The following is a 72,089-nucleotide window of genomic DNA, read 5'->3' as shown; positions in this document are numbered from 1 at the left end:
TAAACGTCCACCCACTTCATGCCAATCATGATTCCAAGATTGCCCCTCATTAATAAACAATTATACCAAGTTACTTTTTTAATCCTTCATAGTGAGCATATGTTTCGCAAGCTGCATGTAGAAACCCATGCTGTAAAGTTCTAAACTAGTTCTATTAGAAGCGTTTACAATGATATCCACCAAAGAATCAGTTTAGTCGCTCAACAAAGTCGGTCACATTAGAACTGGCATTCTAGGAAGCTATGAGCAGCCATAACTGAATCAACAAAAAATGTTCCGCACCAGAATTAACCATATCATTGTTGCCACAAATATTCCTCAAGTTCTCTGCAATTTTTTTTTTTTTTTTTTTTTCAATTACAAACCTCAACATGAAAGGCAAGATTGCAAGAATCATAAGAAAAACATGGAACTTTGTAAGCTTTCCTTGGTATCTAAGACAAGGAAGTTATACTCGAAGAGATCATAATATTTGGCTGTGAATTTGCACCCACTTCTACGATTCTACATACAAGAAATGTTGGCAAATGGATGAATTTTCTCTCTTTTGTGAACTTCCATCAACTTACTGAGCTTTTATCTCTAATTTAAGTCTCACAATACAGAACTCAAGTCTGGTACATAACCCATGGACTGGATCTCCACCCTCAACACTTCTAACTTTGCATATATGTCCAATTTTTGTGGATGTTGTTGATCTCCTGCATAAAATTTATGGACTCTACCTTCAACAGAAATCCAACTATATCCCCCTTCCTTCTTCACACCCTGCTCTTTCATCATATCTCTCAAAATAAGTCCATCTTCATAATTCCCAGTCTCAATGTATGCGTTGGATAAAAGAACATAGGTGGCTGAGTATTTCGGCATAATTGGGAGGATTTTCTGAGCAGCAATTTCTCCTAACTCAAGGTTTCTGTGGACCCTACATGCTCCCAACAAGGTTTGCCAGACCATTATGCTGGGCTCAATTGGCATTCTTTCGATAAACTCCATTGCATCATCCAAACGGCCCACTCGACCCAAGAGATCAACAATACATGAGTAATGTTCCATCTCTGGTACGAGACCATAACTGTCCTCCATTTGCTGAAAATAATTTAGGCCCTCCTCCACCATACCTCCATGGCTGCAAGCAAACAGAACGCTCAATAAGGTAACAGCATTGGCCCTCATACCTGACGCCTCCATCCTCCTAAAGAGTTGAAGGGCATCCTCCACTAGACCATGTTGAGCATAGCCTGAGATTATAGCTGTCCATGTAATAGTATCAGGGTTAGATACCCTCTCAAAGACCTTAGATGCATCAATTATATTACCACATTTCGCATACATGTCAATTAAAGCACTTTCTATGCACTTGTCGGTGTCTAAGCCAGCTTTGCAAAGAAGAGAATGGATTTGATGACCATATTCAAGGAAACAAAGGTTGGCGCAAACTACAAGCACGCTAGAAAAGGAAAACTGGTTTGGTATAAAGCCTTCATCCCTCATCCGAGAGAAGATGGCTAGTGCTTCCTCCCATTCAGAACACTGAGAGTAAGCGGTCACCAGAGTTGTCCAAGACACCATATCTCTCTCCTCCATTCCATCAAATACTTTCCTTGCATCTTTAAGCAAACTACATTTGGCATATGCATCAGCGATCGCATTGGAAACACTTGTTACCTTCAAATTTAATCCAGACTTCACAACCATCCCATGAACTTCCTTTCCGAATTGCACAAACTTTAAAGCAGCAATAGCATCGAACACACTGCAATAAGTGTAAACGTCAGATTTTAAATCATTCTGACACATTTTTACAAATAGTTCCAAAGCTTCTTGGCTAAACTCACACCGAGAATAGCCTGTGATCATTGCATTCCAAGGTGTGTTAACTCCACCATATGTGAAATTTGCGTCAAAAATAGATCTTGCATCGCTCAGAGAGCCACATTTTGAGAACATATCGATTAGAGAAGTTCCCACAAGAACATTAGATTCCAAACCCAATTCAGAAACACACTGGTGAACTTTTTTTCCCTTTTCAATATCACCTAAGTTTCCAATTGCTTTCGAAACACTAATAAGAGTGTAAATATTTGGTATGATGCCTCCTTTCATCATTCTAAGAAAATGATTAAATGCTTTTAAATGAAGACCATTCGAGGCAAACCCTGATATCATTGCATTCCACGAGACTTGGTTATGTTCAGTCATGGTCTCAAACATCTTAGATGAATCTTCAATCATCTCCAGTTTTGCGTACATGTTGAGAACAGAAGTACTAACAAAAGTATTAGATGCAAAGCCTCTGATAACGATCTGGGCGTGCACCATTCTACCCAACTCAACACTATCTAAACCTATGCACATATGAATGATCGAAGAATAGGCAAAAGCATCGGGCAAGATTCCATGGGTCATCATCTCGTAAAAATACTCGAACCCTTGAATAAAGAAACCGTTGTCGATCGACCCAACAATCATGATAGTCCATGAAAATATGTTTCTTTGAGGCATTTTATCAAACACTCGACGACCCGCACAATAGTCTGAGCATTTGGAATACGCATGAGCAACATGATTTAACAATGCCTGCAAGTCCCTATCCGAAAAATCGGATTTCAAGACGAAACCATGAACCGCTTTCGCTTGTTTTACTGACTCGTTGTCTGCAGAGTCGCGAAGGAGATCAACCAATGGTTGAAACTGTGACGGTACGGGTACGGGTACGGGAGTTTCATATTGTGCAGCTGACTTGGCAATTTTGCCTCCGTAAGTTCCACTCGATGTTGTCGTTAGAATTGTGCGTCCTAGTTTATTGAAGTTAAAAACAGGGGTGGGCGATACGGCTAGATATGCAGGTTGAGGAACACCCAGACCGACGGAGAAACTCATGGTCAGACGTGAGATCTGCAAAGGAAACAAATTAGGCAAGATCAATGCGACTTTTCATTGCCGGAAATAGCTTTATAAAACCAAAAAATAATTGTCATCGATGATAACTCGCCGGGTAACAGGGTTAGTTAAACCAAAAACTACTCCCGGCGATAAACAGTAGTTGGAAAAGTCATTTACAAAAAGAAAATATAATGCTCTGATCAACAAATCCTAAACCAGATTATATTTAGTTATTTCTAAATAATAGTTGTCCAATTGGACATTAAAAAATGCTTTAAATATAGAAAACTAGATGTTCAATGTGGGATTAGAGAAGTTATCATCATCAAACATGATACATGGCCCACAACATGGTAAACATAAAAACATCTTAAGCCAAATTACAAGCTACAAGCAATTTAAAGAATAGAACTCATATTTTTTTCATCAACAAGTTGAACACTAGGCTAAACCCTAATTGATGGAAATATGATTGCAATCGTGGAGTGAATTGCAATGCTTCAATAGAATTGAAAAGTATGATAACAGTTTAGTTTAAGTAGAAAGTCGGAATAAACAAGAAATATTCATAGTTGGTCTAAAGCACAAGGAACATATAAGTTTGAGAAATAACCACCAGCACAATATGCAACCAAGCAAGAACAACATCTGCCTCTTTTCTTATTGTTTCTCTCTTTTTATTTGTTTCCACTCTAACTTCATAATTTACCCAATCCTTCCAAAAACAAAGCTCACCTAAGATTCCATGATCACCTCAGCCACCATCACCATCCTCATGGGCTAAGACCAACAGCTATGGTAGCACAAGACATTTCAATTAACTTCTACATCACAACCACCACCATGAATAACTACCATGACCACCTCTGTCAACCAAAATATGCACTAAATGCTTAGCTTGATAGACATCATTGACCCTCCAAAACTAGCCCAATTAAAAGAAATATGATGGAACTTTCAGACATGAATGCCTTCATCAATCGAAACATATTCTCTGCCCAGAATAAACTAGAATGAAAAATGGAGCATCCCAGTAAGAAGAGAAGGAAAATGATGAAGATACATCCATATCATACAAAAATCATGAAGATAAAACCTAACGAAAAAGGTGGGAATAACAGGAGGGAAAGATAACAATTTAGGAATATAGTTTAAGATTACCGGATAGGCTACTGGGTCTTTACTACAAGAGGGCAAATCAAAGGTCCATTAATTGACTTCACTTTAGCATTTTGCTTTTTTGCAGTCTTTCATCAACCATACACTAAACAAGTCTTGGATATCTCACAAGTACCAATACCTAGATCCATAACAAAGGATACATTCACCAAGTTGCATAATCAAAATATATAGGTTGCATAATAGAATCACAAAACAAGGAAAATGTTGATGAGCACATAAGGGGGTGAAACGCCCTAGGAATTCATAATATAAGTATGCTAGTATTAAAGAGACCCTTCAGATATGCATACAAACCCAGTAAGAGCAGCAAAAGTCTTAAAAAATAAGCTGAATTGTTAGGGTTCTGGTGGAAGAAGCAAAATCTAGAAGGAAGATGAAGAACAACGAATCTGAATTGGAGTTATGTGCAAAGTGAAGTTAAGAGGATTGGGGGCAGCTATGGAAGATCAATAAAATAGACCGTTTTGGTGAAATGGAGTCTGTCATTTTTTAGTCATGCTAAGTATGTCATTTAGTGTTAGTGGTACTACGCACCATTTTTATTAAGTGTTTTCTGTTGTTGGGTCTGTGTTGTAATACATAATGTTTATACACAAAACAGTGCGTTTGGTCATTTATTTACTTGTATTTTGCAGGTCAGTTTATAGTTCCTACCCTAGTCTGTTACAAGGGGTGTACGTCGACTTAAGGAGGAAAGGGAGGTGCAGAGGGAATCATTATGGAATATTGTTAAGATTGAATTATGTAAGGAGGTTGGGAATCCCTCGAAGCATTCCCTTATCCAATATACATATGGTTGTCTGAGGCATCTTCATAAACACATGACATCTATCCTATATTTCATTTATGCAATATCTCAGCTACTATTACACTCATTCCCTATTTACATTCAGTCATCACAACACCACCACAATAGTTATCTAACAATTTGTATCAGTATCCATCGATCCTATGGCAGATAATACTAGATCCAAGCATCAACAACAAAAGAACCTTTAACAGCAGGTAAATGAAGTCCAACGGCAAAATGAACTCTACTAGCAGACTATACAAGATTTGAAGGCTAATATAGACATACTAAATGACATGATGCATACATTCATCCTTTCCCAAAATCAACAACACCAACACTAGCAACAGCAGCATTGTCAACATTGTGAGAATCAGTATGATGACCAGGAGGCTTCCTCATTTCCAAGGAGACAACCCAGCTGCTTGGATCTTCAAGGCGAACCAATACTTTGAATTTCATCAGACTCCTATGCCTCATCGCTTGCTCATGGCCTCATACCATATGGACGGGGAGGCTCTTGTGTGGTACCAAGAGTCTTTAGAGGGGGCGTCATTTCCGTGATTGGGATACTTTCACCAGATCCATGCTTCTTCACTTTGGTCTAACGGTTTATGACGATCCCATGGAGGCACTAACTAGATTGAAATAAACCAATTCCATTGATGTCTACAAGGCACAATTTGAGGCATTGTCCAATAGATTGAGTGGACTCTCAGATGTGCACAAGCTAAGTTGCTTCCTCAGTGGGTTGAAAGACAAAATCCGCCTTCCCATTAAAATGGTCAATCCTGTTAGTTTGAATGCAGCATATAGGTTAGCAAGAATAAATGAAGAACACCTCTTAAGTGCAAAAAATTCCAGCAAACCTATAGTAGAGATGGCTAATGAATTAGTGGGGGAGTTCTCCCAAGGATTCTTCTCGAGTAGCAGCAGTAGTAAATGGCCTAGGCCTACAAGTGCCACTAGATAGGTATCCTCAGCCCAATTGGATAAGAAATGCAAGAAAGGACTATGCTACCACTGCGATGAGAAGTGAAGCCCAGCCCATAATTGCAGAAACTCGAGAATTTATTTTCTACAAGCTGATGAAGAAGAGTTCGTGTGGGAGAATGACAACAAACTAGGTGATAAGGTAGAAAAGTGGAGGAAAACAAGAATGAAGATAAGATGGACGAACCAGAAATTTGCTTGGCTACAATTGCTGGAACTCCTACGGTTAAAACAATGAGATTGGTGGGCAGCATTAAAGGGGTGCCATTGGTGATTCTAGTAGATTCTGGCAGCTCACATAATTTCATAGACTCAACCTTAATTTTCAAATTGAAGCTACCAATAAATCCTTCCACTACCTTAAGAGTTAAGGTAGCAAATGGTCAATGCTTGAAGAGTGGTGGAGTGTGTAATGCAGTGGAATTGAAGGTGCAAGGTACCTTGTTTCAACCCTCCCTTTATTTACTTGATCTTGCTGGTTGTGATGTGGTGTTAGGAGTCCAATGGTTAGAGACATCGGGACCTATAACATGGGACTTCTCAAAATGATTAATGAGTTTTGTAGATGATGGGAAAAGGGTAGAACTAAAAGGGTTGAAATTAAACTCATCGGTAGTGGAGGATGGTCACAAGCTGCTCAAGGCCACTATGGCTAAGGGTAAGGGGATTTTACTGCAAATTGTGACCCAAGAAGAAAAAGGGCAAAGCCTGAAGGTGTGGATGCTTAATTTGCTAAACTGTTGCGGAGAATTTGAATGAGTGTTTAAGGAACCTAAGGGGCTACCCCCACCCCAGGCACATGACCACCAAATTGTCCTCAATGAGGGCATTCAACCCATTGCAAATAGGCCATACTGATACCCCTATTACCAGAAAACAAAGATAGAAAAGATCGTAGAAGAGTTACTTAGATCTGGGGTAGTAAGGCCAATTACTAGTCATTTCTCCTCACCTATTTTACTGTTTCGTAAGGCTAATGGAAGTTGGAGGCTGTGTGTTGATTACAGTCTTTAAATAAGGAGACAGTGAAGGCAAAATTCCCTTTTCCAGTAATCGATGAATTGCTGAATGAATTGTTTGGCTCGGTTATATTCTCTAAACTAGACTTTTGGTTACCACCAAGTCAGAGTTGTAGCTAATGATATGCCCAAAACAACTTTCCGAACACATGAAGGGTATTACGAGTCTTGGTAATGCCTTTTGGCCTAACTAATGCCCCGGCCAGCTTTCAAGGGTTGATGAATAATGTATTCAAACCCTATTAAGGAAATTTGTACTCGTGTTTTTTGATGAGATACTGGTGTATAGTAAGTCACGAGGTGAATATTTGGAGCATCTAAAACAAGTTTTAACCTTGTTGCAATAGCACTATTTGTTTGCTAAAATGTCAAAATGTAGGTTTTAGTTGAAGAAATTGACTATTTAGGCCATATTATTAATGTTGGGGTTGTAATGGCTGATACTTCTAAGATTACAACTATGTTGGAGTGGCCTAAGCCTAAGAATGTGCAATCTCTAAGGGGATTCCTAGGACTAACGAGGTACTACTGGAAGTTTATAAAGGGATATAGAATTATAGCAGCCTTGCTAACTACCTTGCAAAAAAAGAATTCATTTTTTATGTGGGATTTGGAGGCAAAGAAGGCATTTGAGGCACTTAATGTCCCAGCCCCCAGTGTTAAGACTTCTAGATTTCAACAACCCCTTCACCATTGAGTGTGATGCTTGTGGCACGGGACTTGGAGCTATGCTAATGCAATAGGTTGTACCCATTTCCTATTTCAGCAAGGCACTTAAAGGGAAGGCGGTATTATTATCTACTTACAAGAAGGAGCTGTCAGCTCTTGTGACAGCAATACATAATTGAAGAACATATTTATTGGGTCAATCCTTTGTAGTGAAAATGAACCAAGAAGCACTCAAGTTACTACTTAAGCAATGGGTGGGCACCGAGGCTTAACAAAAATGGGTGGCTAAGTTAATGGGCTAGGACTTTTCTATCGAATACAAAAAAGGGAAGGAGAATAGAGTGACTGATGCACTCTCAAGAAAAGATGAAGGGTTCCAAGTGGTTGCATGTTATGCAATGATCTCATTTCCTACTCCTTTATAGGTAGAGGAGCTTAAACAAAGTAGGATAGCCCAAAGGTTTTTCACTTAAACAGGGGTTGATTATGAAAAAGTGGTGAATTATCTTGGCTGAGGATTTAGATTTCAAGAGAAAAGTGCTATAGTATGTCCATAATAACCCTCAAGCAAGTCATTCCAGTTACTTGAAAACATATCAGAGAGCTAAACGTGATTTATACTGGAAGGGAATCAAAATGAATATCAAAAGGCTGATGAGGGAATGTGATACATGTTAGGCCATGAAATATGAGACTACACATCTAGCGGGATTATTCCAACCCCTACCTATTCCCAACCAACCCTAGACTAACATATCACTAGACTTTGTGGAAGGGCTACCGGTTTCAAAGGGGTATAGTGTAATATTTGTGGTGATCGATCATCTTACCAAGTATGGTCATTTCAAAACATTGGTCCATCCTTATATTGCCCAAGTGATATTTGAGGAGTTCATGAAGAATGTGTTTAAGTTACACGGGTTCCCTAGGTTTGTGGTGTCAGATAGCGACCCAATTTTTCTGAATACTTTTTGTAAGGCCATATTCCAATCTCAAGGATCTTCCCTTGACTTCAGTTCAACTTATCATCCCAATCAGATGGAAAAACTAAAGCCCTGAATAAGAGCGTGGAAGGTTATTTAAGATGCTACACAGGATCTAAACCCAAGTTCTGGCCTTAATGGCTTCCTATGGCAAAGTGGTGGTACAACACCAACTATCACACTCCCACTAAGATGACCCTCTTCGAAGTGTTCTAAAGCTACCCACCCCCAACACTCCTATCATATATTCCCGATACCATTCCTAATGAAATAGCCAACCAAGTTCTATGCAGTAGAGATCAAGTAATCAACTTATTGAAACAAAATGCGACAAAGGCTCAACACAGGATGGAACATTATGCAGGCAAATAGAGAACAGAGAGAGTTTGAGAAGGGAGACTCGGTTTACCCGAAGCTCCAGTCATACCGATAGAAAACCTTGCTTCAAGAAGCAATCTGAAGCTATCCCCTAGATACAACAGGCCTTTTCCAAGTTGAAAAGAAAATAGGAACCATAGCTTATTACTTGAAGCTACCCGCATGCTCCAAAATGCACCCGACGTTTCACGTCTCATGCCTCGAGAAGCAATTGGGTTCACAGATTCTAGTTCTTCCTAATCTTTCTCCTACAATCCCTATGGGCAAGATCCAACTTGAGTCGAAATAGATTTTGGAGCGTAGAATGAAAAAGCAAGGTTATAGGGCAGTGATTGAAGTTCTCGTGAAATTGTGTTGACTTACAAGGGAAGAGAGTAGCTGGGAGATTCTATGGAGGCTTCAAGCCCTTTACTCACACATTGTGGGCAAGGTGCTTTGAAGAATGGGAGTTTGTTAGGGTTCCAGCGAAAGAAGCAAAATCTAGAAGGAAGATGAAGAACAGAGGATGTAAACTGGAGTTAAGGATTATGCAAAGTGAAGTAAATTTAAGAGAATTGAAGAGGAAATGACGCCGTATGATGCATGAAGGGCAGCTGTGGAAGATCAATAAAATGGACTGTTATGGTGAAATGAAGTTTGTGGTTTTTTAGTCATGTTGAGTTTGTCGTTTAGTGTTAGTGGTTCTATGTACCAGTTTTATTAAGTGTTTTTTGTTGTTGGGTCTGTGTTGTAATACACATTGTTTTTAAACAAAATGATGCGTTTGGTCAGTATTTACTTTAGTATTATGCAGGTCAATTTATATTTTCTACCCCAGTCTATTACAAGGGGTGTACATTGACTTAAGAAGGAAAGGGAGGTACAGAGGGAATCATTTCGGAATATTGTTAAGATTGAATTTTGTAAGGAGGTTGGCAATCCCTCAAAGTATTCCCTTATCCAATTACTTATGGCCGTCTGAGGCATTTTCTCAAACACCTTTCATCTATCCTCTATTTCATTTATGCAATATCTCAGCTACTATTACACTCATTCCCTATTTACATTCAGTCATCGCAACACCATCACAATAGGTATATAACATAAACAAACAATTCCAGGCTAGGAATGCCAAAATATGAAAAAATGTTCACTCGATGATTCATCGTCTAGATAGTAAATCAATTCCCAAAAACTAAAAATCCAAACTCAGATAGCTCCTAACAATTTGTATGAACAATGATTGGGTCAATTAAAATGCCAAAATCATGTAAAAATAAAAGAAAACTAAGCCCTAGTGTACAATCTTTAATGCAATGCAGATAATAATAAAAAAAGGAGGAGATGAAGAGGAGAATAACTGTGAACTGAGGAGCCCAATGTCAAGTTGTGAAATTAGGGATCTAGGGTTTGCAAAGGAGCACAGAGATGACAAAAAGCGGATTTGGGGAAGGTGTCGCACTTTTGTCATAGTGAAAGTAGGAGCCAAAGACACGGTGGGCTTAGGTTGGGTAATAAAAGTTTAGTAGTTGGGCCTAGCCCTTGGGTTAAGTGTTGGCCTGTGGCCATCTCTTTCATTTCTAGGTTATTGTTAATGGGGCCATGGGCCACTTCTTACTTTAATAGGCTTGTTAGACTTATGTTATCTTCTTTTCTTTTCTTTTCTTTTCTTTTTTTTTTTTTTTCAGTATGTTGGCATTGGGCTAGAAGGGGCTTGTTAGTATATGTAGAGAACGCTGCTCTTGTAATGGCAAGCAAAATTTGAATAGAATTTTATTTCTCTTGTGATCCTCTTCTTCTTCCATGTTAGAGGTTGCTTTCCTTGAAGTGAACCATTCTCAATGCATTTTTTATCAAGCATTTTCAGGTGTGTTACAAATTGGTATTAGAGAGACACTAGTCACTATGTTATCAATCATGGAATTAATTCTTTAGATGAAATAAATTTGTGAAGAGTATCAGCACCAACTAGAAAGGTTTGGAGATAAGATTGCTACCATGAGAAAAAACTCAAAAATTCAACTCCGGTTTCAACTCTGAGTTAGAGTCGGAATTAGAGTTCTTTTCACCAAAAAAGTCAAAGTTAGAGTCAGAGGTATCAATATACTGACTCTGACTTCGCTCTATCTCCAATTGTCTAACTTAGATATTGTATATCTTTTGTAAAAATATATGTATTTTTTTATATATTAATCATATATATATATATATATATATATATTATAACTACAACTTATATAGTTAGTTAAATTCAATAATATACTAATATGAGTAAATTATTATAAAATAAAATACTTAAACTATAATATAAATAGACTAAACTGACTAATAATAGTTTAGTATATGTAAACACAATACTAGTAACTATTACTACCATGTAACACTAATTTATAATAACAACTAATATATAATAACATGCAATACTAATTATATAATATCTAATGTATAATAACATTTAATACTAATGTATTATGTATAAACACAAATATATAATGTGACGCCCCCAAATCCCCACGCACGGACACGGGGAAATCGAGACGTCCGGATGATGATATCACGGGTCACCACTCTAACGACGTGTGCCAAGTGTGTGCATAAGCAACGAATGTGCACGAGAAACACGCAGCGAAAGGTAAAGTCATAAACTAAGTACCAGAATTTTTCTTGTTTAATACAAGCTGTTCAAACATACATAAATAAATATTACAAAACACAAATATAGTTTTAAACCAAATGCAAAACATAAACTTCAGCACCCCGGCGGAGCCGCATCCTCAAGCTCAGCCTCCTCCTCCTCAACCTCGATCTCTGCACCAAAATCTACGGTACCAAAAATGGTGCCGCAGGTAAGTAAAATCCAAATACCACCAGATAAAAACATATAGAACTCAAACAATATGCATGAAAGGATGCCAATGCACAAAACCCATAAAATCATATTTTTCCACGCATGCCAAAAATCACATTTGGCCCAAAAACATAACCTTTCTAAATATCACGCCAAAAGTCCCATTTGGCCCTTATCCAACTCAAACCATTAACCAATTAATCTGTATGCACCATGACCTCCCCTAGGGGTCATCCGCACACCCTGGCTCCAGTGCCACACCGTAGGTAACGACCACGCATGTGACACCTAAACGAGCGATGTCCAGTTTCGCGCCCCGCGCTTTCATAGCTAAGCATCCTCTAGCCCTCGCCAGCGAAGTGCCACAGAGTCGGTGCGTAGAGCGATGTTCGGTTCCGCGTCCGGCACGTTCCTAGCCAAGCATCCCCTAGCCCCCGCTCCCGTCGTCGCCCAGCGACAATTCAGGGGACGTCACTCAGTTTATTACGCTCTTGAGTGACCAGAGGAGTTCCACCGGAATAATACCCCATCCCGGCTTGGGGTCGTAATACACACACACCCACCCGAAAATCCACTTACGCCAATAAAACAGGATTTTCTCAAATTAAATAAAATGCACGTGCATGCACCATGTAAATGCGATTTCAATGCACAAAACAATCAACCAACCATAAATCAATAAATCAAGCAACTCCGTCCTCCATCCATCCGACCCCCGAACTCCTCGGACTCAGTCCAGAATCAGCCAACCAACAGATAATAATTATTGAATGAGCAAAATATATTTAAATCTAAAAGTAGGGTTTGAAAAATACTTACAGCACTATATGGTATTTTTAGAAAGCTCGCGGCGTTGAAAACGGCGGAAGGAAAGCAACGTAACAATAAAATTTCACTGCGGCCGTGGGTTGTAAAATACCCACTTTTGAACGGGGACAAACCAAGGCTCGGGATTGATAGGGAATGGTCTAAGGATGTTTATGAAGTTAGTGGAAGTGGAATTTGGCCGTGGGTGGCGGCGAAAACGGAGGAGGAAGGGCCGAAATGCCCAAAACGGAAACTAGCTCGTGGGAGCTGTTCCAGTGACTGTTAGAGGCCAAAAATGGGTGGGTTAGGACGGCAAGGATTCGGTGATGAAGTGGTGAAAAGGTGGTGGCCGGAGGTGGAGCAACGGCGGCAGATCGGAGCAAAAACCGTGTGGCTTGATGGGCTTTTTTTCGGCTAAACGGCCGCACGATTGGGGATGAAACTTGATGGGGTGGTTCACCGGAGGGAGGGGAATAAAATGGTGGGGGTGGTGTGGCTCATGGCGCCGGCGAGCGGCGACCTTGGGTGGTTGGCCGAAACGACATGAGGGAGAGGAGAGAGAGAGAGAGAGAGAGAGAGAGAGAGAGAGAGAGAGAGCGCGCAGGAGAGAGAACCGGGGAGGGAAAAAGAGAAAGAAAAAAAAGAAAGAAAAAGGAAAAAGAAGAAAAAAGAGAAAGAAGAAAAAAAAGAAAAGAGAAAAAGAAAAGATGAGGGAAAAGAAATGAGGTCCAGTCCTCACTCCGGAAACCAAAACAGATCCGCCGAAAACGACATTAAAAATATTAAAACGACTAAATAAATAAAACACTACATCAAATAAATTAAAAACTAATTAAAATACATTAATTTAAAATAAATAAACCAATATATTAATTAAATTAAAAACAACCCTTCAGTGAAAATACATGTAAAAGCGGGTCATCACATCCTCCCCCCTTAAAACAAATTTCGTCCTCGAAATTTGCAAGATCAACGACTAACTTAAAACAAGCCACATAATATCACATAAACCACCTGCGACCAAGATTAAGATAAGTACCTTCATTACTCAAACAAGTATGGGTACTGCTCCCTCATGTCCGCTACTCGCTCCCAAGAGAAATCCTGAACTAACGGATCTCCCCATGCCACCTTAACCAAAGGTATCATCTTGGACCTCAACTGTTGCTCCTTCCAATCCATGATCTGCGACGGAACAACCTCATAAGTGAGATCCGGTTGCAACTGAATACTCTCTGGGTGGACAAAGCGTGGCTCTTGTTGTCCAAAGTTCTTCTTCAAAGACGATACGTGGAAGACATCATGAATATCCCCAAAATACTCTGGCAAAGCAACTCTATAGGCGACGGACCCTACCTTCTCCAGAATCTGAAAAGGGCCGACATACCTCGGATCCAGTTTCCTCTTCGTACCAAAACGCTTAACTCCTCTCATGAGAGAGACTTTGAGATAAACCCAATCACCTTCTTCAAAAGATAACTCTCTCCTCCTAGTATCAGCGTAGCTTTTCTGACGACTCTGAGTTACCGCCATTTTATCTCTGATGATCCGAACTTGGCTTTGCATCTCTTGAATTATTTCGGGTCCAATAACCTTACTCTCCCCTACTTCATCCCAACACAAGGGCGATCTGCACTTCCTCCCATAAAGAGCTTCATAGGGAGCCATCTGAATAGTCGCATGGAAGCTATTATTATAAGCAAACTCTATGAGCGACAAATGGTTTTCCCAACTCCTTTGAAATTCCATAACACATGCTCGCAACATGTCTTCAAGGGTCTGAATGGTGCGCTCTGATTGGCCGTCTGTCTGCGGGTGATATGCAGTACTAAACTTCAACTTAGTACCCAAAGCTGCCTGCAAACTCTTCCAGAACTACGACGTGAACCTTGGGTCTCGATCAGACACTATACTCTTTGGTATGTCGTGCAGCCGCACTATTTCTTTCACGTACAAGCGTGTCAACTTACCCAAGGAATCGGTGTTATTAACAGGCAAGAAATGAGCACTCTTCGTTAATCGGTCAACAATCACCCAAACAGAATTTTTCCCACTAGGCGTTCTCGGCAAACCCACTACAAAGTCCATCGTGGTGTCATCCCATTTCCACTCAGGAATAGGGAGGGGTTGGAGCATACCTGCGGGTCTTTGATGCTCGGCCTTGACTTGACAGTATGTGTGGCATTTCTCAACGTACAAGGCAATATCCCTCTTCATTCCATCCCACCAATAATTTTTCTTCAAGTCCCGGTACATCTTTGTATTGCCAGGATGAACTGAATAAGGGGCCGCATGAGCTTCTGCCATGATCCACTCCTTGAATTCTGAATCCTTGGGGACCACTCTGCGATCTCGGAACCGAAGAATTCCATCTTTATCCATACTAAAGTGCAACGACCCTCGAGATTTTCTGACTCTTTTTCTGATATTCAGCAGCTTCGGATCGTTCCTTTGAAGAGTCTTCAATTCTTCAAAATCAGTTACCCGAATATCAAGAACTGAAGATAAAATCTCTTCTTGCTGTGAACTTTCAATAAGGAGCCTTCTCATCCCACAAAGCAAAGAATCCAATTCCAACGGCTCGGCTTCATCTTCCAAGTACGATTTTCGGCTCAAAGCATCAGCAACTATATTTACCTTCCCTGGATGATACTTGATCTCACACTGGTAGTCATTGATTAACTCCAGCCATCGCCTCTACCTCATGTTCAGATTTTTCTGGGAAAATAAGTGTTTCAAGCTCTTGTGATCGGTGTATACTTCACATGCTTCCCTATACAAAAACTGCCGCCAGATCTTGAGAGCAAAAACAATCGCAGCAAATTCCAAATTGTGCGTCGGATAATTCTTCTCATGGTCCTTTAGCTGACGAGATGCATAAGCTACAACCCGTCCTTCCTGCATAAGGACACAGCCCAATCCAAATTTAGACGCATCACTGAAGACTACGAATGGCTTGTGCGGTTCTGGAAGCGCTAACACTGGTGCCGTCGTCAACCTGTTCTTCAATTCTTAGAAGCTTCTCTCACACTTATCTGACCAAATAAATTCTGCATTCTTCCGAGTCAAAGCTGTGAGAGGTCCGGATAGGCGAGCAAATCCCTCCACAAATCTTCGGTAATATCCGGCAAGTCCCAAGAAATTCCGAATCTCGCGCACTATAGTCGGACACTGCCATGACAAAATGGCTTCCACCTTACTAGGATCAATAACCACTCCGTCTCGGGAAATCACATGCCCAAGAAATCTAACTTCCTCCAACCAGAATTCACACTTGCTGAGCTTGGCGTACAACTGGTGTTCTCTCAATTTTCCAAGTACCAGACGAAGATGATATACATGCTCTTCAACATCTCGGGAATAAATCAGAATATCATCAATGAATACTACCACAAAAGAATCCAGATAAGGTCGAAATACTCGATTCATTAAATCCATGAAAGCAGCAGGGGCATTGGCTAATCAAACGGCATCACCTTAAATTCATAATGCCCATATCTCGACCTGAAAGCAATTTTGGGCATATCCTTGTCTCTGATCCTCAGTTGGTAGTATCCCGACCTCAAATCAATCTTCGAAAACACAGATGCTCCTTGAAGCTGATCAAACAAATCGTCGATCCGTGGGAGAGGATATTTATTTTTGATGGTCACCTTATTTAATTCCCAATAATCGATGCACATACGGAGGGTTCCATCTTTCTTTTTAACAAACAGAACTGGCGCACCTCACGGCAAAGTACTAGGCTGAATGAATCCCTTATCTACCAGCTCTTGCAACTGAGTCTTCAACTCTTTTAATTCAGCCGGTGCCATGCGATAAGGAGCTTTATGTACAGGAGCCGCTCCAGGTTCCAAGTCTATAACAAACTCCATTTCTCGAACAGGGGGTAGTCCAGGCAAGTCATCCACAAACACATCGGGGAATTCTTCCACAGCTGGAATGTCTACCAAAGACTTCTTCTCAGACGGCGTGGATACCATCTGAACTAAGAATGCATCCACTCCCCATGCAATCTCTCTTCTTGCTTGAATTGCCGATATAATTACCGGCTTTTCTTTTAACTTACTCCCTGCAAATTTCAGACAATCACCATCTAGAAGCTGAAAGGTAATTACCCGACTTCTGCAATTAATACTCGCAGAATCTCGGTATAGCCAATCCATCCCGAGAATGATATCAAAACCCAACAGCTTAAACACTACCAAATCAGCATCCAAGAACCTTCCATCAAAATTTAACGGGCATCCCAAAGCAACCTTGAAACACCACACCATTTCTCCATTGGGTAGAGCCACTAGCAATGACTTTAGCAAAGGTTCCGTGACCAAATTACACATCCGAGCAAACGTGGAAGATACAAACGACTGTGACGTACCGGAATCAAACAAAGTGCAAGCATAAAACTCATACAAACAGACTCTTCCTGAACCAAACACATTAACCCATGAAACCCAAATACACAAAGAAATCGAATCACAACAAAAATCAAATCCAACATAAAATTAAATTAAATCCATACCTGTAATTACTCCAACATCATGGGTCGTTGGCGCCTCATCATCCACATCTCTGGGTGTGACAGCATAAACCCGGGCTTGCACTGCTTGTCTTGGATTTGTTCTTCCTCCGCGTCTACCTCCACGGCTTCCTTGAACTCTGATGGGGCACTCACGAGCAATATGTCCCACCTGGCCGCATCGGTAACCCTGGGGTCCACCACTCAGCTGACACTCGCCCTCATGAGCTCTATTACATGCTCTACAAATTGGCACCCGTCCTCCCATATGAACACTTGAGGACGCTTGAGGTCGAGTTCCGGTTCGCTGAATAAATTTCTGAGGCGAACCCGAGCTACTTCCTCCACCAGAAAAACTCCGCCTCTTATGACCCGGAGGGAAGCCCATACACAGATTATTCTCTCGCTCTATAAGGGTGGCCACATCCACTAAGTCCTGAAAAGTGGATATCCGGTGACTGACCACCATACGGCGTATATCAGGGCGTAGTCCCTCCTGAAAATGCTCAGCTCGCATTTCCTCTATGGCGATGAGATGGGGAGCAAATCGCCCAAGTTTTATAAATCTTCAGGCATACTGTTCCACTGCAGTGCTCCCTTGGACCAAATTTGAGAACTCTCTTACCTTTTGCTTCCTTACAGGTGCGGGAAAGAAGCGATCATTAAACTCTTTCTTGAAGCGCTACCAGGTCACAGCGGCGAACTATCCCAATTCTGATTCCAGCATCACCCTCTTGGTATCCCACCAATTAGAAGCAGTGTCTTGCAACAGATAGCTGGAGTAGAGTACTTGTTGAGCCTCGGTGCAACCACACACCTCAAAAGTTCTTTCCAAGTCCTTGATCCACTTTCCAGCTTGAAGTGGATCCTCTTCTCCAATGAAGTGTGGAGTCCTATGCACCAGAAAGTGCTCATAGGTACATCCGGCTTGCACCATGCTACTAGATCATCCTGGGTATAGCCAAGGCCCTCCCTGATGTGGCCAAGGACCTCCTGGTTGTGGCCAAAGCCCTCCTGGTTGTGGCCAAAGCCCTCCTTGTTGTGGACAAGGCCCTCCTTGTTGCGGCCAGGGACCCCCTTGTTGTGGCCAAGGTCCTCCTTGTTCTGGCCAAGGCCCTGTCTGCTGTGGCCTAAAATTCTGCTGCATAAACTCCGTCATTTGCCATATTGCTTGGGCTATAGAGTAATCTCTTGATGCATTGTCCCGTGGCTCTTGAGTAGATTTCCTTGGTCTCACCATTTTTCCTGCCACCACAACCTTTGACCCCCATTAAGAAAACAAAACAAATAAAACCAGCAACAACAAAAACAACACCAAATAACAAGAACAAAAAGAAACCAGCTTGCAAAAACATAACTAAATAAATAAAAACAAGCAAATAAGCTCAAACAAATAAAACAAATCAAACAAATCAAATAACAACTTTATTTAACATAATTTTTTTAAAACACAACTTTAAAAACATTCTGGTACTACCTGCGGGACATGTGATTTTATACAGAGCCAAACCACTTTGATACCACCTATGACGCCCCCAAATCCCCACGCACGGACACGGGGAAATCAAGACGTCCGGATGATGACATTACGGGTCACCACCCTAACGACGTATGCCAAGTGTGTGCATAAACAACGAATGTGCACGAGAAACACGCAGCGAAAGGTAAAGTCATAAACTAAGTACCAGAATTTTTCTTGTTTAATACAAGCTGTTCAAACATACATAAATAAATATTACAAAACACAAATATAGTTTTAAACCAAATACAAAACATAAAGTTCAGTACCCCAGCGGAGCCGCATCCTCGGGCTCAACCTTCTCCTCCTCATCCTCGATCTCTGCACCAAAATCTACGGTACCAAAAATGGTGCCGCAGGTAAGTAAAATCCAAACACCACCAAATAAAAACATATAGAACTCAAACAATATGCATGAAAGGATGCCAATGCACAAAACCCATAAAATCATCTTTTTCCACGTACGCCAAAAATCTCATTTGGCCCAAAAACATAACCTTTCCAAATATCACGCCAAAAGTCCCATTTGACCCTTATCCAACTCAAACCATTAACCAATTAATCCGTAGGCACCATGACCTCCCCTAGGGGTCATCCGCACACCCTGGCTCCAATGACACACCATAGGTAACGACCACGCATGTGACACCTAAACGAGCGATGCCCAGTTTCGCGCCCCGTGCGTTCATAGCCAAGCATTCTCTAGCCCTCACCAGCGAAGGGCCACGGAGTCGGTGCGTAGAGCGATGTTCGGTTGCACACCCGGCGGGTTCGTAGCCAAGCATCCCCTAACCCCCACTCCCGTCGTCACCCAGCGACAACTTAGGGGACGTCACTCAGTTTATTACGCTCCCGAGTGACCAGAGGAGTTCCACTAGGATAATACCCCATCCCGGCTTGGGGTCGTGATACACACACCCGAAAATCCACTTACGCCAATAAAACAGGATTTTCTCAAATTAAATAAAACACACGTGCATGCACCATGTAAATGCAATTTCAATGCACAAAACAATCAACCAACCATAAATCAATAAATCAAGCAACTCCGTCCTCCATCCATCCGACCCCCGAACCCCTCGGACTCAGTCTGGAATCAGCCAACCAACAGATAATAATTATTGAATGAGCAAAATATATTTAAATATAAAAGTAGGATTTGAAAAATACTTACAACGCTATATGGTATTTTTAGAAAGCTCGCGGCGTTGCAAACGGCGGAAGGCAAGCAACGTAACAGTGAAATTTCACTGCAGCTGTGGGTTGTAAAATACCCACTTTTGAACGGGGACAAACCAAGGCTCGGGATTGATAGGGAATGGTCTAAGGATTTTTATGAAGCTAGTGGAAGTGGAGTTTGGCCGTGGGTGGCGGCGAAAACCGCGGAGGAAGGGCCAAAATGCCCAAAACGGAAACTAGCTCGTGGGAGTTGTTCAGGTGACTGTTAGAGGCCGGAAATGGATGGGTTAGGATGGCAAGGAGTCGGTGATGAAGTGGTGAAGAGGTGGTGGCCGGAGGTGGAGCGACGGTGGCAGATCGGAGCAAAAACCGTGTGGCTTGATGGGCTTTTTTCCGGCTAAACGGCGGCATGGTTGGGGATGAAACTTAGTGGGGTGGTTCACCGGAGGGAGGGGAAGAAAATGGTGGGGGTGGTGTGGCTCACGGCGCCGGCGAGCGGCGGCCCTGGGTGGCTGGCCGAAACGACGTGAGGGAGAGGAGAGAGAGACAGAGAGAGCGCGGGAGAGAGAACCGGGGAGGGAAAAAGAGAAATAAAAAGGAAAAAGAAGAAAAAATAGAAAGAAGAAAAAAAAAGAAAAGAGAAAAAAAAAGATGAGGGGAACGAAATGAGGTCCAGTACTCATTCCGGAAACCAAAATAGATCCGCCGAAAACGACATTAAAAACCGTAAAACAACTAAATAAATAAAACACTACATCAAATAAATTAAAAACTAATTAAAATACATTAATTTAAAATAAATAAACCAATATATTAATTAAATTAAAAACAACCATTCAGTGAAAATACACGTAAAAGTGGGTCATCACATATAAATTTATAATAACATATAATACTAATGTATAAATATTAATATATAATAACATATAATGCTAATGTACAATAACATTAATTTGTACAATGATTTATTTTTTCAATTTTGGTTATGTTTTAATAAAATTAAAATTTGAAAAATGTTATTTAAAAAAACTAAAATTTGAAAGCTCAATCCAATTAGTGAGAGCCTATAATTGTCAAATGGACTAAAAAAACCCAATAAAAAGCTTAAATCCGACTCCACTCTGACAAGTCGTAGTTGAAGTTGGATCAGAGGCTATGCGAACTGGAGTCGAAGTCGAAGTTGGAGGTCGAATTCCACCTCCGAAAAAGTCAGAGTTAGAGTTGGAGGTAGGCACTCTGACTTTGACATTGTCGGTGCTCAACCCTTCGACCATGGATGAAATTTCTTCAGCAATCAAAAATATTTTTCAGGAATCAATTGAGGTTGGAACGAGTTTTACGCCATCTGTCACAGTTACAACTACACGTAAAAATGAAGGAAAGAAGCCAGAGAGTTTTGTTAAATTATTAGACTGCCCTCTCCTCCTTCCGTTTCTTTCAACAATTAGGATGAATCTCACCAAGGAATCTGCTATGGCTAAGAAAATTTTCTTCTTGGAAGGAATCCTAAACAAATGGCCAAGTCATCTATGTCATCCTCAATGGAAGTTCGCTCCAACCATCAAAGGTGTTAAGAAGTTCCAAAGGTTTAGGCTTAGGACGATCTCCCTTATAGAGGTTGGGAAGCGTCAAAAGAGCATGGAGTTGTTGGTTCGAAAGCTTCCATTTTAGAGGTTGGTGAGAGAACTTGCGTAGGACTTCAAGACCGACCTCCGCTTCTAGAGCATAGTCATCACAGCTGTATAAGAGGTGGCTGAAGTGTACTGGGTGGGGCTCTTCAAAGACACTAACCTGTATACCGTAAAAGACAAGCAAGACCAATACATTTGGAAGAATGGGAATGAGTACCTGGGTGAAGGGAAGAATAGTGTGATTTCTGGCCAGGGTGTCCCTATTTGGGCCAACGGAGTTCTTGATAAAATCTTTGTGGGTAGTCATAGTCTTTGTTCACTTGCAGATGAATGTACTGGTGGGAAATCAATGCTTCCTCTTGGAAGTGTAAATGCTATAGGTAATCTCTTTCCTTGGTTTGTAGAGTTGGAGCTAAAAGTAGTTGTATCTTCTGCATTGACCAATGATGATTATGGTGGCCACCTACACACTTCGATCTCTGCCATGGATGAAAGGTTAAGCTAGTTCGCTCTGATTGTGAGAGGAGCAATTGATGATGCAATTCCTTTGCTCACGAGGCATTCTTCTAAACCGTTTGCAAACCTTTTAGGTGATAGAAACATGATTTCTGCTCATCTTGGTGTTGTTTCTGAGAGTGCAAAATCGAATGAGTTTTCTAAGGCTTCACTATTTTATATACTCTTACTATATAAGAATTTTGCTCCTCAGTTAAGCATTGTTGCTTAAGGGTTGTGTGGTTTTGGTGTTTGGGTGTTTAGTTATTGAAAGTGTCACATTTACAAGTGTTCTTTTGCCTTGTGTGGCAGTGTTGACTCTTCGTCTTTCTAGAAAAAGTCACGGGCCTATTGTAAGAAGTTTTTTTAGGCTTGATTTCCAATTTGTCGCACAAAATTATTGGGTAAAAAAGGAAGGTGAAAATACAAGGGAGGTTAGTGCAGAAATGCTAGTCAGTTTGGGGATTTCTAGGGTATGGTATCGTGGCACTACCGATGGCTTTAAGGCCAAAGGAGTAGGTGTTGGTGATGAGTTTCTTGCATCTGCTTCTGTTTTTCATGATAAAAAAAAGTACCTATACCAGTGTGTGGTAGGTATGGAGTTCGTTTATGCCAAGCCTTCTCTTTTCCCAATTTTGCAAGGCCAATGATTGAGGAAATGATTGTGAAGGATAGGGTTTCTTAGAGCTCCATGATTGTGGGATATGAGGCTTGCAATTGTTTGTTAAATGCTTTTAAGGTGTTTTGACATGTGAAGCTAGCAAATGAAAGTCCAAACTCAGTCACTTTGTTTAGCTTTGAGGAAGATTTAATAGAAAAATGAAAAGGCATACTGCTTTATATTTGTTGTTATTTTTTATGAAATCGGTTCATAACTTTATTACCTCCAGTTCTCCTCTTGGATACGTAATTGATGCATTGAAAGCTATTACTAAGAAAATTTTGATAATTCAAAAGACACCAATAACCTCAAAACAACCTGCTTCAAGCAGAAATGGAAGATTGGTTCTTACTGTGAATGGAAGTCAGTTGGAAAGGATTTATCCTTTTAGCTAAACAATTTGCAGAAATTTGTATGGTTTCTACTGAGTTCAAAGCAGCTTAATTAAGGAATCGCCACTCACACTGTAGGATATCGAAGAAGTAGGGCAATGGAAAAAGTTTGCAAGACTTAGTAGATAATAATTTTGCTCTTCAGTTGCTTGATCTATTTTCACCTCATTGGCCCTTTGATATAGGAAGAGAAAAAGAAAAGGTCCTGGTTTTACTTTTCAGTGCTGCAAAAATTATCGACACAATATTTTAACTGCAGATCCAGTATAGTAATCCAACTTTAAGAGATTGGCTAAAGGAACATGCTGATGCATCAAGATAGACAAGTTAAAATGAATGTATTATGTTATTAATAAGAGTCCATGATCTTCCCTCAATGAGAATGAGGCCTTTTTAACAACTAAAGATTCATCCATTGAGTTGCTTCCTGAGGCCACAAGGTGAATTAGTCAGCGGAAGGGCCTTGAATATAGAGTTGCATTTTCCATGCTGAAACCACCTAGTGCAAACTTCGCTTCTTCAGACATGGAAAAAATGGAAATTGAATTATGGAAGAGCAATCTAATAGCGGATCAACAATAGGATGCAAATGGATTTTTCAATATTATCAAAAGGCATAATTGTACTTCAAAATTCAAGATTTATTTTGATGGGTTGCCAAAAGGATTCATTACAGTCATGAGCCTTGGACTAGATGCAATCATGGCTTTACATAGAACCTTGTTGTTCAAAGAGATAATGCAAGCAAAATAGCACTTGCGTGCTCAATATGAAGAGTTATTTCCCTCACTGTGTGATGATCATCCGGACATATTCCCACAGGAGGTATACACATGGGAGCATTTCTTATGGGCTGGTTAGCTTTGGTACTCTAATAGCAAGAATGGTTCCCTAATGGAAAGCTAAGGACATGGCCAATTCCAATTGCTGGCTTTCTTAACCATTCACTACGCTCACCACAAGGAGAGCTTATTGCAAAGGAAGTTTTAGTACCCTTGCTAGTTGTAGTCCATCATTTGCTTAAGAAGCAGGCCTCTGCAATAAAACATGGTTCAAGAATCCAGGATACACTAATAAGTACTTTGGAAACTGACATATATTTTAGACGAAGGCAAATGAGAGCCTTACGACCAACTCAAAGAAGCATATCCGCACCTTGTAGGCAATGTTCTCTGGAGGGGGAGGGTTTGTCAAAGTTTTGTTATAGTTAAAGTAATAGCCAAAGACATGGTGGGCATATGTTGGGCAATAAGAGTTTAGTAGCTGGGCTCAGTCGGTGGGTTAAGTGTTGGCATGCGGCCATCTCTTTCATTTCCAAGTTATTGTTAATTGGGCCATGGGCCGCTTCTTACTTTGATAGACCTGTTAGACTTATGTTATCTTCCTTTTGTTTTAGTATGTTAGCCTTAGGCCCATGAGTTAGAAGGGTCCTGTTAGTATATGTAGAGAACGCCCTCTTGTAATGGCAAGCAGAATTTGAATAGAATTTTATTTCCTTTTTGATCCTACTCCTCTTCTTTCCTTTTGGAGATTGCTCCCCTCGAAGTGAGCCATACTTAGTACATTTTTTATCAAGCATTTTTAGGTGTATTATAGAAGGGGCTCTGAACTGAGGCATGCGTGAAGTACAATTTAGTCTAAGGCATCATTTGGATAGAAAGATGAGACGAGATGAAAAATATGTAAATAGTAGTTATGTTTGAGTTAAGATAAGATGAGTTGTTTCTAAAAGTGCGTGTTTGAATATAGAAGTAAGATGAGATGATTTTAACTTTTTATGAGAATTTGATAAAATGGGTGTGTCCCGCCAATTATTAGAAATTGTTTTAATGATCGGGTAATAGTTATGAATATATTTTTCATTAACTACTTTCAATTATTAAATTAAATATCCATAAACATATTTAAATCTCAAAATCAAACTTTTATTTTCTCAAAAATTATATAATTCAATAATTTCCAAAAATATCAATTTTATATAAAAGATATCATTCTAATTATCAATTATCGATTAAAAACTTTCCTACGTTATTTCCCCCCAAATTTATTTTGTTCAAAAATTCTAAATAATGAGTGGGTCCCACAAAAAATTAGCTAATTCTAAATTTTAATTATAGGGACAAAAGGTTATTAGTTATTTTTGCCTGTCATTTGTTGTAATTCAAAAATTCCTATCAATTATCAATATAGAATACACAATTATAATTATCGGTTATAAGATGAAAATTCTTATAAACTACATTTTTTCCTTAATTATATAATTTGGAAATGCCAATAGTAATATAAAATATCACTAACAACTATACCATTAAAGGTCTTGCCCAATGATGTCAAACCTGTAGGGCTGAGCACCGACGCAACCGGAGTCGGTATCTGGGTCCTCCGACTCCGGCTCCGAAGGCTATATGCTCCGCTCCGGCTCCGACTCTGACTTGTCGGAGCAGAGTTTGGACGGAGTCGGTGAGACCGTGGGAGGGCAGTGGGCACCGTGCGATGACCCAGATCTGCGACGGCGTGGGGACTCGGGGCGATGACCAACGGGGACTGCCGAGTACCTGAAAACAGAGCTTCAAAAGAACGGCCAGAAATCAAATCAACAACCAAAAGGTCCAAAACCATAACAGATAAAATCATAAAAGAGAAATCAAAGATTCAAAACAACTAAAACAGATTTAAAGTTTCAAACCCAAGAACGAAATCGAACGATTTCTGTTAGAGAGAGAGAGAGAGAGAGGAGATACCGGAGAAGCCGTCGGAGGCTCAAGTCTCAACTGGACAGAGGGTCTCTAAAACAAAGACTCTCAGTTTGGTCCCAGACCATGGTGATGAGTGGCTGGAGGAGTTGATTGGAGAGAAGAAACTGAAACAGTTTTCAGTGAAACGTGGACTGGGTCTTCACCTTTTAGTGGTGGTCTCGCAAGTCCAAAGCTTTGGAGGTTGATGTCGGTGCTCTACTTGGCCAACGCATATTGAGAGAAATACAGTAATGGCATGAGCATCATGGAATCTTCCTTCAAACTTCGAGGTTCCTTCCCCTTAACTTCCTGCTCCGGTGACCGACCCAGTCCAAAAGTCATTGGCCGGAAACACAGCACCCTCTAGAAGAACGTAAGACTTCCTTGTGAACTTGTCCAACTTGCCTAACTAGAGTAGGTTTTGAAAATTTGTATGGCCTTTCGGCACATCCTTTTATAAAAATAAAAAAATAAAAAAAAATAAAAAAAAAAAAAGAAAGGATTTATTATATTAATAAAAAATTTAAAATTATCATTGCAGGTACTCGTTTTAGCAATTTGTTAGATATGTTAAAAAAGAAAATATTTGTGCAAGTTCTGGACAGGCAGGACCATCACCAGCCTTTCTTTCGCATCAATTCAGCTCTCCGTTCATTTATTAGTACCACTGCTACGACTCCAGCTTTCTTTCGTTTCAGCTCAGCCTTATTTCTTTTCGGTGTCAGCCTTTTTGCTTCTTATTTGTGTCAAACCACTGACCAATACTGGCCCACAGAAGTCAGAACAATAAGATAAGAAATACACAGCTCCATCTCCGCAATAAGAGTAATTATAAATCAAATATTAATTTTGTTTTAATAATTAACTATACTATTATATATAATATAACTATATATATTATATAAGTATAGTTAATTAGTAAGTTAATATATAACTATATATATTATAGTATATAAGTATAACTATATATATATTATATAAGTATAGTTAATTAGTAAGTTAATATATAACTATATATATTATTGTATATAAGTATAACTATATATATTATATAAGTATGGTTAATTAGTAAGTTAATATATAACTATATATATATATTATATAAGTATAACTATATATATTATATATACTATATAAGTTACTATATATACTATATATTATATAAGCCCTTAATATATATAGTATAATTATATATGTAATCTATAATTATATATAATATAACTATATATTATATATTAACTTATAATAAACTAGTAATGTAAATTGTAAAATATAAAACAAGCTATAGCAACTTATATAGTAACTATATAGTCTATATTAACTCATATTAAATTAGTAATATAAAATATAAAATAAGCTATAGTAATTTATATAGTAACTTATATAGTAACTTATAGTAAATTAGTAATGTAAATTAACTAAATAAGGTATAGTAACTTATATAGTAACTATATTATTATATAGTAACTTATAGTAAATTAGTAATGTCAATTAACTATATAAGGTATAGTTATATAAAACATATAAATATATATGATTAATACATAAAAAAATACATATTATAGTAACTATATACTATATAAGCCCTTAATATATATAATATATATATAACTGTATATTATATATTGACTTATAGTAAACTAGTAATGTAAAATATAAAATAAGCTATAGTAACTTATATAGTAACTTATATAGTCGGAGTGGAAGTCGGAGTGGAAGTCGGAGTCAGAGTCGGATGGGAAGTCGGAGTCGGAGTCGGAGTCGGAGGTGGAGGTGTCCGACTCCGACTTCCAGAGGGAAAAAAACTCCGACTCTGACTCCGATTCGTCGGAGTCGGAGCGGAGTCGGAGCGGAGCCGGAGCGGAGTCAGAGCCGGAGTCGGATTTTTGGATTTTTGCTCAACCTATTAGTAGTGACCAAAACTTTATAGACTCCTTCAATTGGGCTCAAGGTCTCAGGGGTAAGCTCGATCATACCCGAATGGGTGCTTGATGTGGTGAAGTACCTAACCGACGGCTAGCTCCTCAGTGACAAATGGGAATGCAAAAGGTGAGGAATAGGGTATCCTGTTTTACCCATATTGATAGGGGTATTAAATAAACAATATTTTTTCTGTAACTCTCTTTAGGTGTCTCTCGCTAGGTGAGACATAATACGTGATGACAGAAATACACAAGGAGTGTGTAGAAACCACTCAGATGGAATGACTTCAGTAGGAAAGGTCTTGAGGGTGGGCTACTATTGGCCATGCACTCTTAGGAACACAGAGGAATTCATTAAGAAATGCGTGAAATGCCAGCTGCACACGCTAGTGCCCTATTGCCCACTAGAAGAACTAACGTCGATCGTGGCCCCTTGGCCCTTCACATAGTAGGGAGGCAACATTGTAGGACCCATGCCTCTAGGAAAGGAGGGAGTAAAGTTTGTTATCTTCGTAGTGGATTACTTCACGGAATGGGTAGAAGCGAAAGCCTTAGCAACCATAACAACCAACAACAAAACTAGGTTCCTTTGGAAGGTTGTTGTGTGCCAATTCAGGATACCTTGGAGCATAATTTCTGATAACAGGCAGCAATTTGATTTTGAACATTACTGACACTGGTGTGCCAAGCTTGGAATCAAGGCCATATATTCCTCTCCGACCCATCCTCAAGCAAACAAATAGGTTGAGGCCAGGAAATGGTCAGCATCTTAAAGAAAAGGTTGGAAAGTAATAAGGTGGGCTGAGGAACTCCCTTGAGTTTTATAGGCATATAGGACAACAACAAAAATCCCGATAAAAGAAACCTCATTCGCTATGGCTTGCGAGAGAAAAGCAACGATAGCAATAGAGATCAAGTTGCCCTGCCACAGGACCTTGTGTTATGACAAAGATATGAATTGCAAAGGGTTGGAGGAGAACCTTGGCCTTCTGGAGGAGAGGAGAGAAGAGGCGGAAGTTAGGGTGGCCTCTCACAAGAGAAAGGTCGAGCGTTACTTCGACAAAATGGTCAAGCACTGATCATTTAAGGTGGGAGACCTAGTGCTAAAAAAAAGCAGGGACAAAGACACTAATAGAAGGGAAAGAGTTGTCCCACCCATGGAACATAGAGCATCTTAGAGAATATTTCCTGTAAGATGTCCTATATAGTCATGACCTGTTGTAGCTGCGGGTCCTTAGAAGTTGACATGAAGGGGTCGTCACGAGGGTAACCCAATCTACTCGAAGGGCCAGCCATCATCAGAGTGACTAGGAAAGAAATGACACATTCCCCCTGATTATTTGAGAGGGAAGAAAGTGGTTGGAGATGATAGGATCTTCTCCCCTTTCACCCTTCAAAAGCCGAACACCTTTGGGGAATTCCCCCCAAGTGGGAACCTAGAGCTAGAAGGAGCCTTGACAGAAGGGGCGTGGAGATTGAGACTTGAGCCCTACATCTGCATCCCAGGGATTGGTGATGAAATCGAGCAGGGAGTGTCAAACAAGTCTTTGTAACCCAAAAGAATGGGAGAGTGAGAGGGAAAGGGGGCCAACCGCTTCCAGGTATTTTATCTTATCAAATTGCAATTTTCAAGCAAAGGAAATTTTGTCTTAAACATGAAAAACATGTCATCAAAAAAGTCCACCACAGATGGCCATTGAGTTTTCATGTTATGGCCGAGTTCCAACAATCAAGGTGGTCTAAATATGGCTCCAATGATGGTCAGGTGGGTTGATGGAGAGCAATCAACACAAAGTGTTTATATATTTATATATATAAATTATAATGTTATTTTAAATATGAGATCCATTTACTGTTATAAAAAAGCATTTCCTATTTTTTAAATATAATTTATTTTTTAAATTAAAACTTTCACAAAGGAGAATTAATATTGAATGTAGACATAAAAGTCAAAGAGAGAAGTTAGATCTGATTAGAAAACCAACGAGAGTTACCTTTAGAAAGAATACGGCAGTGGTGTGGGGATACTGCATTCAAGGATAGTATTAAAGTTTGTGAAAGTAAATAGATAAAGTTAAAAAATTGTTTGAATATATTTTTTAATATTATTTTTGTTTTAAAATTTGTAAGGTTGTATTAATTTTTGTATTTTGTTTTAAAGTTTGAAAATGTTATATTTATTTTTATATTTGAATAATGATTAGGTAATGAGTAGATGAAAAGTTAAAAATTTAAAATTGAAAAGTGTTTTATATTTAACTAATATTTGGGAATAAAGTCATGAGAAATTTTGAAAATTTTGAGAATTCTTGTATTTTCCAATCATGTCCTTAATCTTTTATCTTTTTGCTTGCTTTTCTTTAATTCTTTTTCCCTGTTTTACCTCCTCTGTACCAAGACCTTATTTTGGCTTTCAAATTTCAATTGCTTCTCTAGGCCGGTTTAGATAGTGAAAGTATTTCATTTCATCTAATATCATATCTTCTCATTATTACAATTGTTTCAAATTTCTTCACAAAATATAATGAACAATTCAAGTTTTTCAAGACTCAATTTGGTTACCATATGCAAGATTAATATTCTCGTATATTAATCTTTTTCTTTACAATGATGAATGAGTATATAACATAGAAAATTGTCTATACTTGGCTATACATATATCACGGCTCAATTAGCTAAATCTATGATTGAGGGATTTGTATCCAAAACTTCCTCCTATAATTTCTTAGAGGACAACTGACGCCAACACTCCCCTTCAAGTTGGTGCGTATAGGTCTCTGATGCCCAATTTGCCAAGTGAGTTGTAGAAGTTCTTGTTGCATACAACTTTTGTAAGTATATCTGCCAACTAGTCTTCAGGCTTAACAAATGGAAATTGAATTATCTTGGCCTTAAGGTTTTGTTTAATGAGGTTTCGATCTACTTCCACATGTTTGGTCCAATCATGCTAGACTGGATTATGAGAAATGTTAATAGCCTTGTTGTTGCAGAATAAGTCCATCTCGTAGCTTGGGGCAAAGCCAATTTTGGTTAATAGTCTTCTAAGTCAGAGAAGCTCACAAAGGCCCTTAGCCATCCCATGAAACTCAGCTTCAGCACTTGATAATGCTACCACCTTTTGCTTCTTACTTCTCCATGTAACAAGGTTCCCTTCAACAAACGTGAAATAGCCTGAGGTGGATTTTTCATTTGAATATTCCTTGCCTAGTCATCATCTATATAACCTTCAACCCTTAGGTGATTGTTTCTTGAGAACATAAGTCATTTTCCAATGGAGGACTTTAGGTATCGAAGAATTTGTATCATCGCATTCATATATCTTCACTTGGACAATGCATGAATTGGCTTACTACACTCACTGCATAAGCGATGTCAGGTCGTGTATGGGAGAGATAAATAAGTTTCCCAACCAATCTCTGATACCTTCCTTTGTTAGTTGGCACTTGGTTTGGGCATTCTCCAAGCTTGTGATTTTGGATTATTGGTGTATCTACAGGCTTACAATCCAGTAATCCAACTTCAAATAATAAATCTAGGATATATTTTCTTTGGGAAAGGAATATGCCTTGTTTAGACCTAGCAACTTCAATTCCCATAAAATATTTGAGTCCTCCAAGATTTTTCATCTCAAATTATGTCGCCAATTGCTCTTGAAGTCTTGCTATTTCTTTTGGATAATCTCCTGTAATGATCATATCGTCTATATAGACTATCAAATCTGTTATCTTACCTCATTGATGCTTTAAGAATAGCGTCTGATTTGAGTTGTTTTGTTGAAAACCATATTTCCTCATTGCCAAGCTCAATAGCCCAAACCACGCTCTAGGAAATTGCTTCAAGCCGTACAGAGTTCGCTGTAGCTTGCACATAGCCTTAGCTTCAAAATTTGCCATATATCCTGGAGGAACATCCATATAGATTTCTTCTTCAGGATCTCCATGGAAAAAAGTATTTTTAATGTCAAAATAGTGCAATGGCCAATCAAGGTTCACTGCAAGAGATAGTAAAACCCTAACAGTACTCAATTTGGCCACCGGTGAGAACATCTCTTAATAGTCTACACCATATGTCTGCATATATCCCTTTGCTACTAGCCTTACTTTGTACCGTTCAACTGATCCATCAGCTTTGTACTTGATGGAGAACGCACATTTGCACCCCACTATTTTTTTACCTTCAGGTAAAGGAACAAGAATCCATATCTCATTTTTCAGTAATGCCTTCATTTCTTCCTTCATAGCTTGAACCCACCTAGGGTCTTTTAGAGCCTTATCAAAACTTGTGGGAATACGGTGTGAGGAGAGTTCATTCACAAAGTTCTTGAGGGGTTTGGGCAGCTCCTTTGTAAACACATAATTGGCAATTTGATATTTCAACCTTTGTTCCTCCACTTCAGGAGAATATCTATTCGGTGGTTTGCCCCAATTGTGCCTGAAAGGTAATTCATAGCCAATCGGAGTATCCACGTCATTAGGAATGTGAGATATGACAGAAGAGCTTACCTCAATGATATTCTCAGGAGAGTAGGGGGTTACTGCTACTTCAGCTTTCGTAGATGTCGGCTCAGGATTAGGTTTCTCAATGGTCAATTGAGAAGCATTAGGCACTATATCAGTGTCCTTGAACCAGTCAAATGTCAACCAATTTAGCTCTTCTTCTTGTGTCTCCCCCTGAAGAGAAGAATTGGAAGCAGCATAAGAGTAGAAAGTGTCGGATTCAAGGAACGTGACATACATAGTCACACAGGTGTGTCAAGTAGTTGGATCGTAGCATCGGTACCCTTTTTGATATACAACGTATCCCAAAAAGAGACATTGAATGGCACAAGGATAAAGTTTCATGCACTGGGTTTTGTGGAGCTTAACAAACTCAACGCAACCAAAGATTCGAGGTGGAAGCATCAACATCGTGGGTAATGAAACATAGGTTGACAAGGCCTATAGCAAAGTCTTAAACTCAAGGACTTTGGAAGGCATGCAGTTAATGAGATGGATAGCCGTGGCAACAGCATCAGCCCAATGGTGGCTAGGCACGTAAGCTCCAAGTAAAAGAGCTTGAGCAGTTTCAAGGATGTGGCGATTTTTGCGCTCTACAATACCATTTTTCTGAGGAGTCGGGGACATGAAGTTTCATGAATTAGTCCATGATGTTGGAAATAATAACGGAACTGTTGATTCACATATTCTCCACCATTATCGGATCGAAGAATTCGAATCTTAGCAGAGAACTGAGTTTGAATCATTTTATGCAAGGATTAAAATACATGGAAGACCTCATCCTTATGTTTCAACATGTAAATCCAAGTCATTCAAGTGCAATCATCATTTCATTTGTACCGTACACTAATTTTTCCTATCTAAATAAATTATATTTTATCTCTAAATTTTAGAAACATCCACTTAAATAAACAATAATAAACATTGAAAACTGACAATGAATAGTGCGTGAACAATGCAAAATTGATATGAACAGTGCACAATTCGGCTCTTTATAAAATAGTGAGATCCACACATTTTTCAAATCCCAAAAATTAAAAACTATCTCATCTCATCTCACTATCCAAACACACATTTTTTTTTTATAAACTATTTCATTTTATCTTAATTTGAAAATTTTACTACTATTCAAAATATATCATTTCATTTTATCTGAACTGTATATCCAAACAAGATCTTATAAAGACATACACCATTTACTCTACAGTTGAATGACAATTATAAAATCTATGCATTTTTTATTTCACTTCTTGTATTTTTTCAAAAATAAAAATTTGGGAATCTTAACTTTGGTGAAGTGGTGTCCACACGATCAAGGTCTTTGTGCTAAAAATCTGAAAACAATAAAAACAACTGAAAAAAGAAAAAGAAGGAGAAAAAGAAAACACAATTTACAATATTTTTCATGCCAAACCCAATTCCATAAGTGAAACGTGGCATTCCACCATCGAAATGAACACAGCGGCTTATGAGAGCCACTAAACAAGTACGTGTAATCCAAACCTCTTCTTCGACACCAGAAGCTAGCTTCCCTCCCCAAATGGCCACGTTTCTTCCGGGTTTCCCCACTAAAACATCTTCTTCACCTCTGATCTGAGCTCTAAAACACAAAAAAGGCAAAATCAGACTGACTTGTAAATATACCAATGACGTCTTTTGCTCCAAGTAGTCATCCTTGTCTCTGCTCGTCACCACCATTGCCCAGAACCAAGCGAACCCCAGCTCTGGTTTGCCAAAGCATCCATTTTTCATTCAAGAACCAACCGTTTCTGAGCACGTCAAACTGTTTTCCAACTAACCATTTGCTGAAACCATCTATTTTGATTGTAAAAGCATCGGAAACTGAGTCCCCGACATCGAAATCGGGGAGTAGAAGTGATGGGAGAGATGGAGATGAAGAACAGTATGAAGAGTATGAGGTGGAGCTGTTGCAGCCATATGGGCTGAAATTCACAAAGGGTAGAGATGGTGGCACTTACATAGATGCGATTGCGTCGGGTGGATCGGCTGACAAGTCTGGAATGTTCACTGTTGGGGATAAAGTACTTGCCACCAGGTTTACTTTGCTCTTCCTTGTATTTCTTTTCTGATTTTGTTGATGAGGTAGGAGGATTCGTGTTCCATCTGAAACTTTCTGTTGTTTATTTGTCGGGGTGGATTTATCTATCCTTGTTCTATGGAATGGGGTAGAGGAGGTGGTCAAGATCTTGCATTAAATTTTGTAATATGGACTGAGAGGGACCAGGCCATGACTTAGCTTCGACAGAGCAAACCTTGGGTACTTTTTGGACTTTTAAACCATGTGCAAAGAAGGCTAATTCAAGACAGCAGCCATTGCCCCTCGGTTGAGTTAATGGTAAAATGGCATATTGCGAGATCTGAGTGGTTCAATATCGGGTTTGACAAAGTTGTCTTATTTTACTGTAGTGCAGCAGATGAGGGTACCACAGTTCCTGAGTGGCTAGTTATTGTTTTATGGGTTTATCTGTCTTTTTAAATTTTCTGAATCAATGACGAAAATCCTGTGAATTTTTGCTCGATTTTCAATAAATAAGACATGGTTGCAGTGCGGCTAAGAAGTGCTACGTGTATGCAGTGCAGTGTTCGGGGCAGAAATATGGCCTGCTGCTGAATATGGAAGGACAATGTATACCATTCGCCAAAGAGTGGGCCCATTACTCATGAGAATGCAGAAGAGATATGGTTCGTTCAAAAACACTCTCATGGGATAATGAAAAAATCACTCAAGTTCATGCTAATGTGCACCATATTAAACTTAATTTGACAATATCCCAGAAATGTAATGCCTGTTCATATATCGATTCCATAGTCTATATTATTGACATTGTAAGTTTTGCATCACGGTCTGACCGTCTGAGGCTGTGAATTTAAACTGTCAGGGAAGCTCGAGGATGTTGGTGAACTAACAGAAAAAGAGATTATTAGAGCCGAGAGGAACTCGGGCGTGATTAGTAATAGAGTGAGGGAAATTCAAGTATGTATGCCCTCCCAAATTCCAAAATGGCAGTTGATCTATAGGACAAGCTGTAACTAATCCCTTTGCTTCCTCTATCAATGTGAATCTTTTTCCCTTTTCATTAACACATAAACAACATAGCGTATGAATCTGTAATCGATTTCAGTTGCAAAATGCCCTCAGAAAAAGGGAACAGAAAGAGCGCAGGGCAAAGGACCTTCAAGAAGGACTGCAACTTTACAAGTAAGACTTGCCAACCCAACATGATTTCAGCTTGTTTTATTTTGTTAGTGGCGCTCTAAGCTAAATCTTGGAAATCATATACCATTGACATGATGGACTATAACTCTGAAATCACTCTCTTTATTTTTTTTTTTTTTTTGATAGATTTTTTGTTTGTTAATCATAAAGGAATGCTAATTATGAGGAAGCATTAGAGAAGTTTGAGTCGGTATTGGGGTCAAAACCAGATCCAGACGAAGCTTCAGTAGCAAGTTACAATGTGGCATGTTGTTATTCTAAACTTAATCAGGTACTGGTCATGTTTGCATGAACAGAATCGAATCATCAACCATTCATTACTGAGGCATTTCCTTTTTCCAAGTGTTCTCAATGGTGTTCACATCAGTAGACATGGCAATTTTTAGCGGGCAAGCGCACCAACTTCCTGGGCTTTTTCACTTGCATAAGTCTCAGTGAAAATGTCAAAAACGCTATCCTCGGGACTTCCCAACCCCATGTCAATCAAAATACAGCAAACTGAAGTTCCCCAATCTGCTCTTTTTTTCCTCATTAGAATAGGGGAGCTTTCTCAATATGCTGCCTCCATCCTAGCGTACTCAACTTAGAAATAGCATCATCTGAGTTTACCCATTTGGATTTATGCTACTTCTTGTAGATGCTTTCTGAATTGATGAAGGATATATTCTTGTTACCTAATCTCTCTTATTTGCCAAGAGCCAGTACTCATATAACCCGTAATATAAGCAGTTACAAGCTGGACTCTCTGCTCTGGAAGATGCCTTGCAAGCAGGATTTGAAGACTTCAAGGTATCTAACCAATGATTATAATGGAAATACAAGAAAAATAAATCACCTAGTTACTTGAACAGCACACTCTGCAAGCTGTCTGACATTGGTACTACTGTGGAACAGAGAATCCGAACAGATCCTGACCTGGCCAAAATAAGAACATCCCAGGAATTTGAGACTCTTTTGAAAAGGTTCGACGAGTCATTTATCAATGAAAATGCCATCAATGCCATCAAGTCTTTATTTGGCATACTCAACAAGAACTAGAGTCTTGAATTAACTTCAAATATATGGAGTGCTGAGTTCTCAATCGTATGTGAGCTTACCACAAAGCTAATGCAGGGGTTGGCATTGCCATGTTTCAAAACAATCAGGTTTTCTTAGGTGAATTTATTTACATCATCGGTTTTGAATTGACTATTGGGAAAATTCAAGGTTTTTTTTCATAATGATTTGTTGCTCTTGAATTATCTCTCCAGTCACAATGTATCATTTGTGATTCTTTAGACAAGGTTATTTACTAAAGGGAGTCTTAACATGGAAATGTTTCATTCCTGCTAACCCGATTGTCTATGTTTGTTATGTAGAACACACATACATGCTTATCCACTCTTGCTTCTAATCGAAATTTGGTTCTATGAATTTGTTGACTTGTAGTTTTATTTGAATGTCCTCTCTTTAATTTACAGAAATTAAAAAAGAGAGGGAGAAGTAAATGATATAATCACTATGGGTAATGCATGCCAATGTCACCTTTAGTATGTTACAAGGAAATTGTAAATACCATTAGGCAAATTAATTAGCAGAATAGGAAAGCTCAAGTGCTATATCTAGGGCAAATAAAAATTTGGGATATGTTGAAACAGAGAGAGTTTTGGAGAATAATACGTTTAATTTCTGTGTTAATCAAACTGTACAAAGGAGGCTTATATATAGTTAAATATGACCAATGCAAATAAGGTAATACAATGAAGAAAATATTTTAACCTAGAGAAATGGAAACTAAGAATATTAGGTAATATGCTAATCTATTAAAGGAATAGAAGATACACTAATATATATACTAACATCCCCCCTCAAACTCTTGGTGGTGAAGACAACCTGAGTTTGGAAACAAGATCACCAAGTCGACCAGGTGTATGTGATTTCCTAAAAATGTCAGCAAGATTGTCTTAAAAGGGGATAGAGTGTAAATGTAGGATACCGTGCTGAAGATGATGGCGGATGAAGTGACAATCAACCTCGATATGTTTGGTACGCTCGTGAAACAAGGCATTGTGTGCAATCTGCATTACACTATGATTGTCACAATGAATAAGAGAACTTGTTGCTTGAGAAACTCCCATATTTGTCCAAAGCCAGTGTAACCACAAAATTTTAGATGTAGTATCAGCGAAGGCACGATACTCGGCCTTAATGCTAGAATGGGCAAAAATTGATTGTTCCTTACTGCCATCAAATCAGAGATATACCACTTAAGAAACAATAACTTGTGGTGGAGCAACGATCAGTGGGATCACCAGCCTAATCAGCATTAGAATAGGCCTTTAACTCAAGAGAGGAGTGTAAGGAGAAGTATAGACCATGAAACAGAGTATCCTTAATATAGCGTAAAATTCGAAGAATAATAGAAAAATGGGTAGAGCAAGGCGCACTCATGAATTGACTGACTAGACGAACAACATATGAAATGCATGGTAACCGTGAGATAAATGAAACTACCAACTAACTATCAGTGGCAAGGAGTTTGGTATTATACTCAAGCAGACTAGTGACTGTCTTGTTATCTATCAAACTAGCTTTGGAGAGTAATTTAGAAGCATATTTGGCTTAAGTGAGATAATAACAGTCCGAACTCGAAGTAACTTCAAGTCTGAGAAAGTAGTTAAGTTGTCCATTCATCTCAAAATTTTCTTATCGAAATTCTAACTAAGAAAATTTTGAAGATCTTGAATGCCAGGAATATCATCACCAGTAATAATCATATCATTCATATAGAGGAGAAGAAGAAGATTACCTGCACCAGTAGTACGAAGAAAGAGGGTAGAATCATATAAGCTAGAAATAAAGCCTTCTTGAGAGACCACTAACTGAAATTTGTCAAACCAAGCTCGAGGAGCCTGTTTTTAGCTTGTGAAGAGCCTTTATGTGGAAGATGCTTATAGCTAGGTGGAGGCTGTATGTAAAATTCTTCAATGAGATCACTATTGAGGAATGCACTTTTAACATCTATTTGAAAGAGTTTCCAATGCTAGACAGCAGCAATGACAAGTAAAGATCTAACAGAGGTAATTTGTGCAACAAGAGCAAAAATCTCCTCAAAGTCGATACCATACTCCTAGGTAAAACTTTTTGCAACAAGACAAACGTTATAGCATTCAACTGAGCCATTTGCCCGAGTCTTGATTTTATAAATTCACTTGCATCCTACTACAGCTTTACCAAGAGGCAATTCCACCAGATCCCAAGTATGTTTTTTGACAAGGGCATCTAATTCATAAAAAATAACTTGCTTCCAAAGAGTGTCAGTACAAGGCTCACAATAATTGTGAGTTTGTGAAGAGTAGTAAGAACATAGAAACAATAACAATCATGAAAATGAGTAGGAGAAACACTTACCCAGTTGGAATGATGAGGTTCAGGGATTGAATAAAATTCAGGAATGGATGATGTTGTAGGAGGACCATCAGATGAGAAACTAAATTGAGAGTAGATGTGGAAAAAATATCTAAGGAACTTAGAATCTTTGCAGAAGTGTCAGGAAATAGAGCAATAGGTAAATATGGGTGAATGGGTGGAGAGTGGGTGGGGGAGGATGGGGAGAACATGGGAAGACTAGTAAAAGGTTTGTGTTTCCAAAACTCCACATGACAAGAGACTCAAGGACGTTTGGTGATAGGGTCATAGTAGCGATAACCTTTTTGATTTAAGCCCTAATAAAAAAAAACAACATAACCAAGAGTGGGGTTCAATTTTGGTGCATTCATGAGAAGGAAGAGTAACAAAACATGCATAACCAAAAACTCAAAGCAAAGCGTAGTTAGGAACCATACCGTAAAGAAGCTCAAAGGGAGATTTGTTGTGAAGTATGGGTGAGGGTGCCCGATTGATGTTGTACACAGCTGTAAGAGTAGCTTCACCCAAAAATGTTTTAGGAATGGAAGTAGAAAGTAAAAGAGCTCTTACAGTATCTACTATATGGTGATGTTTTCATTTTGCATGACCATTTTGTTGAGAGGTATAGGGACATGAACAATGTGAAAGTGTACCTTGTTGAGTCAGAAAATCAAGGAGAGATTTGTCATCATATTCCATAGCATTATCTCAACTAAAGACTTTAATGGTACGAGAAAATTGAGTTTGTACCATTTTGTGAAAAGTTTGATAAACATGAACAAGTTCAGATCAATGTTGTAACATGTATAGACATGTATAACAAGAATAATCATCAACAAATATAACAAATAACGAGATTCCCCCTTGGTAGGAGTGGGCACAAGATTCTAAATATTAGAGTGGATCAAATCAAAAGGTACATATAAAAACGACTCACTTTTATTAAAAGGTAAATAAATTTGTTTTTCAAGTTGACCAAAGACACAATTAAATGACTGATGACCTGCAAAGAAATGGACCCGTCCAATCTTATCTGAGCGAGACAGATGAGAATGAATCTGCAAAGAAGAGATCTTGAATATACGTCCACTCTTACGACCTATCCCAATAAGTTTACCCGTTTGTGGATCCTGCACATAAACAACTCATTAGAAAACATGAGCTTTAAATCCAGCTCACAAAGTTGACCAACTTAAAGGAGATTTAAGGATAATGGGGAACAAAATAGGTGTTATCAACAGATAAGTGAGGGGAAGAAATGAACCCAATGTGATAAACAAGCAAATGGAAACTATTAATGGTATAAATTACAGGATTGGGTGACAAAATAGAATTTTGAGAAAAAGTGGTAGAATAAGAGGTCATATGGTTACAACATGCAAAGTCGATAAACCATAGAGATTTACCTAAAGTGGCAAATAGAGCACTAGAAGACCATGATAAAATCTGATGAATCAATGCCTCGATGTCAGTGGCAATGAGAGTGGTGGACAATGATCAATGATGGAGGCTCAACAGAGGACTCGGAAGTAGAAGGGGCAATTAGAGCCACTACTACAACTTCTGAAAATGGGGCCCGAGACTGATTTTTGTGCTATACTTTACGAAATTTTGGGACAGAGTGACAAGGACATTTGCAGTATTTGCAGAAGACATGCTTTGAGGACTAACAAAGAGAATGTCCTGTGAACGACCCAAAATTGGTCTTAGGAATGGCAACAACAATAGAATCTAAAGTCTGCATCTTCATGGTTAAATGATGATTCTCTTTTGAGATAAATTTAGCAATAGGAACTACTAGAGAGGGATGTGGCGTGTCATGCAAAAGATGCTTGAGTAGATTCAAAATCCTCACGAAGTGCCATTATGAAATGCATAAATTTGCAACAATCATAATAGGTTGCAGACAACTCAATATCCTTAGAACACTTTAGTTGAGGATTTGCAGTAGACAACTATTCCTAAAAGTTATTAACTTGAGAACATAAATCAGTAATAGATTAACTTGATTCCTGATGCATTTGATAAAGCTTAGTTTCAAGTTGAAACTGTAGTAAAGCATCATGAGTACAATTGTATCATTTAGCAAGAAAATCTTAAGTAGCTTTAGCATTTCCAAGTTTGGGTAGCCAGCTATGGATGGAAGGAACAAAAGTGTTGATAAAACCAAGATAAGATTGTGGTGTACACTATTCCAGTGTTGATAAAACCAAGATAAGATTGTGGTGTACACTATTCCAACTTTCAAGGCGACATGCAAAAACATCAAGACTCTCACCATCATATGGCTTGGGTGCAATAACATCACCAAAGACATAGTGCCACAATTTACGTCCTCTAAGAAGTCCTTCCATATCTTGATCCAACATATTATAATTAGGTTCATCTAAAATATTATCAATAGAATGAACAATAGTGTCGAGGTTGGAGGAGGTGTGAGACATGGTTATTTTTTCGTCAACAATCAACAACCAACGATCAATGGTTTGTGATGACGTGTCAAACACAGTGGCAGTGGAGATGGTTGGGTGGCAAACACGGTGACAGTTGAGGTGGTTGATTGTGTAAATTGGATTTGGAGTAAGGTGAGCCGAAAGGAAAAACACTTTTAAATTCAATGCAAATTACAGAAAACTATTATGGTAATATGCGAAACTATTTAAGGAATAGAAGATATAATAATATATACACTAATAGGATCTTACATATATTTTATCTCTTCAAAACAGTAGTAGAGAGAGCCTTCATTCTATATGAACTTGTCTAAAGAATCATAGGATCATGGTGTCTTATGGTGCCCATTAATGCATGCAATATGAAGAATACCCAGCTTAACAAGTAAAATAATCTTAAATCACCAAAACAAAAAAGAATCTAATCCTATCATGGAAATCAAAGTCTCCTTTTCTATTCGTTGGTCTTAGATATTCTTACTCTAATATAAGGTAATTGTTTCTAGTAGGGAAATATTTAGAAGATCATAATGTGTGCCAACATAAGTATACTAAGATGAAAACTGGAGATCATAATGATGGAAACTCAATGATGTTGATCTCTTCTATTTTTCCTTATGATAACTCACTTAAGCAACCTCTTTTGAAGAAAATATTACTAACAAGGGAAAAAATGTGTTTTTCAAACCATAGCAATTACAACAAGATCAAGTTGTATGTTTATCAAGGCTAACCAGATCACGATACAAGGGCTTTCTCAAACGTTTCATTTTAGCTACTTCCTTTTGAACTGGAAATGATCAAATAATGCAGGTTTGTGACTTAATAACACAAGAATCACATATATTTGTCCATAGTCTAATGTAATTTTACGTCAGGTCTTGTATTAAATGATCACTAGTGTCCCGATTGCTAGATGCACTATTCACAATAACCATTTATTTTTTTTAGGATAGCCTATTATTTTGTAAAGCCAACTCACTTGAATGGAGCAAGACAATTAGCATTCTTAAGTATCTATGAAAAAGGATCTGGTCAGAGACTAAATATGGAGAAGACATCAATCAACTTCAACAAGAACACTACTAGAGATACAAAAGACATAATCCTAAGCATAGTTGGAATAAGATCAACATTGCCTTATGAAAATACCTTGGTTTGCCTGCCTTGGTAGGAAGGTCTCAATCAAAATCTTTTAGAAGCATACTAGACAAAGTAAGGATGAGTTTCAAAAATCACAAGGTGAAAAACCTCTCTCAACCAGGCAAGGAAATCTTCCTCAAAGCAGTAGTGCAAGCTCTTCCTACCTATAACATGAGTGTCTTTAAACATCCCCGTAGTCTTCTCAAAAGTATTAATAGAGTAATGCAGAATTTTTGGTAAGGTCAGCAAGATAAAAAAAAAAAGGAAAATTCATTGGATTTCTTGAAATACCACGGGAAAAGTTAAATTAGTAGGGGGAATGGGGCTTAGAGAATTGGATAGCTTTAACCCAGTAATGTTAACTAAGCAGAGGTGGAGATTAATTCAGTACCCTTAATCCTTAGCCTCACAAGTTTTAAAAGTCAAGTCTTTTCATGAGGAATCCTTTTGTCAAGCTAAAGTGGGCAACATACCTTCTTTCATATGAAGAAGCATAATTACAGTAAAACCATTGCTAGAGGCAAGCACATTATGGAGGGTAGGTAATGACCATAAAGTTTACATATGGAGAGATAAGTGGATCCCCAAGGTAACACCTCCCAAAATTCAAAGTCCAATCAAGATTCTTGAGAGTAATGCCAAAGTTCAAGAACTTATTGATTCTGACACTAGGACATGGAGAGCTGACATGCTAAAAGACATTTTCTCTAGAGAGGAAGTTGACTTGATTGCACAGATTCCCATTAGCCTAGGAAATAGTTCAGATACGCTAATTTGGAGAGATACATCCAATGGTCAATTCGCAGTGAAGAGTGGTTATCATTTGCACAAAGAGCTACAATGAGATCTAAATGTCATGCTTCATGTACTAACAGTCCCCAACAAGTTTGTCAATTGACTTGGAAACTGAAAGTCACACCAGCATATAGAGTTTTTCTATGGAGAGCTTGCCTTGAGACTCTTTTAACCAACTTGAATTTGTTTAAGAAGAAAGTGGTGGAGAATCCCAAGTGCCCATTATGTGTAGAGAAGGAAGAATCAGTGGCTCGTGCAATTTGGGACTGTATTCCAACAAAAGACATTTGGGGGTAGTATTAAGAAATAATTCAAAAGAGTCATATCAGCAAAGGGAACATTTTGGACATTGGGGAAGAAATGCTCACTAAGTTTTCCAAAGAAGAGATGGAGGAAGTGGCTGTGGTTGCTAGAAAAATATGGCAAAGAAGGAATAAGTATATATTTCAAGGAGATTTTACTCATCCCAATACTATGGTGAAGGCTTCAAAAGATACTGCAGAGTTTGAAAGAAGTGTAGCACTAACAAGGAAGCAAATCAGAGTCTGATAGTATTAGACTTAATCAATGTGAACCCCCTCCAATGAATGTTTATAAATTAAATTGGGACGCGGCTATTAACAAGATCCATTGTCGAATTGGTATAGGTGTTATTGCTTGAGATTGGGAGGAAAAGGTTCTAGCTACATTGAGGATGAATAAAACAATATATCCAAATCCTTTCTTGGCAAAAACTTTTGGGGCACTCCAAGCTATATTGTTTGGCATCGATTTGGGGCCGAGGAATGTTATTCTAGAGGAGGATTCTCTCCAAGTTATCAATGCAATTACATAACTAGAGGAGTCATGGTCTAGTGCTGGAATGTTTGTGAATGAAATCAAGGAGAAGATAATGAATTTCAATAAGTGCTATGCGCAACATATTAGAAAGCGAGTCTAATGTTGTTGCCCATGTGTTGGCAAAAACTTCTTTGCTAATCTCAAATGTTATTATTGAGATGGAAGATTATCCCTCATGTATTTCTTACTTGGTTTAAAGGCATTGATTAATAAAATGATTTCCTTTTGAAAAACAAACATCATAACTTAGGCCATTTAAATTTAAGAGAATTTGAAAGGTCGTGTAAATATACAATGAAGTTACTGACTTGATTTTTTTTTTTTTAATGATAGGACATCAATATATTGTAAAACTTACAAACCATGTTTATCAACCCAAATAATAGAAGAAATAAACTCAGGACATGCCCTTTCCCATACACTGATATCATCAATATTCCAAGCATACTTTGCCAATTTGTGTGCCACTTCATTGCCCCTATGTAGACACAATTGCATACCTCTAAGTATAGCTAGCAACTCAATTTCTACCGGATCATTCACTGCAAGCTCATTCTTACTTGCTGCCATCAGAATATCTCCCTTGTCATCTCTAAGAACTATACCCACCTCTTTGTAGAGAATAGAAGATAGCACTATCAACATTTACCTTCAAAGAGCCATGTAGAGGAGAAGACTAAACCCCTTTGCTTTTCTTTTCAATACATTTTATCTGTTTAAGATCAGTTCCTAAGGAAAGTGCATGTTGAACTGTTGCAACAGGATTAATATAACAATTCTCATACATTTTCTGTTTTCTTCTATACCAACACCCCTATGCAATAAGGAAAAACTTCTCCAAATCCTCTTTGCTCCCTTCAGCTTGAACTTTTCTAGCCAAATCAGCAAAAATACCCTCCTTGTCTCAGGTTGCAGAATAAAACCATGAGATTCCCAACACTGTCTCAAGCTGGAACATTGATATAAAGCATGTAACATATATTCTGCATCCTCTCCACAAAAAATGCATTTGTCCTCCATCAGCACTTGTCTTCTCTTCAAATTAGACTTTGTTGGTAGACCATTTTTACAAGCCCTCCACGCAAAGACTTTGACCTTATTAGGTAACTACAGCTTCCATAGTCCTCTCCATAACTTCTTCTATTCTTCTACATTAGATGTTACACCAACCGTGCTTTCTTTCTCCATAGATTTAAAAAGCTTGTAAGCACTTCTCTAACTAAACTCACCATTCTGTTTAGGCTCCCAAATTAACTTGTCTATGCTTTCAATTAGGCTCAATAAAATTTTGAAGACTTTTATGATAGCTTGAGATGGAAGCATCTGATTCACTTTCTCTACATCCCACCAATGTGTATTTTTATCAATAAGGTGTTCAACAGTTTGATTAACATCCAATACCACTTAACTAAGATTTTGTTGCAACTGTCTATAATTAGGAATCCAGTAGTCAGTTCAAAGTTTTATGTTTGAACCGTTACCCACCCTCCATTGACATCCAAATTTTAGACTACTCTTTGCTTCCCAAATACCATTCCATGCATAAGAAGGTGAATAGCCTAACTTTGCTCCTAGAAAATTTGCTTTAGGAAAATATTTGCTTTATAAATCTTGTGCAAGAGTGGATTCCACACACATAATTCGCCATCATTGTTTGGCAAGAAGTATTGCATAAAACATTTTTAGGTCCTTAAAACCCGTACCTCCATCTTTCATAGGTTAGCACATCTTCCTCCAACTAGTCCTAAATCTTGTTCTCTTCATTTTTTTGTCCCCAACAAAACTTAGACATCATGCTCTCTAACTCCTTACACAAACCTTCTAGTAGTTTAAAGTAACTCATTGAGTAAGTTGGTATAGACATAGCTACTGCCTTGATCAGAACCTATTTCCCCCCTTGTGACATCATTTTCTTCTTCCAACACTTCAATTTGTGCCACACTCTATCAGAGAATGCTTATTTTTTGCACACCCAGCAACTGGAGGCAGCCCTAGATATTTATCATATTGATGAAAATTCTGCACTTCCCACGTGGACAGAAGCATATCTTGTAGATCATTGGAGACGTTTCTGCTAAACACCATTGCTGTTTTTTATTTATTGACCTATTGACCAGAATCCTCTACAAATCTGAATACCCTTGATTTGGTTCTCAACAACAGCCTTTTGTAATAGACAAATAAGGCCCTCAGTGCATAATAAAAATAGGTAAGAAGAAAAAGGTCTCCCCACCTAAGTCCCTTAAATGGAAAAATGGGACCCTTAGGCTCCCCATTAATAAGAACAAAGAAAGAAAAAATTCTCACACAACTCATAATCAACCCAACCCATTTCCTGCTAAAGTCTAGTTTCAACATGGAAGACTCAAGAAAAAACCAACTCACTCTGTCATAAGCTTTGCTCATATCAAGTTTAAAGGACATAAAACCCTCTTTACCCACCCTCCTCTTCCTTAAAAATGTATAATTTCATAGGCTACAAATACATTATCAGCAATGAGACGCCTAGGAACAAAAGCAATTTGTGAAGTAGAGATCATGTGAAGGAGTATACCCTTGAGCCTATTAGCAAGGATTTTAGAAATCAGCTAATAGATCACATTGCAGAGGCTGATAGGTCTATACTCAGCTACATACTCAGGGTTCGTTTTCTTAGGAATCAAAGTAATAAAAGTATGGTTAATAACTTGAGGAAACTAACCAGTATTGAAGGCTTTAAAAGCAGCAACTGTCACTAATCTTCCAACCACATGCCAATATTTCTGATAAAAAATAGGAGCCATGCCATCTAGACCTGGAGCCTTTGTTGGATTCATTTGTTGAAGAGCAATGCTAACTTTTTCTTCTATAAAATTCAGAGTCAAATCGTGATTCATAACATCTGATACTCTTTCTTCCAACCCACCTAGAAAATTCATATCCCCTCTATGCTCAGGAGTAGTGAACAACCCCTGGAAGTAGTCCAAAATAATCTAATCCCTTGCCTCTTTGACTTGCCAATTCCCATCTCTATCTTTAACTCCCATAATAACATTCTTCTTCTTTCTTTGGGAAGTTCTTCTATGAAAGTATTTTGTGTTTAGGTCCCCTTCTTTAAGCCATAAAGCTTTTGGTTTTTGTCTTCACATGATTTCTTCCTTCTCTAGCCATTTCTGCAATTCCACTCGAGCCTCCTTCTGCCTTTCCACATTCTGATTTTGAGGGTCATTATAATTGAGTTGTTGCAGTTTAATTCTAGCATTCTTAATGTTCAAATGAACTTTCCCAAAAATATTTCTATTCCACAGTAATTTTGGCCATAACCCCTTTCAGATCATCCACTCCTATATCAAATTTCAAGAATCCAAGATCACAGTTTCACATTCAGAATTCTCAACCCACATTTCCTTAAATCTAAAATTCATTCTTCATTTAGTTGCAGCATGATGGGAACATGATCAGAATGGGCAGCTACACCATGTTTAATAGTTGCTATTAGGAACAAATTAGACTAGGCCTCATTTGATAAGAACCTATTGATTCTTTCACTAATTTTGTACTATCACTCCCTTCCATTACATCATGTGTACTTAAAAACCTAAGTATCCTAGATCCGAGAATTCACAGTCATCAAGTACATTTCTAAACTCAAGCATTTGCTTTCCAGGTCTTCCTCTTCCACCCCTCTTCTCTTGATTGCTTAACATTTCATTAAAATGCCAAAAATGAGCCATTCAGCTGAGTTCTAAGCCTTCAATCTTCTCATAAGTGCCCATGATTCATGCCTTCTTGCCACTTTTGGGTGCCCATAAATCTCACCATTGAATTCCATGAATGTATCTCTTTCAGTTTCAACAATAGTCGGGCTTCCTACCATGCTGCATGATGACCTCCCTCATCTCGCCGACTCTATTTCCCCACCCATCGATCCACCCAACTTGGATCCTCATTGACACAACATGGTTACTTGGTCTCATGTTGGAGTTCGAAAACCCAACCCGAAGTACACTCACTACCATTCTCTCATCAACCTCCTCAAGGAGCCTAAGATAATCCGCTCTGCCTTTAACCATGTTGGGTGGACCAAAGCAATGCAAAATGAAATCCAAGCCCTCTATGACAACAACACTTGGACGCTTGTGCCTCACACTCCTCAAATGGATATTATTAGGTGCAAGGGTCAAGACTAAAATCAATGCTGATGGCACCCTTGATCGGCTGAAAGCTCGCCTTGTTGTTAAAGATTTTTATCAAATTGATGGTGTCAACTACACAGAAACGTTTTCTCCTATCATCCAACCTCGCATCATATGAATCGTCCTCAACATTGCTCATGTCCACAATTGGAATATTCACCAACTCAATGTCAAGAAGAATGTCTTCCTTCATATTGACTTTCAAGAAGTTGTGTTTATGGGCCAACCTCCAAGTTTTATCCATCGTACGCTTTCTTCTCATGTTTGCAACTTAAACAAAAGCTTATATGGTTTAAAACAAGCACCTTGAGGGTGGTTTGATTAATAATTTTTAATAACTTAGGTTTTAAAAATGATTATCGGATAAGAGAAGCACATACACCAATATAGAAAAAGCAATCATGCTTAAAGTAAAAGGCATGAAATCTTATAAAGAAAAAAGTAATATTGCGAAAATGACATATTTTATTTTAATTTACTTAGAAAGTTATCACGTGTTATTTGACCATACGAAAACTAAATATAGACGCGTCTAATGGAAGTATAGCAGAGCAGAAACCATTATTGTTTTCTACGCTACCCCGAGCCATATACTCACCGTATTATAAGTACCCGATGCTCGTTTTCACAGCAATATCCAATCAATTATACCAAATTTGGATGAAAAAGGTGCCCCAAAAATACGACTTCTGCCTAGAAATCCACGCCTAAATATTGAATAGGAAAAATATAATTACAAGTATAATTGTGTATTAATCTGTGTATTAATATGATATGATTGATCAAAAAATAGATTTTATTAAAAATAATATTAATTTAAATTTTAAGTATGAATAAATTAATATTAGTATATAGATTATAACGCGATTATGCTTGTATGTAGTAAAACTCTATTGAATATGATATATATTTAAAGAGAAGAAGATACATATGGCACCGCGAGGTTGGAAAAATTAAAAGACCGTAAAGGTTACCGGCCATTCTCTGTGGCCTCGGTAACTGTTATCGCCATCGTGAGCCTTAACATCTACAGGAAGTGGAGGAAACCCCTCCCTTAGATCCTGGGAAATAATCCCTTGATAAACACTTCCAAATTCCGCCTCCACCCAAAACTCGGTCTTGCCTAAAAGGTCCGGTGAATGCAATCAATGGATTTGCTGTTGAATCACGGTGCAGGCCGTCTACTTCTTCAGGGTTCGAAGGTAACTTACCATCGTCTTTTCTTTTGCTTCACTAGTTGGCTCTGGTCTTTTGGAGATGAAAGTATATTTATGTATATATTGTCATATGTCTATTATCGAGTTACGAAATCGATTTCTATTCTATTTTCAGGACAAAACCAGAAAGAATAAATCTAAAGAACATAAAAAGTTGTCACTTCACCGGACCAGTATGCAGGAGGTAATTTAAGTTTTTACGAGCTAAATTTAATTAATATCCTACGCTTGAAGGTTCTTCAAAGATTATAATCTGGTCGAAGAAACAGAAAAGGGTTCTAGGAGCAATTGTCAATAAAATCATAAAAATATAGTAATAAAATAATAAATTAAAAAAAAAATCTTTGACTTTGGATTTAATTTTGATGTGCTTGACTGTCAATAAAATAATTGTGGCTCATGAAGAAGTTTTTAGCATAAGAGTCAGTGCGCTTGGGAAATTAATGTATGCAAGTATCTCATGTTCACTTTTTTTTTTTTTTCCCTGCTTTTAATTGCCAATAGCCTATAGGTAACTTATGTAGGTATAGAATGCAAAGATATTAAACAGAAAACCTTACTAAATTTGAGAGAATTTACTAGCAATGGTACAAGAAAAAGTTAGACAAACAGAAAAAGCAAAAAGAATAGTCATATTTTACTAATTTATATTTAATAAACCAATGTGATAATTTTATTAAAGTTTATTATTTAAATTTCAAATTTTATTAGTTGCTTTTCCTTTAAAATATAATTATCAAAAAATTATAGAAAATTTATAAATATATCAATATTCAAAAAATAAAAAAGCTTCGAAAATAGATTCTCTTATTTTCAAGTAAATGAGCAGAATATTGGTTGTTAACCATTTTGGCAAAAAGCAAAACTCCAATATGTAACCCTTCAATCCCAAATCTCAAGACAGCGCGCAGGTAAGTAAATACACATCATTAGGTTCCTAGGGACCTAGAAACGCAGAGACAGAGCAAAAGCAAACACAGGAAAACTCTTTTATTTCATCGAAAGAAAACAGGAAATCAAACTTAAACAGAAACACATCTCCGAAACTATGTAAGTAAAAAACAATCTCGATTACAGAAATCAATCCAAGCAGTAATAAAAGCAAAGCTTTCTTTAAAAGCGAACCTGGCTTTGCATTGAATGAGAGATTGTAAACTGAGGGTTCCCACTTACAGCAGCAATTCCCCGTCACGCACCAAACCAAGAACTGCCCAAGACCCACGTCCTCACCAGCAACGCATCACAAAAAGCGAAGTTATTTCACTCTTCTAGAGAGAAGAATCGGACCGAAACCGGAAAAAACAAAGAGACGATTTTAAAAAACACTGTTTCACCAAATGGGGTTTCTTTCTAGAATTGAGAAACGAGAGTCTTTTGAGGGTACAATTGTTAATGAAATCAAGAAAGAGTGTAAGAGAGAATTCTTGATTGTAATGATGGAGTGAGTGTCGAGGTGGGGACTGGTTCTTGGCCAATGGCTATGGCGGAAATGGGGCCACAGAGCCTGGGGTGTTGTTTCGATTCAAAAAATGCCTTTGTGCGCTTTTCTTTTAGTGCGCATAGAAGGTGTATTCTAATCCCCACCAATCTTTTTCCATCACTCTTCATCATGTTCTCCATCTTCTCCCTAGCCTGCGCCCCCCTTAATTTAGTTTTTGTTTCCATTTTTATCCAGCCACAACTCAACGCATCCACACCGATATATATCCAATTGCAGGAAACTAGCAACCACATTACCTAACAATGGTTTTTATTTAAAAATCTGGTTTTAAAGGTGGTTGGAGTACATACCTTAGTGGTTATTTGTGTGTACAAAGCTACATGTGGAATAGAATAACAGGCAATTTATGCTACTTATAGTGTTAATCGAGGGATTTATATGTGCTGGGGCGTACAATTGCAAGAACATTTCATACCATGGTAGCCAAATCGAGCTGGTGTGGCGGCATTGCAGCTGCTATAGGAACTTTTGAATCATCTTATTGGCGTGACGCATACATAGCACTTATTTAATCATCTTTTGTCATTCATAAAACAACATGAAACCAAAAATATGACCCGTTATATAATCAAGTATCTCTATTGCATTAGTACACTGATGAACATTAAGTTTTTTTTTGCCTCCCTAGCAAGCAAGTTTTAATGGATAAATAGCTTTATTTTTTGTAAGTTTTCATGAGTATTTAAGAGCAGTAGCTTTTGTAAGTTTTGATCAGTTCTAATAAGTAATTCACTTCTATTCACTCGCTATTCCAATTCTACCCATATATATGAATTTCATTTATTCTGCATTTAACGGATTAGTTCTTTTCGGATCTTAATTAAATGTGCTCGTAATAATGGAAACTGTTGAACATGGTGTTTCCATGAAAGTATTGTGGCCTACAAACTATCATGGGCAAGAAATTATCGACTTAGAGTAGTGCTTAATGCTTGATTGTCAGTGAGTGCGCAGTCCTGAGTACGATGATTATGTGCTAAATCATCATGCTACCATTTGATGGTATCCTCATTTAAACCTGTTGAAGCACCAGTTAAGACTACTGTTTTATGTATGCTTGCAACTTTTGACAAATGGTCTCGGACAGTCGACAGCTGGAGGCTGAAGCATGAGAAAATTGATGAACCTAAAACAGCCCAAATTAGTGTTCATTACCTTTGTGTCATTGTGATACATATGCGTAACATTCCTCCGCACCATACAAATTGGGGAAGAAAATGAAGGGCAAAGAAGTGCAGGAATACAGACTTATTCTACACATTTTTGTTTAAATTCAAGGAGCCAAGATGTGGGTTCTTTCATCATTTTCTAAAGTGGCAAATTTTAATATAAGCATCTGCTTAAGTTTTTTTCATGCATAGATTTGATGGAAAGGATCTTATGTTTTTCAGAACTCAAAACTGGCAAATATGTTTCGCTAAACCTCAAGGTAACCCATATCCGCAACCTGTGTATTTAGTGGGAAATATTAAGAACCAGAGAGCTTCAAAGTCGGGTCTTCTTCCAGTATCAGTGACTTGTTCACGAAAAAATGGAGACGCAGAATTTAGTGACGAAAAGATTTTTTACAGTTCTGTTTAAAAAAAAAAAAAGTTTTCCCGACTTTTGTTTTGATCGAACCATGTCTATTCCTCATGGCTCATACTTAAGGATATTTGGCAGTAAAGACGATGCAACTATGGCCGTCAGGTACTAACACTTTTATATCGCTTTTTGTCAAGTGAATTCAAGATTTAAAAAGCTTAAAACTCTTGAAAAAAATTTGCGGATATAATGGAAACATTAGTTTAATGTCCCACTTTATATCCGAGCTTGATATTGTCATTATTCTGAAAGACCTCAGAATCAATAAAAGCAAGGGATTTGTCTAATTAGTAAATGGGAATATGTTAGTGATGAACGGTGGGCCCAAACTCATATACGGTCTCCCCTTCTTGTGTTTTTACTAAAAAAAACCCTGCAGATGAAGGCAAATTGACATGGAAGTTAAACTGACCACCACCTGATCTGGAACCCCGTTCGGTGGAACCCCGTTCTGTCTCTCACGCACGCAGGCCACATACACACTCAATGTCTTTAGTAGGTAATAATGGCTTATATAATGACCAATATCTATGTAGATAATTGGAGAATTATGTACGTACGTGTTGCTTGTCATAATCTGATAAATATATACGTGTGTGTGGCTGTGTGTAATGAATGCTAATATTGCACTAAATGATAACCACCGTATACCATGTTGCAAGTGCTGATTTCAATCATAAAGCACTTCCTTATCAAAATACAGTGCCTACATCATACTTTGAAAATCAATCACGGCATGTTACCTTCATCTAATGGCTATAAGAACTCGGTCCCACCTCTGCAAAGATGACAGCATGCTAAATCTGTGCCAAAAATTAATAAAGCCTTGAGCTGGGACCAGATGGTCATTTACCATAATTTTCCATGAGTCGTTAGTTGAGTTTCTAAAAGCCATGCAACTAAGATTACTAGAGCAGTTTCCGTATACTATCAAACAACCTAGGGTGGGGGATCATTTGTGCGCACAAGCCTTCAAACATATACCTCTCCTATAACCACTTCCTCAGAGAAAATGATATCAAATGTTCACACTCCTCTCAGTCCTCTGCCTATAACCCACGACCCTCTCAGTAAAAGCGATAAAATATTAGAAGAGTTCCTGGGTAGGGTGCTTCCAAGTTAACCCTTGAAATATCCATATTCTAACTTCTCTGCGAAGCAGATGATACTGATTTTATATACAATCATTCTTGTATCTGATAGCATTTTCATGCAAGCAGAACTATACTCATGAATTCTAAAATTGCATAAGGTATTTATCTGCTTCTGGCTGTAAAGTAACAGTCTTGAGAGACAGGGTAGTTAATAGATTCATCCTATACTATGTCTTAAGACTAACTGATGCTTGTAACAACTTAAAACAATAGTGAAATAATATGTATGTTGGCTTCCATACAAGCTAATAGTTAATCTTCTCTGTTTTTTATCAATGGTATATATGAATACTATGCCTCTATGTATCTGTTTCTAATGCCATATTCATGCATGACACCCACCAGAAGCTGTTACAGTTAGAAAATTCATGGGGCAATTAAACTTGATCATGTACTATAGTCCCTGAAGGGGAATTGAATTTAACCAAATAATCTAGCTGTTAGAACGTCCCAACAGAGAAATCTTTATGTTGCACTTAAAATTACTGCTTGACAAAGCAAACAATGTGTATGCTTTATTTCAATCAAATTATGATAAACAAAGACACAATAATAGATTTCTATGACTGAAATCTGATGATGCCTATTTACAAAGCAAGTTCATATGGCATTGATATGGAGAAAGGTTCAATGATGTGAAGTTTATCTTGGAAGGTTAAGACGTGCCTCGGAAGTCTAACGCCTTGATTATAAACCTCTGATTACGCAATACGATTGGACTCAATCACGCAATGTGTAGGGAAAACTTTAGGTAAGCAATGCTTCTCCTGATTGAGCCTAATATTACATTTTTTAAATCAAGTTAGTATTTCTTTGTAGGCTTGCAACTGATCATTATAGTTTATATATTCCTAGATATGTTTAAAGTTTGTTTTTATACATAGCTGTAGTTCTTAGGGGCAAAATAAATGAATGAATTATGAAATAAGTTCAATTAATATAATAATAAAAGATAAGAGGAAAGAACCATTTTGTTGTGAAGTCATTAATTGTACTTCTAATAGAGATGGTTTGTAGCTTGGGGGAGCACTAGGAATCTCTGCTTATTAGATGTGATTATAGTAGTTTTTGAGACATCATTCTTTGCAAGGAGCACTAGGAAGCAAATGAGACGTTATAACCAAATGCTAACGAGCTAAATTCAGAACATTCAAGAGCTTAAACGAACATTAGCCCCAAAAATTAGAGCTGCAGCTTTTTAAAGAAGACTATAGAACATTTTCATTTTAGTATTCTTAATTAGTCAAAGCCAACTTGTAGAAAGCATATTAGCAAGTTCCCAATAACACTTGCACTAGCTACCTGCGGTTTAAATTTAGTTTTGATGATTCTTAATCTCATTTTATTCCAAAAGAATTGAAGCAATAATGAATAGTACTAATCCTAAGGATACTGTTAAGATCATGATGCACTTCCTTTCTCTTAAGGTTCTGAAGATATGTTTAGATATTATCCTCGAGCAGCTGATGAGGTAGCACAGTGATTTGTCTGATTATGTTTAAACATAGGGCTGAAAGATCTACATAATGGTTACAAGGACAAGGAGGCTGAAGGATCTTACGCACGAAGAAGGTGGCATGCATTTCTTGTGATAGTATTCATTTTAACTATGATATTCCTGAAGGTAGTCCTTGGCCGTAATGCTACATGAGGAACAATACTATGTACAGATCATAGACTCATGATAAGGGGGGAAGGGGGAGAGAGAGAGAGAGAGAGAGAGAGAGAAGGGATGCAGTTGGTTGTCCTCATCTGTATCAACTGGCTAGCTTCAAAAGAGAATATCATCATGGAGTACACAAGAAGGTATGTCAGTGCTCTTGCAGCTTGGAAGCCTTAAAATGCACGCAGAGCTATAACCATCCCTTTTCCAGGCCATCCTCTTGGAACTCTATTTAATGCCATCCAACCATGTGGTTCTTCCATAAGGGACAATGGCTGCTTATATTCAGTGTTTTTGGGGCCTTTTCCTCTCACTTTCGCTTTATTTTATTCACTCAACACCTACACCTCATGTAACTTTATTATCTAAAAGCGTTTCAGCTTTTTTTTTTTTTTGGTCCCCTTCTCTATTAATGATTTCATCTCATCTTTATTCATTTCTGATTTTTCACAGGTTTATATAGTCTATTTAGGGCTCAACCATATTCACGATCCTACTCTCACTTCAAAATACCATCACAAACTGCTCTCTAATGTCTTTGCAAGGTTTTTGTTTATATATTCCAAATCCAATTTGTTCATTGTTTAGAGTTTATCAAGCTGGTATTACTGAATTTTTATCACTTAATCAATTCTCACTTTGCTTTTTGCATATATATTAGTGAAGAAGATGCTAAGCAGTCCATGCTCTATAGCTACAAGCATAGTTTCTCGGGGTTTTCAGCAAAGCTCAATTCAACCCAAGCAACTGCTTTAGCCAGTTATCAGCTAACCCTTTAGTTTTCCCCCTTGATTTAGCAATTTTATATGATTATCTGGGAATCGGTAGTTTGCCTTATTTCAGAGTTGAAAAAGAATCTTAAGTACGTTTTCATCATTAAAAATTATTTATCCAAGAAATGGAATTGCAGAGATGGAAGGAGTGATATCAGTGTTCAGAAGCAAGACACTGCAATTACACACGACGAGAAGTTGGGACTTCGTCGGCCTTACCTTGGACAACAATGAAGTGACTCCATTGCAGCTAGCCTTTGGTGATGACATTGTTGTTGGGATGTTTGATTCAGGTTTTCCTATTAGTATATCACGATCCTTTTCATCTTTTAATCAAACGGTCCTATATTCCTAAATTCCTAAATTCATGCTGATCCTGTTAAGTTTCACTGGTGTCCAGTTCATCGCTGGGTCTTTCAAATTACAATACCTCTTGGTTTACGGATAGTACTGTTGTCTCAGTCTAAATTTTACATGCAAAGTTTACTGTTCTAATTTTCGCTATATTAAGGGATATTGAAAGGTTCATGTTACGTTCACTTTTGTTTTTTTTTGAGTTTAGTATGACCAGGTGAGCTTTACCTCAATCTACAAATATCATACTGCTTTGACTGCCACCAGGTCATGACATGCATGGATAATAATGCTTAAGCAAATGAATATTATATATATATATATGTGTGTGAACTACAAATGAGAATTGATTTTCCCAAGTTTTCAAAAATGTATAATATTTACTTGTCTTGTTATTTATTGTAAGGTATATGGCCAGAATCTGAGAGCTTCTCGGAAGAACCCCGTATGAATCCTATTCCATCAACTTGGAGAGGGGAATGTGTAAAAGGTGACAGGTTTGACCCAAAAACAAACTGCAACCGGAAGCTAATTGGAGCTCGTTACTACCTTAAAGGATTTGAAGAAGAAAACGGGCCACTAAGTATGAGTGGAATCCCAGAATATCAATCACCACGAGATTTTCTTGGCCATGGGACACACACAGCTTCAACGGCCGTGGGGTCCATAGTTAAGAATGCAAGTTTCTTTGGCTTGGGGCTGGGCACTGCCCGTGGTGGAGCGCCTAGGGCTCGACTAGCAGTGTACAAAATATGTTGGGCGAACAAAGTCTTCAATTCTGTGTGCTCCGAAATAGATATACTGGCGGCTTTCGACGATGCTTTGCATGATGGAGTTCACATAATCTCGGCCTCCTTTGGTCCACGCCCCCCCATTCTCGCATTATTTGAAACTAGTGCCGGAATAGGTTCATTTCATGCAATGCAACTGGGTATTACTGTGGCTTTCTCGGCAGGTAATGAGGGGCCTGATCCGTCTCTTGTAACAAATGTTGCGCCATGGTCCATTTCTGTGGCTGCCTCATCTGTAGACCGAATGTTTCGGACGCAGATACTCGTGGACAATAGTCTCTCTATCATGGTAATTCAATTTCTGGCTACAGGTCCATGGCACCCTTGCATAAAATTATTAAGTTTTTATATTTTTCAGAATTATCAGATATATATGTAATGTAACCAAAATGTACTTGATTTCTGATGCATGCATGGTTACATTACATACACGAGCGCATATATAGGTATATATATATATATATATATATATATATATATTTATATGTATATATATATTTATATGTATATATATATATATATGGTGCAAAGATCTCATTAGACTGCCATGCACTTGATGAAGCGGGGATAAAGTTGCGCCATTATATAGGAGTACTTGCTTTTAATTTTCCACTAGATCTAAGAAAATCCAAGTTCACTGATGAATCCCGAATCATAACTATTTTGCCGTGTCATTGTCATCCCTTGTTCACTGATGAATCCCGAATCATAACTATTTTGCCGTGTAATTGTCATCCCTTGTAAAGATTGCATTCGGACCAGTCTCTTACAAATCTGAATGCCTTTGAATGTCACCTTTTTTCTCCTCTAATCGTCGAAGTTGGTCACAAATTTCAAATTTTCAAATAGGATGAATCACACACACACATATATATTTGCTTTAACATCTAATATTCTCCAAAGGGAATGAAATTTTAGTCTGTTATCGTTGTCATTATTAGCTTACATGATCCGGTCAGGTGGGCCATGACAACATTTATTTTTCTAATCAAGAGCCTTGCATGCGTTTAGTTTCCTAACAACTCCTTAAAATATTTAATATGCCAGTGGTTTCACTGCCGGTAGTGTTTTTTTTTTTTTTTAAATTTTAAACAGGGAGAAAGCTTTCTTCCCACAGAGATCAAGGGAAAACTGGCAGATCCAATCACGTACTTCGAAAATGGGTGACTCTCTTCTCTGATCAGTGACATATATATATATATATATACCTTATTATTGTCGAATACATACTTTTTTTACATGGATGCATATAGCTAGCGCCATAGGTTCTTGCAAACGCAATTATTTATCTTTCTACGTCTGAAATGTTAAATTACTTTTCCAGCGTTTGCAATAGTGATTATTACAATAATGAATCGAAACAAGCTGTCGGGAAGGTAGTTGTATGTTTCTCCACCAATGGACCAATCGACGATGCAGTAGCAGCAGTAAAGACGGCCAATGCATCGGGCTTGATCTTTGTTGAACCCATGACCAGGCAGACAGCTGACGTTGAAATCGTCCCCACGGTGTATGTCAACTTTGAGCAAGGGACACAAATTAAGAACTATCTTTTCGAATCTCCCAGGTAATTGAACTTGCATAAAGAAATTAATTTTGGCACTTGGTGCGCGCGCGTACTCTTGAGTATTAGAAATGATTTTCTACTTGAATTGAAACGTATGTCAAAAAATTCGATTAATTAATGCTACATAAAAAACTCAGTAGGTTAAGATGCCGGAGATTGTAGAAAGGATGATGCTACTGGCACGTATGTCCCAACCGATCATCCCCGACAATTGCAATTTTAGTTTTTTTTTTTAAATCGTTTTCCTTTATCCATTTTTTTAACATCTTTAAATATTTTTTATATAAAAAAATATATAAACTTATTAATATTCACTCACTTAATCAATAAAAGAAAGAATCGGTCAAAGCATCGGTCATCTATGTACAGCATTACTCTAATAGAAAGGCATCTACCAATTTGGAAGGGGTTTCTGACATGCATATTCTTGATCTGGACCATGTAGCCTCCCTAGAGTGCGGATAATACCGACTAAAACCATAATTGGAAAGTCACCAGCACCTACAGTTGCAGACTTTTCTTCTAGAGGGCCGAGCTCACTTACACCTGACATTCTCAAGGTATGTTTGCATCCAACATTAAAATCAGCAATGTTTGGCCTCCAAAACATAAGTTGAGCTTCTACCAACGACCATATAAAATCTATCGTGCGCATGATGATAACTTCATTCTTCTTGAATTTTTGTTAATAGCCGGATGTAACCGCTCCCGGAGTAAGTATACTAGCAGCATGGCCTTATGACACTTCGCCAACCTTGTCACCAAGTGATAAGCGTCGCGTGAGCTGGAATTTTCAGTCGGGAACATCAATGTCATGCCCTCATGTCTCCGGTGTTGCCGCCCTTATCAAATCAGCACATCCAAGATGGTCCCCATCTGCCATTAGATCTGCTCTCATAACGACAGGCAAGAATAAAATGATTCTAACCATTGATCAAACCCTTTTTGCAGTACCCTCTATGCCACGGACATTAGCGGAGTACGTTAGAGTCAGGGCCGCTATGGACCATATATACCTCGATCTTGAAAGAAGATTTTGCCCAAGTAGAATATGAAATAACTTATCCTTATATCTACTAATTTCAATTAATAGGCAGCGTAGGTACTCCAGTACTAAGTGATATATATATAGGAATATAGAAATAGAAATTCACCTTATCTGGTTCTGGTAGTGCAGTTAAGGATCTTCTATGGTTTACATTAAGCACTAATTATAAAGGCCTAATGATCTCTAGTTTACATTAATATATGTAATGTGTTCCCTGTTACAGCTTACACTCGGGACACAACCTGCGACAGCATTCTAGCTGGTGGATCAATGAAAGTGGCGGATCCCTTTGACATTGGCGCTGGCCACATTAACCCCTTGAAAGCACTGTATCCGGGGCTAGTTTACGAAATGAAAACCAGCGATTATATTCTCTTCCTCTGCAATATTGGCTACACCCAAGAAAACATATACAAAATGGTTCTTCCGTGTCCTGGGGTTGATACAAGCTGCCCAAAGGTTCCGAAAAGCAACACAAACATAAATTACCCCTCAATCACAGTTTCCAATCTCAAATCAACAATGACAATCAAGAGGACAGTTCGTAATGTGGGCCATAAAAAGAACACCATTTACTTTGCCAGCATTGTTAAGCCCGATGGAGTGGAGGTATTTATATGGCCTAGAGCTTTAATTTTCTCATGGTTCAACGAAGAAAACTCATACTATGTCACTCTCAAACCACTGAAGAAGTCTCAAGGGAGATACGATTTTGGAGAGATTGTTTGGTCGGATGGCTTCCATAAGGTAAGGAGTCCATTGGTCGTATGTGTGAATACTACCGATGACTCGAGTGATTCCATAGCCCGTACTAGCAGCTCGATTTAGGCTCCTTGCTTATTACATATTTGAAGCTTTTGCTACGGAATTTTGCAAAAATCTTACAGGTTGCGCTGTTTTGTCAACTGATGTAATAATTGTGACCAAGTTTCTTGGCTTTGTCTCTGTAAAAATAAAGTTGATATGATAAGAAAAGTTTACTACGCGTTTATTAGGTGTTATACATATCCATATTATATGAACGAACAGGAAGAACAGAGCCACCAGTAGTGAAATGAAATTGCCCTCAGATCCGTACCAAGAATTTTAAGATTCGACAACTTTGGATGGATGCAGCGCCAAGATATATGTATATATATTGTAGCTTTTCTGCAGTAAAATCAAAAATTGTCACGTGCGTATTTGATATAGATCTGCACATGGATCCCAGATTTTAGAGTAATATCACATGCAGCTGTTAAATATATAAACACCGTGCAATCTATTTGAAAAAGAGTGGAATTCAGTATTAAAAAATTAGTATTTTTTATATAGATTTCATATCTATTCACTTTTGAAAAGAAATTACACGATATTTGTGTACTCCATAACTACAAATATCATTTCTCCATGGTCTGATTAGGAAAGCTAAAGCGACTAGCAACCATAAAATTGAACATTTACTTTAAAAGTCATTAGGAAAAGGGGATTACATACAATAATTAGTGGACAATAATACCGCAGAAATTGAAATGCCTTTGGAACATATTACTTATGCATGACCAGGTTTGGATAGCAAAAGTTTGTCATCTCATCTCATCTCATTTTATCCCATCTTAATACTTAAACACTGCAAACACAAATATTTTTCAATTTCAAATATTCAACATTTTTATTTAATCATTATCTAATCATTACAACTTTACCAAAATTTCAAACAAAACACAATAAATAATTCAATTTTTTCAAATCTCAAAATAAAAATAATATTATAAAATAATATTTTAACAATATTTTAATTTTATAAAAGTTTTATTAAACTTTTTCTCTTGCATTTTTCAAAACTCTATAAAACAGCTTAACTCAAATCATTTCATCATTGTTCACAAACTATTTCACTATTATTCACATATCATCTCATCTCATTTCACTATCCAAACTAAGCTTGGGTACATTAAATGAGATGAGACGAGAAATTCTTAAAAATTCTCACAATTTCCTTTCCAAACATTACTAAAACACAAACAATTTTCAATTTTAAATTTTCAACCATTTTATCTAATCATTACTTAATCATTATAACTTTTACAAATTTCAAAACAAGACACAAAAATTAATAGAACTTTTTCAAACTTCAAAACAAAAATAATATTATAAATTAATATTCAAATAATTTTTTAACTTTATAAAATTTTAATCAACTCTTTTTTCTTTTATTTAACAAAATCCAATAAAACATTTCAATTCAAACAAGTTGACTACTATTAAGAGATTACTTCACTACTATTCATAGTCCATCCCATCCAAGTAGGAGTGAGTTGTTGTTTTTTGTTTTTTTTTTTTTAAAAAAACTATTTTTTACGTCACTAGCAAATTAACATGAAGTTCATACCAAATAAATGATTATGAGTTACTATAATAGTTTTTGGGTCATATCAAGTCATCTAAATAGAAATTAAACAAAAAATTGAGTCTCTGCCCTATGTGGTCTTCCCAAGAAGATGTTGTGCATTCTCTCTAAATTGTGCAGCTTCTGGAGATATTTGGAACTTATTGAGATACCCTTTGATATACTTGACCAATATAAAAAAAAAAAAAAAAAAAGACTGACTATATCTCGAATTTTATGGAACTTATTGAGATACCCTTTGATATACTTGACCAATATGAAATTGAGAAAATGGGAAGACCAAGCTGAGGATATGTTGCAGGATATGTTGAAGGTTCTTTCATGGCCCAAATGTATTGGTCAACCAAGCTGAGGATATGTTGCAGGATTTCTAGTTTGCAGGATGTGATTTGTTGAGAAGCAATATTGGCGTGATTAGAAATTAGCAGTATCAATGGCAACCGGCCACCTGCAGAGAATTGTTATAAAGCAAATTGGGATGTAACAATTGATAAGAAGCATAAGAAGATAGGAATTGGTGTTTTGGTTAGAGAGTATCAAGGAGAAGTTATAGCTGGCTATGAGGGCACCGGCCAACTTTTTTTTGCTCCAATTCCACTGCAGCTATACTCTTGCAGCATGTCTTTTTTTTTTTTTTTTTTTTTTAAAGAGACTTGGGATTCAAAAGAGTGATACTACTTGAAGGGGATGCTCAGCAAGTTGTAAGTGCAGTCACCAAGTTTCAAGAAAATTTGAGTCCGTATGGTCACCTCGTCGAGGAGATAAAGTTGTTTCTACATTGAGGGATTAAATATGTACGAAGGGATGCAAATCAAGTTACTCATAAGTTAGCTTAGAATAGTGTGCAAAACCACATGGCCCAATGGGACTTGGCAGACAAACATGATCTTATTGAAATCCTTTATCTTTTTCCAAAACATTTTAAGCTATAAAACTAGTGGCATTGGACTGGTTGACATTGCAGCTTTGATAGTAACAATACACAATTATAGAGAGGCCATGATTCTTGGCTACACATACACATGGGGTAAGACTTTTCTTTTAAGAAAAAAAGGAATATGTAAACCAAACTTCACATGTAACTGATTCTCTCTTGTGATTTTAAGGTTTCTTGATAGACTATTGTGGATCTTTCTTTTCAATGAAAGGACCTGGCAGCACCTTTACAAGAATTAGCTTATCTTCTTCACTGCATTTAAAAAAAGGTTTTAAATTTGTGCTTAAATACAAGGGTAAGAAAGGAAAATCATGTGCTTTAAATGGTGTGCAAGTGTAAGGCTTACGTTTAGAATTATTGTTTATTAATTAATACTCTTGTTCCCCATCTCTCTCCCCTGTTCGTCCCAATATTTTTGATTTTTTTTTTTAATTTTTAATATGTTTATATCTAGAATAATGTAAGATATAATTATGAATTACGTAAGTGCTATGCATTTATTTTAAAAAAGAGTAAAATTAATTATTAAAAAATTAATTTCTTTATGTGAATTTCATGTTTACTCATTTTTTTTAAAAATAGGACGTGGCATTTACACATTTTATGACTACAAATATCATTTTTCTTATATTAAAATAGAACAATGACACAAATATAAAAGAATAAATAAAATTTAAAATTTTAATTTTTTCTTTTTAAAATTTCAGACGCTATTTCATTTTGAATATATATATTTAATTATTTTAATAAATCACGTCAAATAGATAAATTGAACAGTATAAATTAATTAGCTTGGTAGCATTTGCTATCTACATATATATTGGCATATTGCTAGGATAATAAATAAATAAAGGATAGTGCTAGGGTTCAATATAACTTAACATATTTTTTTAATATTTTTAATATTTTAAATCTTTAAGTGTAAATTAATTGGTCAAGTATTGAGTTTGCTATTTAATAATCAGCAATTCGAATCTCTTTAGAGTTATCAGAGATTCACCTGACTGCTAATTTCAAGAATTCATGAGATTAGTCGAAATGTGTGCAAGCTGATCAGAACATCCACAAATATAAAAAAAAAAAAAAATTATATATATATTTTAATCTTTAGAAAAATCAAACAATTTCTCTAATAATTACTCCTATAATCATTAAAAATAAAATAAAATAGTAAGGTTGAGCAGTAACTCAAGGGCAAGTATCATCTCCCGCGAATAAAAGTCCCCTGTTGTTGACGATTTTTGGGTTACTTCCACGTTCTTTGGTTTCTCTGGTTGGAAAAATCATACGCATAATCTCCGTCGTCGTCTTCCAAGGCTTCGAGGCTTAAGAATGGAGATTATGAAGACACCAAAGACGAAGATCGTGTGCACTCTAGGACCGGCATCGAGGTCCGTACCAATGATAGAGAAGCTGCTTAGGGCCGGCATGAACGTCGCTCGCTTTAACTTCTCTCATGGATCTCACGACTATCACCAGGAAACCCTTGACAATCTCAGGACCGCCATGGAAAACACCGGTATTCTTTGTGCCGTCATGCTTGACACCAAGGTACTATATTTTACTTCTCGTGTCTGTCTTTGCATCTGATGTAATTTGTTTTGGACTTTTTTGGCATCTCGATAGTCACTTTTTTCCAGATTGTATTTGTCTTTTTTTCATCTGATGCGAGAAATCTGGGAAGGCTGTGCTGTTAATTCATCGTTCTTCTGTTATAGTTTGTTTGTTTGCTTGCTTTCTTGCTATTGGGCTTTCAATTTATTTGTTTGTGGTCCACTTTTGGCATGCGTTTGTTTTTTTCTTTTATATTTTTTTACATGTGGACTTTTGAATGACCTTTCTGTAATTTCTATCTTATCCGGATGGGTTTGGTTTTGTTCTTTCTAATTACTCTTCTATTCTATGAATGTTATTTTATTTTTATTTTTTATCTCATACGTAAAATTTTCTCCACTTTGTTCCACATTTTTCAGTTTACAGATAGTAGTATACACTCATTCTGTCACCGCTGGTTGGTACAACATTAACGTGATAATAGATGAAGCTAAAGTCAAGTATATCTATTATTTGCATTTTTTGAAGGATATATAGACTCAGTTTTCTGAATCAAACAAATATTGGAATTTTTAATTGTTGCGGAAAAACAAAACCATATATTTGCATTTGCATAGCGACCTGCCTAATTTTAAACTTTTACGCCACTTGACACTTTTTTTTTTTTAAAACCCCTATTTTATTTATAAATTCTCACTTTTGGTATAGCAAAACTGTGATCAGATTGCCTAAACCAAAATCGTGTCTATGTTCTGTACGTAAAATTTATCATTTACATTGTAACACTGGCAAACCTATTTTATCTATTCTTAGTATTACTGTAATTTCCTTTGGAGCTGTAAAGAACTCTTCGGGGTCCCTTTTTCCCCTTGTTTTGCAAGAAGATCAGCAACTTGGCTAATTCTCTGAAGATGTGCTTGAATGACAAGACCAGATCCTTTAATAATGTGAGGATCTGCCCCAGCCCTCCCCTACAGCCCAGTGAACTTCACTTAGCCATTCCACCAGTGTACCAAAAGCTGTGAATATGTTCCAATTTCAATTCTGTCCAGTTGTAGCTTGATACATAGTCTTATGCCATCTAACAAAGCTCTAACCTCAGCCATTGTGTTTGTTTCCCATCCATAAAAAGTAGAGAATCCCGCAATCAAAGCCCCTTGTGTATCTCGGATTACCCCTCCCCCACCACATTCACTCGGGTCCAAACTGCAACCATCTACATTCAACTTGGGAAATCCAAAAGCTGTAGAAGTCCATTTCAGTGACATAACTGTTGGGGTTTTGGTTCTCAAAGAGTCAATGCCTAGATGATGGAGAACAGAAAGATAAGAATTACTTATCCTCCTGCAGATAGGCAGTTTTTATCAGTTATCACCTTGACTGCTGATATTCATTACTTGATCTAGGACCACAATTCTACAAGCAATGTCTTGTTGTATGCTACTACACTATCAGTTTCCCTTAGCCACATTATGGATGAGTCCGCCAAACAAAAAAAAAAAAAAAGAACTGGACTCGAGCTTATGCAGGGCCTGAAAGACCATTCAATTTAGGGTTTGGGTTCTTGGTTTTGTTTTTAGCATCACGTATCTTTTTTGTTTAAGACTTCTAAATTTTTTTTTTTGTTTTTGGTGATTCTTGAATGGTTTTGATTTAAACTCCCTGTATTGTGAACATAAATCTATTTAGTATAACTGCTAATGATGGCTGTGACAGGTTTGGAGATGGCAGGTGAGGTGGTAGTGTTTTCAATCCTCCAGTTGTGATATGAACCTATTTTGATCATAGTTGATATCAATTATGTTTTTTGGTCATTTTGGTCTTAGTCTTAGTCTAGATGTTACTTTTATTTTTTTCCAGTGTTAGGTTCCTGTTCTTGGAAATTTACTGGCAGCAAACAAATGTTTTCTTGCATTTCTGAACTTCTTTCTGGCAAACATTTCCACTCCTGATTTTTCAAGTAAAAAACGTGTGTAGGAAAGTGCATGGAATGTTCTGCTTAACAAACTACTGAGTAGATACACCAGTGTTTTAAAGTTGCCTTAGTATGGCTTTTGAATGGGTTTTGTTTCCATGGCAGTGGCCAAATTTGGAACTATTTTTTAATCTTTTCATTTCTGAATATTGTCATTGTCCTGCATAATTTTAGCTAAATCTTGTGATGGCCATTGCTAGTGGCAAGCTTTCAAACTTTCTAGATTAAGTTACTAATAGAAAAACTATACAAAAATTGAGGATCCTTAATTGTGCATTCATAATTGATGTCACAGGGACCAGAGATTCGAACTGGGTTTCTCAAAGATAGCAAACCCATCCAGCTAAAACAGGGTCAAGAAATCACCATATCTATTGACTATAGCATAAAGGGTGATGAGAATATGATTTGCATGAGCTACAAGAAGTTGGCCGTGGATGTAAAGCCAGGAATGGTGATACTTTGTGCAGATGGCACTATATCATTTACGGTTTTATCTTGTGACAAAGAATCAGGTTTCGTTCAATGTCGCTGTGAAAACTCTGCTGTTCTTGGTGAGAGGAAAAATGTTAATCTTCCAGGGGTGGTAGTGGATCTCCCTACCTTAACAGAGAAAGACAAGGAGGACATCTTGCACTGGGGAATCCCCAATAAAATTGACATGATTGCTTTATCTTTTGTTCGAAAAGGTTCAGACCTTGTGGAGGTCCGAAAGCTGCTTGGGAATCATGCTAAGAGCATACTTCTCATGTCAAAAGTAAGTTGAAATTCATGGAGACTTTGAATGATTTTGCAATTTGGTTTTCACCACTGCTGTTTATGGTGGAAGTCAGATTTAACCATTTTTATACTAGTTAGGGTAATTTGATACGCAGTATGCAATGACCATATTTGGAATTATCAGGAACATGAAATTGTTAGAAACACAGAGTTTCTCTGTTAGTCATTAAAATCTTGTCTGTACTTCAAAGTCGGTTTCAACCACTTCCTTCTGATAATTCCGTTTGTTTGGTAGGTTGAAAACCAAGAAGGTGTGGCAAATTTTGATGACATCCTTGCAAATTCAGATGCATTTATGGTGGCACGAGGTGACCTTGGAATGGAAATCCCAATTGAAAAGATATTCCTAGCACAGAAAGTGATGATTTACAAGTGCAACATCCAAGGAAAACCTGTTGTGACTGCAACCCAGATGTTGGAGTCGATGATAAAATCTCCCCGGCCAACTAGAGCCGAGGCCACTGATGTTGCCAATGCTGTTCTTGATGGCACAGACTGTGTGATGCTGAGTGGTGAAACAGCTGCTGGAGCTTATCCAGAACTTGCAGTTCGAACAATGGCCAAAATATGTGTAGAAGCAGAGGGCACCCTTGATTATGGAGATGTCTTCAAAAGACTAATGCAACACTCGCCAGTGCCGATGAGCCCGTTAGAGAGCTTGGCTTCTTCCGCTGTCAGAACAGCCAACTCAGCAAAAGCAGCTGTTATATTGGTCCTAACAAGAGGTGGCAGTACTGCCAAACTGGTGGCCAAGTATAGGCCAGGCATGCCCATCTTGTCTGTGGTTGTCCCAGAGATTAAGACAGATTCCTTTGACTGGTCGTGCAGTGATGAAGCTCCAGCAAGGCATAGCCTAATTTTCCGTGGGTTGGTTCCAGTTTTAAGTGCAGGGTCTGCTAGGGCTTCTGATGCGGAGACAACAGAAGAGGCGCTGGAGTTTGCCATTCAACATGCAAAGGCACGGGATCTCTGCAAAAATGGAGATTCTGTGGTGGCTTTGCACCGGGTTGATAATGCTTCTGTTATCAAGATTTTAACTGTCAAATGATATCATTTTCATAGTTTCATTGTCTCGCTCTCTCTATAGACTCTTATATTTCTTGTTTGGAGGGATTAGCATCGACATGAGCTAAAAATGATGCTTCTAGTTTTGTTTTTTTGTTTTTTTCCTTGATGCAGAACCCTCTACAACTACTACCCGTGTCTTGATGGGAAAAAACTGAATTGGGATTTAGATTTCTAAATGTTTGATTATGTGACTGATATAATAGTTTTTATTTTTTGCTACTCCATAGTCCATATGGTATAATTTCATTTTCATACAGTAATGTACCAGGGATTCATCCTTATTGCCGATATGTATATGATAATATTTGTTTTCTTCCGATTTGGAAAGATTTATTTATTTTAGTTATACAAGTATAAGGAGATGTATACACTTAGCAGTCACAATAATTTCCCTGCTATCATAAAAATTATGAGATATTCTAAGCGTCTAAACAAGTCAAGAAAAAATGATTCAAGGACAACCACATTTTAAAATGATATAGATGCTACTATGCAAACACATGAAAAAAGATGACAAAAGTGGGTTGTCAAAATTTCTAACCCATTTTCTCATCATCTCATGACATGATATTAGTTGATAGTAGGCCTGTGCAGAAAAATGCATGGCCCGATCCATCCGAAATAACCGACTTGGACCTACTCGAACAAAGTTGAGTTCAACAGGTTAAGCCCAATAACGGGTTTAAACACCCTATTATCGGTCGAAACCGATTACTGAAAACTTGCTACTGCCTCTCATCTCCTTCTCCTCAAACCCTAGCACGTCAGCGCCCGTTCTTCATCGACGTTCGTCTTCACATCATCCTCTTTGTTACTTCTCCACGAGGTCCAGATCTGCACACTCAAGTCTCACGTTTCTTATGATACTCTCTTTTTACGTGTGTTTTTATTGAAAAAGTATTTTAATATTGGTTCTTTATTTTAAATTATCAAATTTTAATTGAATTTATTTAGTTATGAAATTTATTTTATAGAGTTTTATTAATATTAATTATTGCTTTGAGTTTAAATTGCTATTTGTTGTCCAGATGACTAACACAAGAGGGGGGTGAACTGAGTTGTATTAAAAAAATAATAATTATAAATCAAATATATAATATAAAATATAAACAAAATATGAAATAACAATAAATATAAAGAGTAAGGGTAAGAGAGAAGCAAACTCAGTATGTTAACGAGGTTCGGCCCCACTGCCTACGTCCTCGCCTCAAGCTACCCCTTGAGGATTTCCAAATTCACTATTCAACCTCCTTCAGGTGGAGATAGAAACCTATTACACTTTTGAACAACACCGCTACAAAGGATCCGTGTAGAACACCCTCTACACTTGCAATCACCTTATACGTGGTGATTCAACTATTCCCCGTGTAGAATACTTTCTACATGCACAAGGGTTATACACACCATTTTTCTGATACAAAAGCTGATGGTGGGTAGGTTATCAGAAAACACTCCTCAATGAGTGAAATAAGAACAATACAGCGCAAACTATATCTCTTAAAATGAACAAGGATTAAGACTCAATGCTTAGAGAAGAGAGAATGAAAGTTTTGAATGAATGTTGTATACTCTTGGTGTTGTAAATGTGAAGCTCTCAAATGATCTATTTATAGGCATATGAGACTTCATATTCAAATTTAAAAAGATTCACATGTCAAAGACAACATCATTCACTTTTTTCAAAAAATTCAAATAAAAGGTTCTTCTTTTTCTATTGTCAAAGACAACATCATTCATTTTTTTCAAAAAAATCAAACCTAATCTTTTACTTTTGGCATATGACACAATGAGCACACTTTCCTTTTCAAAAAATTCAAACCTAATCTTTTACTTTTTGCATATGACAAAAGGAGCACACTTTCCTTTTCAAAAAATTCAAACCTAATCTTTTACTTTTTATATATGACAAAATGAGCACACTTTACTTTTCAAAATTTTCAAACAAAATCATCTACCTTTTGTATAAGTCTAAAAAAGCATCAATTATTTTTGAAAATATTCAAATAAAACATGCATATGTGAAAGATGACAATCAATCATCTTTAATATTTTCAAAGTTCAACCCTTTAATCAAGGCATGCACATGTAAAAGATGACAATCAATCATCTTTCAAAATTTTCAAATTTAATTTTCAAAAATATTCATGCACATGTGGAAAATGTATTTTAATGTTTTATGATAAAATATTAATTTTGAGCATTAATTCTAATTTCGAATTTTAAGAGATTTACAACATTACTCTATGACTTTAATGTGAACTTATTTCCTTCTTGCTCATGCTTGGTTCTTTGATGTGCTTGATTCCATTGTGTGAACAACTTGAGCTTGAAACTCCTTTATTCTTTGAATTCATTTGTTATCATCAAAATCCATGTGTAGATTTATAATCATATGAAACTTGAAACCTTGGGTTCAACACTATTTAATTTATTTTAGTTTGTTTTTGGATTTAAAATTTTGTTGTTAGGTTTTACTAGTTATTTATTATATTTTAGCTAAATATTATGTTTAATTTATTTTATTCAATTTATAGTCTTTAAAGTTGTTTTCGTTGGATCAGATTTTGAACTTTAGAGATGGGGTATTGGATCTCATTTCTTTTCCTTCCTTTTTCTTTTTCTCATCTCTTTCTTTTCTTTTTCTTTTTCTTCTTCTTCCCTTACAATCCTATCTTCCTGCGCGAGCAACCCCCCTTCCCCCTCCACGTCATTTTCCTTCATCGGCCCAGACCCACCGCCAATTGCTACCGTGCGGTGCACCACCCCCACCATTCTACTCCCCTCCGGCCAGGTGATCACCTCCCTCAATTTTCAAACCACCTAGAGCCACCGTTAGCGGCCGTAGGCTCCTCCAAGCCACACAGTTTTTCTCCCATTTCGCCGTCGTCGTTCCACCTCCAGCCACCATCTCTTTATAGCTTCATCACCGATCTCTTGCCGTCGTAAACCACCTATTTTCAGTTCCGATCCGTCACCGAAGTAGCCCCCACGACCTCACTTCCACTAACTTCATAAACACCTCTAAGTTATTTCCTATCAATCTCAAGTCTTGATTCGTCCCTACTCAAAAGTGTGTATTTTACAACTCACGACCACAGTGTTTTTACATTGTTACGTTGCCTTTTCTTCACCTTTTTCAGTTTGTTGATCCTCCGAAAATTATTATATAACACTGTAAATATTTTTCAAACTTTCTTTTAGATTAAAATATATTTTTCCTTTAACAATAAATTGTGACTGGTTGGTTCTTCTAGACTGAGTCCGAGAAGTTCGGGGTTAGATGGATTTGAGAATGGAGTTACTTATATTTAGATGATGTTTGGTTTTGTGTCATACATTGCATAGTGCACGCATGTTCATGTTTGTAAAATAAAAATTGAGTTTTCATGTAATTGCGTGCATGTACATGTGTTGAAAATTGAAAACTGGGTTTTCAAGCAAGAAATGATTTTTGGTATATTTGAACGATTGGATTGACTAGTTGAGTCAGAGGCACATGTAGGGATGGTAGTAGAGTCCCGCCTGCTATTCCCTCCTACAGTGCACGCGGCATAGGGATGGTAGTAAGCAGGAATGGTGGTAGAGTCCCGCCTACGATTCCCGCCTATAGACGGACTTGT

At 37.6% G+C, this 72,089-nt stretch overlaps 4 protein-coding genes and 1 long non-coding RNA gene across 30 annotated transcripts; 3 read left to right on the top strand and 2 right to left on the bottom strand.

The window, feature by feature from the left end:
- Window positions 1-435: 435 nt before the first annotated feature.
- On the bottom strand, window positions 436-3,390 carry LOC122293199 (putative pentatricopeptide repeat-containing protein At1g56570). Its single transcript, XM_043101703.1, has one exon. It carries the CDS (start codon window positions 2,881-2,883, stop codon window positions 595-597), a length of 2,289 nt encoding a protein of 762 aa, XP_042957637.1. The 5' UTR covers window positions 2,884-3,390; the 3' UTR covers window positions 436-594.
- Window positions 3,391-33,517: 30,127 nt separating this feature from the next.
- On the top strand, window positions 33,518-36,653 carry LOC122294781 (protein MET1, chloroplastic-like). 4 transcript variants are annotated; one of them, XM_043103744.1, is made up of 7 exons: window positions 33,518-34,139; window positions 34,680-34,786; window positions 34,984-35,078; window positions 35,227-35,303; window positions 35,472-35,592; window positions 35,959-36,110; window positions 36,216-36,653. In XM_043103744.1, the coding sequence occupies exons 1-7, from the start codon at window positions 33,730-33,732 to the stop codon at window positions 36,247-36,249; spliced, it is 996 nt and encodes a 331-aa protein (XP_042959678.1). In that variant the 5' UTR covers window positions 33,518-33,729; the 3' UTR covers window positions 36,250-36,653. The 4 variants fall into 4 exon arrangements, with proteins under 4 accessions (XP_042959678.1, XP_042959679.1, XP_042959680.1 ...); XM_043103743.1 differs by having other exon boundaries at window positions 33,522-34,139; window positions 36,051-36,110; XM_043103745.1 differs by lacking the exon at window positions 35,472-35,592 and having other exon boundaries at window positions 34,984-35,130; window positions 36,051-36,110.
- Window positions 35,655-51,023, bottom strand: LOC122294783. Of its 2 annotated transcripts, XR_006237727.1 has the most exons (3): window positions 50,457-51,023; window positions 39,146-39,838; window positions 35,655-38,268 (listed from the first exon to the last, which is right to left on the bottom strand). It is a non-coding gene; the product is annotated as an uncharacterized LOC122294783 (long non-coding RNA). The 2 variants fall into 2 exon arrangements; XR_006237726.1 differs by having other exon boundaries at window positions 35,655-39,838.
- On the top strand, window positions 49,043-60,755 carry LOC122294778 (subtilisin-like protease SBT3.18). 22 transcript variants are annotated; one of them, XM_043103724.1, is made up of 15 exons: window positions 49,043-49,316; window positions 49,447-49,515; window positions 52,224-52,521; window positions 52,796-52,915; window positions 54,225-54,321; window positions 55,079-55,585; window positions 55,687-55,778; window positions 55,895-55,992; window positions 56,144-56,299; window positions 56,767-57,440; window positions 58,247-58,314; window positions 58,476-58,718; window positions 59,164-59,278; window positions 59,411-59,624; window positions 59,990-60,755. In XM_043103724.1, exons 6-15 carry the CDS (start codon window positions 55,505-55,507, stop codon window positions 60,592-60,594), a joined length of 2,346 nt encoding a protein of 781 aa, XP_042959658.1. In that variant the 5' UTR covers window positions 49,043-49,316; window positions 49,447-49,515; window positions 52,224-52,521; window positions 52,796-52,915; window positions 54,225-54,321; window positions 55,079-55,504; the 3' UTR covers window positions 60,595-60,755. The 22 variants fall into 22 exon arrangements, with proteins under 22 accessions (XP_042959658.1, XP_042959665.1, XP_042959662.1 ...); XM_043103731.1 differs by having other exon boundaries at window positions 55,051-55,585; XM_043103728.1 differs by having other exon boundaries at window positions 54,998-55,585.
- A 3,521-nt stretch (window positions 60,756-64,276) lies between these two features.
- LOC122294780 (pyruvate kinase, cytosolic isozyme) lies at window positions 64,277-68,688 on the top strand. The gene is made up of 3 exons (XM_043103742.1): window positions 64,277-64,643; window positions 66,917-67,378; window positions 67,637-68,688. Exons 1-3 carry the CDS (start codon window positions 64,425-64,427, stop codon window positions 68,447-68,449), a joined length of 1,494 nt encoding a protein of 497 aa, XP_042959676.1. The 5' UTR covers window positions 64,277-64,424; the 3' UTR covers window positions 68,450-68,688.
- Window positions 68,689-72,089: the final 3,401 nt, after the last annotated feature.

Source organism: Carya illinoinensis, chromosome 14, assembly GCF_018687715.1.
Source record: "Carya illinoinensis cultivar Pawnee chromosome 14, C.illinoinensisPawnee_v1, whole genome shotgun sequence".
Classification (NCBI taxonomy): domain Eukaryota; kingdom Viridiplantae; phylum Streptophyta; class Magnoliopsida; order Fagales; family Juglandaceae; genus Carya; species Carya illinoinensis.
This window is presented reverse-complemented; position numbering and strand designations above follow the sequence as displayed.

Coding starts and splice junctions, on each gene's coding strand:
- LOC122294781 (XM_043103743.1), top strand. CDS start 33,730: ATGACGTCTTTTGCTCCAAGTAGTCATCCTTGTCTCTGCTCGTCACCA. Junction 34,140..34,679: donor GATAAAGTACTTGCCACCAG/GTTTACTTTGCT, acceptor ACGTGTATGCAG/TGCAGTGTTCGGGGCAGAAA. Junction 35,593..36,050: donor GTTATTCTAAACTTAATCAG/GTACTGGTCATG, acceptor TAATATAAGCAG/TTACAAGCTGGACTCTCTGC.
- LOC122294780 (XM_043103742.1), top strand. CDS start 64,425: ATGGAGATTATGAAGACACCAAAGACGAAGATCGTGTGCACTCTAGGA. Junction 64,644..66,916: donor CCGTCATGCTTGACACCAAG/GTACTATATTTT, acceptor TTGATGTCACAG/GGACCAGAGATTCGAACTGG. Junction 67,379..67,636: donor GCATACTTCTCATGTCAAAA/GTAAGTTGAAAT, acceptor TTTGTTTGGTAG/GTTGAAAACCAAGAAGGTGT.
- LOC122294778 (XM_043103718.1), top strand. CDS start 49,254: ATGCAATCAATGGATTTGCTGTTGAATCACGGTGCAGGCCGTCTACTT. Junction 58,719..59,163: donor TATCTTTTCGAATCTCCCAG/GTAATTGAACTT, acceptor TGGACCATGTAG/CCTCCCTAGAGTGCGGATAA. Junction 59,279..59,410: donor TTACACCTGACATTCTCAAG/GTATGTTTGCAT, acceptor TTTTGTTAATAG/CCGGATGTAACCGCTCCCGG.
- LOC122293199 (XM_043101703.1), bottom strand. CDS start 2,883: ATGAGTTTCTCCGTCGGTCTGGGTGTTCCTCAACCTGCATATCTAGCC.